The sequence below is a fragment of the Martes martes genome, assembly GCF_963455335.1.
Source record: "Martes martes genome assembly, chromosome: 2".
NCBI lineage: Eukaryota > Metazoa > Chordata > Mammalia > Carnivora > Mustelidae > Martes > Martes martes.
Window position 1 is genome coordinate 30,351,328 of NC_137889.1, and position 72,089 is coordinate 30,423,416.

At 40.2% G+C, this 72,089-nt stretch overlaps 1 long non-coding RNA gene across 1 annotated transcript; it reads left to right on the plus strand.

Annotated features, from left to right (window-relative positions):
• The first annotated feature begins 24,182 nt into the window (after nucleotides 1–24,182).
• LOC308338172 lies at nucleotides 24,183–45,066 on the plus strand. The gene is made up of 3 exons (XR_013966388.1): nucleotides 24,183–24,814; nucleotides 42,826–42,954; nucleotides 44,515–45,066. It is a non-coding gene; the product is annotated as an uncharacterized lncRNA (long non-coding RNA).
• The last annotated feature ends 27,023 nt before the right edge of the window (nucleotides 45,067–72,089 follow it).

Genomic DNA, 72,089 nt, shown 5'->3' on the forward strand with positions numbered 1-72,089 from the left:
AAAAAAGAAGAGTTGATAACTTGTGAGGAATAGGGTTTATTAGAATCGAGTTATGGGACCATGATAATTTGAGTTCCCATGAGAGAACGCAAGCAGAAGAGGAGTAAGTAGCTCTCCATTCCATGCCGAGCAGATTCTGTGCCTCATGCCTTTAGTCACATCGCGCAGTGCACATTTCTGGTGAGTTCTTTATCCAGGTCAGAGTCAGAGGGAGAGGGAGAGACCCTGTTCTCTTGACTCTGGGTCCATGTTTGTTTGTTTGTTTGTTTGTTTGGCTTTTGCCCAGTCCTACAGTGTAGGGGGAATATTGCTTGGTCATTACTCATATAATAATTACATCTTCTAAATAATAATAATCATAAAGATTTTATTTTTAAGTAATCTCTGTACCCAACGTGGGGCTTGAACTCACAACCCCAGGGTCAAGAGTCGCGTGTTCTTCTGACTGGGGAAGACAGATGCCCCCTTCCAGATAATAATAATTAGAGTTTTGAATTTTTGAATTCTTAGGTGCCTGCTCTAGGTCAGCCACTGTACTGGTACCTAATATCTATTAGGTACTCAAGTCTGAAGGTAAAGGATACTATCTCCGTTTTAACCGTTCGAAAACTGAGGCTCATAGCAGTTCAATGTCATGCTCTGGTTCACACAAACCTTGTGGGTAAAACTGAGATTTGAACCCGGGTCTTTTTGCCTCTTTACACTATCACCCACCAGCTTTCATCAACGGAGGAAGTTTACGAGAAGCACTACCAGGGGGCTTTCTTCCTTTAAGCTCTTGGAGAACACACATTACATCATTTTGGTTGGGGAGTCTTCAGAAGGGAGAATATGTTTTGCTTAGTGAGGATTGAAGAAGACATCACATTGTCTCAAATCTGATAAAACCCAAGGAATTCCCATTTAGAAAGCATTCAGGGCATTCAGAACAGCCTCTTTCTGTGCTGCCTTTGGCCATGTTTTTATTTTGTTTTCCCACATACCCCATCAGAAGCAGAGCAGACTATCGTTAAGGAAACCAGCACCTATACTTTGCAGGTCACTTTTGTTTTGAAGAGAGCAGAGCTTGGTGGCAAAGGAATGCACCACGGAAGTCAAGAAGCCTGTAGGATGGTTTGCAGAAGGAATGGGTGAGCCAATGTGGAATGCCAAAAGTGTTTTCCCTAGTAATGTAGAAAGTATGACAGTAACCAATATTTTTAAATGATAATAATAATAACAGCAGTCACCCTTAGGAAAAAAAAAAAAAAAGCTAACTTAGTTTGACACATCTACTAATTCTGCTTGGCTCAAGGAAAGTCATCTAGGGACCAAGAAGGGAGGCCAATGTGATAATTTGTAGAGGTGGGAGGAGGAGTTGTCTCAGAGGGAAGGTTTGTAAACCAAGTAATCCATTAAATAACAGTTTTCAGGGCACCTCACTGAAACTAGGAAACATGCTCCTTTTTAGAGGGGATACAAAAGGCAGTGGACCAAATCGCTGGCAGTGATGCCTGTGGAGTTGACTCCCTAGGTGGGAGCCAGGCCCAGACAAAAAGAAAGTAAATAGCCACATACATAGAGGTACAAATGATATCAACAGGTAGTACATGATTAATTTCCAAATCCTTACTGCCTCTAATGTCTCCAACACCAGTAACAGATATTTATTGGGCTGGCTATGGGCGTGGCATAAGTAACAACTATCCAAGACCCTGGGGATTAGCTTTCCTTCTCAATCTAGGAGCAGGTAAGCTGCCATATTCAGGGATTTGTCATCAGTTGCCTTTCTCTTCCCATCCATCCTTCTCCCCCAAACCCAACCACACTCATGCATCATTAGCTTTCCTCCCCCAACCACGTTCTTCTTTCTCTTCTTTCTTCCACCCGTGGTCTTGTTCTCCTTTCTGCTCTTATCCAAGTGGCTGCTAAGTTCTGTTGATTCTTCGTCTTACGTATCTTCTGAAATCTGTTCCTGTCTTTATATTCCTGATGCCTCTACATTTCTCTCTTTTCCCAATGCCACTTACTCATCTAGAGTTATGGGCCACCTTGTTGTCATTCTTTCCCCCCAAAGCTGATGACTCTCTGCTCTCTATTGCATGAAGGCCAAACTCCTTGACATACTAGTCAAAGTCCTTTACACACTTTTCCTTGCCTACCCCACAGACCCATTTTTCTGCTACTCCCTTCCTTCCATAAACCCTGAAATCCTCACCTTAGAAACTATTTGTTGGCAGAGAGCCCAACAGACGACATTTATTATTGAAGGATATCTGTATTCTGTGACGTTTCAGGGATCCTAAATTGAACCTGACTTGAAACACATATTACTTCTGCTTAGGAACATACATTGTTTCCTAAAATAATTCTCCCATCCCCCATAACGTTAATAACCTTAAAACATCCCAATAACTTAATCCATCATTAGCAGAACCCTGTTTGGTAGTTTTTCCAAGAGCCATGCCTGTTTGATGTATTGTCCCATACTTAGTCATGACAGTCCTGTGATGCATTATGTCACTCAATATTTTCACCCCAGAATAATAAATTGGAGAAATGAGACATCTGCCTTCAATTTATTCGTGTTATGTCTTTTCCTTCCTGAAGAGGAAATGGCAACACTTCTAAAATGAGAAAGCTAGGTCAGCTTAACCCTTCCAAAGCTACCCACGGACCCATGCGAATGTCATGTCATTTTTGTGTGTCTTAATGTATTTGGTGGAAACATGAAAATATTTATGCCTTTCCTTAAAAAGGTGTTATATTAATGAACCAAGGAGTGAATGGAAACTTATGCTGCAAGCACTGTACCAGCCACAGGGGCACACACATGGTAGTCTGGGCTCTCAAGGGAGGCAGTCAAGTGTGGTGAGCAGTTGAGAGTGTAGGCTTGAAGCTCGAGTCCTTCTTTCCTCATTTACTAAGTGTGTTCCCTTGGGTATATCACTCTACCTCCTTTTCTTCTGAGAAAATGAAAAGGAATTTTATCTATTGCATAGTGTTGGGCAAGATGAAATGAGTTAACAGAAGCAAAGTGCCTAGTATATAGAGAAAATTCTTAATAATGTTACTTTTAATCTGGTAGACAAGTATACATGTTGTTACAACAGAAAACACGTGGACGTGTTAGGGATAAATGTAGTGTATGGCAACTAGAGACATGGAGTATCTGAAAAAATTTTTAAGGTGGATTCAGCTGATACCACAGGAATGTCCAGTGTTTCTTGAGTGCTTATAAGGTGCTAGGAAATATATAATTTTCATGATGAGTTTTTAGGGTAGATGCTAGTGCTGTCTCCATTCCACAAAGAATCTGGAGGCATAGAGAGATTATATAATTTGTGTAAGGTTGTCCAGCTCATTACAAGGGTCAGGAAAGACTTCCAGGAAGAGAGACACTTACTAGGCACACCAGCAAATGGCTGGAACATGAAAATTAGTAACTGGGTACATTTGTGGGTAGGAGGCAAGTTGCCTCCTGTCAAGAAATCAAACCAATGTGTTTAAGGAGTCAAGGACCATGAAGATAGAGAAGGGAGGAAGAAGTCTATACCAGAGCTATAAAGGAGAAATCAAGAACAAGAATCATCCACAAAAATGGTGTATTATAGAACTTGGATTATAAAATCGCTAGTATCTCCATGGAGAGATGATTACTGTCTTAGGGGAAAATAGTTTATTTTATTTTATTTTATTTTACTAATTTGAGAGAGAGAGATAATGAGAGAGCATGAGCAAGGAGGAGTGGGATATGGGTCTCAATCCAAGGACCCCGGGATTGTGAGCTTAGTCAAAGGTGGCTGCTTAACCCACTGAGCCATACTGGTACCCCAGAGGACAACTGTTTATAGTGAAGAAGCTGGGACGGACCAACCTAGAGTTATCTGTAGATGATTTTTTTTTTTTAATAGCAGAAGGATGGGGCTCCTGGGTGGTTCAGTGGGTTAAAGCCTCTGCCTTCGGCTTAGGTCATGATCCCAGGGTCCTGGGATCAAGCCCCACATCGCATCGGGCTCTCTGCTCAGCAGGGAGCCTGCTTCCTCCTCTCTCTCTCTCTCTCTCTCTTTGCCTGCCTCTCTGCCTACTTGTGATCTTGATCTGTCAAATAAATAAACAAAATCTTAAAAAAAAAATTAAAAAAATAGCAGAAGGAGTCTGGAACACAGAGAAAGGAGAGTAGAGTACCCACAGCTTAAAAGATTGAACATAGGCAAGAGAGAAAGAAAGGTGTGCAAGGCAGGCTCGTGGTGTCTTACTTTGAGACAGATCCACTGGTGCACTGAGAGGGAACAAGCAGACTCACTGAACGATGTAAAAAACAACCAAAAGAGAACCTGAACCACTCAGAACATTGTCCAACTCAAAAGTTTGATCTCATCAGTAGTCTGATACTGAAGACAGAGTAACTGGTTACCTTACAACATTTTCAAACTTCTTAGCAGGTTTCGCTGGGTGATGCACAGACTTTGTCTTGCTGACAGGCTGCCAGAGTGAATGCAGTTTGCAAAGGAACATCATCAGTGGAGAGCACTGCGATCACAGGCATGCTTTAAGCTCTGCTCCTGCAAAACTCCAGCTCACGTTAACAGAGCCAAGTTTTAGGTAAAATCGGACAGTCTACAAAGCACCTTCACATATTTGTCTCCTGTGATCCTCATAGAAACTCTATGGAATAGACATTACCAGCCCAATTTTATTATATGCGGAGGGACTGAGTCTCAGAGATGCAGACGAAGTGCCTCAGACCACACACTGAGTCACATGAAGAAAGCATGTGAGCCTCCATCGTCAGACTGGAAGTTTGGTGCTTCCTTCCTTCCACCATCAGTGTTGCTTCTGCAGAATGGTCATGGGGTTATTGCAAGAGCCGAGGTCTGTTCTCAGGTCATTGTCCAGAGAACCGACAGAAATAAGGATGGCATGTACAATATGAAGATTAAATGCATGTTGTTAGTTAAGATTCCATAATTACTACTAATTAATTAGCTCAGTAGAGTCCATCCGTCTGAAGGATCCACACATACTAACTATAGTATCTTTTTTTCAACTCTTTAAGAATTCCTGAATCCATTGTGTGTCATGATTACTACATGTGATTTACCACACGTACATATAACTTGTGTATATGTATAAGTTATACAGAGTGGTTTTTGATATTAGTCTCTGGCTTCTTTTCACCAAAGAAACTTCCAAACACCCAAGTCTGTGCACCTAAGGGAACAGTTATGGTTCCCTGAAGACCAGTGCTGTCCATAAAAACATGATGTGAGCCCCAAATATAACTTTAAAATTTCTAGTAGCACATTAAAAGTGAAAATGGATCAAGTTAGTAATCATATAGTTAGCCCTATATGCCCCATTGTCATTTCAGCCTGTAATCAGTATAAAGATTATTAGTGAGGTATTTTCCATTTTGGGGGGCTATAAAATTTAAAAATCTGCTGTGCATTTATTTTGTGCTGTAGCACATTTCCACTTAGACTTGTTACATTGCAAGTGCTTGAGGGCCACATATGGCTACTGTTTTATGGGCCGAGACTCTCATCTGTAGATGTCACATGATTTCTTGCTTCAAGCTTTGATGACTCAGTCTTCATCTTTGCTCATGTCCTTGCTGAAAGCAAACCTAATCCTAATTCTTTTATCAGCAGCTTTCAGTGGAAGGGATAGCTTCTCTTAAATCTGCTCTAAAAGTATGTAGCTATAGCCCATCTCTCCCAAGGTCTCCAACTTAAATTCTTAAAGGAAGAGACAGGTAACATAAATGTGTGAAGTTTGGACAGGCAGAAGATTAAAAAAATAAAAAAGCTGGTTGAATCTGTCGGGAATTTGGAGAAGGTGGGCCTTGCCTAAATTCAAAATTAAAAAAACAAAGATGAAAAATAAAAACTCTGTGCTCACCCGAAATATTTATTGCAGCAGTATTTATCCTCCAAATAACCCAAGCAATATGCCTGTGTTCTTTCTGGCACCTGAATGCGTTGATAATAGTGTCTTAATGTTCCTGTGCTGCACCATTATGCCATCCCCTCCTTCTGGTATCAACAGCTTGGGGCATTTTTGTTGAAATTCACCATGAAAGTGTTACTCTTAGAGCATGCACTGTAACACAACACCTGTGATGTTTTCCTCCTTGATGACAGTGGGTGGTTTCAGCACCATGATGGGTAGGAGGGGAAAAGGTCTTCCCAGTCTGAAGACGTTTTATCCATGGCTTCGTGCAGGAGTTCTATCCTTGTCATTTAGGAAAATCAGTTGGGTGGGAGGGCTGGATCGTTGCCCGTATTTGCACTGCCACTCAGGCTGTTGTGACTTACTATCAGCATGATGGTAAACCAGTGAGAAGAATCTGTGTTTTGGTCGCAGCCAGAGGTGTGTGGCTGGTGATTATGTTTCCTCATCTGGGAAACAATTCCTTATAACCATCAAGACGGATCTATTTCCATCTCTCTCCTCTCATGCTTGCTTTCTGTGCAGAACAAACATAGACTCCTTAAGTTGGTTAAGGTCTAAAAGGCCACATTTTCAGGGAAAGCATCTAGAAAATTAAGAGGTTTAAAAAAAACCTGCCTCTCCCTTCCTTTGTATTACATAAAAGCTGGTTATGCCAAATTTGCTCTCCTGTGCTCCACGAACAGTCCCCTCATTACCCAAAGCACAGTCTCAAAGGCTAATCAATAATTCCATGGGAAACATTTATGCAATGTACAGAAGGGGAAAATTCCAGTCAAACAGGGAAGTAAATGTAGCATCTTTAGGCAAACTCTTACATGAATGTTTAAAAAATAACTGTGTGTGTATGTGTAGATACTGTGGGAAATTTTAGTCAAATGAGAACTCGGATTGCTTGATCTCTTTCCTTCTAATCCAGGCTGGGGTGATTGGCGTAGATCCTGAGGATGAGAGTTGGGGGACAGAGGAAAACAAACAAAGCTTCACATTATAAATCTGTTCCTTATTGCTTACAGCTCCAGGCAGCCTCAAGAATCAACTTTTATTAGCTCCCTATTAGAGGACCATTTCCCTTATAATTTGATTATTAGAATGGAGATATTTGAAATCTACATTTCCATATAGATAGAACCACTCTGTTTTTATGACCCTGATGCACTCTTAAAAACTCATAGAGAGACTCCCTCTAAATTTCCGCAACTGATTGTTTTCAAGAATGAAATAGAAATAAAATCCACTGAACTAAGAGAGAGAGGGTCAAGGCTAAGAGGTGGTGAATGGCAGAAGTTGGGTGCCTTAAGCCTCATTAGGTACAAGAAGTGTTCTATTTTCTTTGTCCTTGGCCAAGCACATTAATTAAGCGCAATTTATTTTTGGATTTTTCCCTCTTCACCCTAAGGAAATATTTCTTTTCTTTTTCCTTCTCCCCTTGTCTCCCCCCCTTGCCGCTTAATATACGTACTAAGGAACACCTGCAGAAATCATCCTGACCCATCTAGTCCTAAATGCTCCTTTCCCAGTTCTCTGGTGGCATGAATGATAGCTAATATTTACTGGTCTTTTATTGTGTGCTGGGAATTGATGGTATTATGTCATTTAATCTTCATGATAGGTGTGATTATTATTCCCATTCAATGGATTAGAAAACTGTGGATAGAGAAGTAAGCAAATCACCGAAGATTATATAATCTATATAATGGATATCCATGTTTATGAAGGGTGGGTTGAGGGTCAAGTTTAGGAGGCACAGTCCAGCATCCAGACTCTTGCTCATTCTGCCTTACAACCTTCAAAACATGTCTATACTATTATTTCACATGATTCCTGTATGAGATCCGTGAGATAGTTGCTGTCATCACTCGTTCTGAAGACACACACTTAGGTTCAGAGACAATTACATCTCTCGGACAAGTTCACAAGCTGGTAGGTGACAGAGCCAGATTTCCTAAGGACATTGCTTTTAGAGCCTGTCTCCAGGAAGCTGTAAGGAAGTTCCCAAGGGGACTCTAGGTCTCTTGGTTATCTTTTGTAGACAGGAAAGTTCAGAATGCACTTGAAGGTTGGAGTAATGTGGAAGGTGGAGCTCTGTGGAGACAGGGGATGTCGTACACCCTGCTTTCTCCTCCATACCCCAATCTATTTCACTTCTACTTGACAGTGGTTGGAAAATGCTACCTCACTTGAGACATTCAGAATGACAAGTGGAAAATTGTTTCATTAGCAGAACAAGGGGAAATTAATCCCTTCCGGCATTTTCCCCCTTTTGGTCATGAAAACTTTGAATTGAATGTGCAATAATGAGTAGAAAAAATTGATTAAATACAATCATATAAAACCAGAATTACTTCAAATTGATTCCCTCCTCCTCATTATTTTTTATTCCATTTTATGTTCCTGGGGAGCATTCATTCAAGACAGAAGTCATCCTGTTAAAGCATAACAATAGGGTTTGTTTTTGAAATTTGGGTGAGAAAAGAAAAGATGATCCTGGAGGGGTTAAAATAGAAGTCTGGTTACTCTTTCTTCTTCCATCCTTCCCGCCTCCCCTTCCTCCCCTCCCCTCCTCTCCCTTTCCTTCCTTCCTTTCTCCTTCCCTCCCTTCCACCCTCCCTTCCATTTCTCATAGGTGAGTAGGCAAATGTACAGCAGCTGTCACCAAGTAAGACCTGGGACTTAGGGTTGATGTGTATGCTTCTCTCCATGAAGGGAAGACTTCCTTCTTCCTAGAAGTAAGAATTCGAGTAATCATTTTATTAATGATAAGGCATAGGAGCTCAAAAGTATATTAGAGGTAATCTATTCCAAATCCCTTATTCAGTAGGAGTTTTCTGATACTTAGAGAAACTGACTTGCCCAATCTCTTCCCAGGATGAGATTCTGGGAGTGTGAGATGTGCAGGAAACCAGTGCTGGGTGGGAGTGGAGACAAAGGGTACACAATAGATTGAAAGAGAAATGTGTCCAATTGGTTCTTCAAGAAGAGACACTTAAGAGAATATTTGGAAGCTGAGTGTGCAGTTAGTGAAGGTATTGAAGACATCAAGACTAGAAGAGAGATCTGTGTGAATGCCAAAGCATACTCCTGTGTTCCCACAGCGAATCCATTTGCTGCAGCTCCCGTGATGGAATGGGCCATTCTCTTCCAAGGTCCCACAGAAACTCTGAGACAGAGCAAAGACAAGGTCCTAGATCTCTTTGGTTCCTGCTGCCCTGTGGTGCTGATGCTGGAAAAGAGGTGAGGAAATCACAAGGGCTCTGAAGTCTCCCACCGGATGGGGAGTATGCTCAGCTCTGACACTCTGACCAAGTCGCTTGTTTTGGTTTTCTGGAGGTTAAGTTGGGATAATACCTCGTAGCACTGTGAGGATAAAATGAAATAACCTGAAAAGCATTTATTAGAGTGTCCAGTACAAAGTGAGTTTGCAGTAAGTGATAGCCATTAGAATGTTGTTGACTGAGATGACATGATTAGGGTTTTCTTGTTCCTTCTTTCTTCTTCTTCTTCTTCTTCTTCTTCTTCTTCTTCTTCTTCTCCTTCTCCTTCTCCTTCTCCTTCTCCTTCTCCTTCTCCTTCTCCTCCTTCTCCTTCTCCTTCTCCTTCTCCTCCTCCTCCTTCTCCTTCTCCTTCTTCTTCTCCTCCTTCTCCTCCTTCTTCTCCTTCTTCTCCTTCTTCTTCTTCTTCTTCTTCTTCTTCTTCTTCTTCTTCTTCTTCTTTCTTCCTTTTTTTTTAAATGGGAGTTGTGCTTCACTGCGACACCAGTCTCCCTGAGAGTGGGACAGGCATTTATGAGATCACTGGCTAGGGATGGGATACTGTCCGTGTCTGTGCACATTTGTCTCTTGCGGGGAAACTCTGGTTCCTATGGGAAATGGCCCTGGGCTTGATGATCGGCACGTTCTAACCAACTGAACATGTGGCCCAGATAAAACTCTGATGGTCAGCTAAAGTCATAGCTCAGAGTTCTGAAACTTAGTCCCAAATAGACACTACTAGTTTGCTCAGAAAAAAACAGAAAACAAACAAACAAAAAAAACCCTCCAGGATTTGTAGCCTAGGATTAGGATAAGGCAAAGCTAATGATGGGATATTCTGTCACTTTAATTTTGGACATAGCCTTTTGTTTCGTCCCTTTGGATATATCAATTAAAAACAACAACTGTGTGATCAAAAGGCAAATCACGTATGTGATACATGATTAGAAATAGACCAGAGAGGAGAAAATTGATATTAAAATACTGTTGATTTAACAATTCAAGAAACATTTATGAAAAAAATCACTCATAAAATAATAAAATTTCCCGGTTTGGGGTTCAGAGAATTTGCCTACTCCTTGTTCTTCTTCTTCTTTTTTTTCTTTTTCAGCTTTACTAAAGTATAATTGACAAAATTGTAATATATTTAAAATGTACAATGGGATGATATGTATATATATATATATATATATATATATAGTGAAAGGAGTCCCACCATCGAGTTAATTTAAAAAAAATTTTTTTTTTTTTTATTAGAGAAAGAGAGAGGGAGGGAGAGAGGATCTTAAATAGGCTCCACGCCCAGTGTGGAGCCCGATGAGGGGTTTGATCCCACAACCCTGAAATCATGACTTGAGTGGGAATTAAGAGTTGGACACTTAACCAACAGAGCCACACAGGTGCCCCCCACCATCAACTTAATTAAAACATCATTACTTCACATATTTACTTGTGGTCTTTTTGTGTGTGTGAGAATACAAGTTCTACTTTCTCAGTAAATTTAAATTACACAGTATTATCAACTGTAGTCACCATGTTATACATTAGACCCTCAGACCTTACCTATTTTATACCTGAAAGTTTGTACTCTTTTACCAACCTCTATTTCCTCAGCCCCTGGCAATCACCATTCTACTCTGTGTTACTATGAATTTGACTTTTTTCTTTTCTTTCTTTCTTTCTTTCTTTCTTTCTTTCTTTCTTTCTTTTTTTTTTTTTTTACTATGTATAGCTTCCACATATAAATGATACCATGCAGTATTTGTCTTTCTTGTTTGGTTTATTTCACTAAGCATAATGCCTTCCATGTTCATCTATGTTATCTCAAATGGCAGGATTCCCTTCTTCTTCTTCTTCTTCTTCTTCTTTTTTTTTTTGGATTCCCTTCTTTTTAAAGACCAAATAATACTCTAATGTGTGTGTGTGTGTTTGTGTATTCTTTTTCCATGAATTCTTTAGTGGACATTTCCATTGTGTCCATGTCCTGGTTATTGTGAATAATGGTTCAATGAACATGGGAGTACATATATCTCTTTGAGATATGACTTAGTTTCCTTTGGGTATATTCCCAGAAGTGGGATTGCTGGATCACACAATAGTTCTATTTTGAAATTCTTCCAGAAACTCCATACTGTTTTCCACAGTGACTACACCAGTTTGCATTCCCACCAACAGTGCACAGTTTCCCTTTTCTTCACATCTTCATCAAAATTTGTGATCTCTTATCTTTTAGATAATAGACATTCTAACAGGTTTGAAGTCTCTTTGTGATTTTGATTTGCACTTCCCTGATGATTTTTGATGTTAATCACCTTTTTGTGTATCTTTTGTCCATTTAGGTCTTTGGAAAAATGTCTGTTCAGTTCCTGTGCATATTTTGTAACTGGGATTTTTTTTTTGTCTCTTTGTTTTTGCTACTGAGTTATAGGAATGTCTTGTTATATTTTGGATATTAATCCCCTTTTGGATATATGGTTTGCAGATATTGTCTTCCATTCCATAGGTGCCTTTTCATCTTATTGATGATTTGCTTTGCTTTTGTTACCTTTTTTTTGGTGTCAGATCCCAAACATCAATGACAAGACTAATGTCACGGAACTTACTTCCCATGTTTTCTTCTAGTGGTTTTATGGTTTCAAGTTTAATCTTCAACCCTTCATCCATTTTAAGTTGATTTTTGTTTATGCTGTAAGATAGGGTCTAGTTTCATTCTTTTGCATGTGGATATTCAATTTTCCTAATACCATTTATTGAAGAGACTGTGCTTTTCCCTTTCTATATTCCCCTTTGTGGACTACCTGGATACAGATGTCTGTTTCCCCAGGTTAGGTATGCTTGCTTGCTTGCTTGCTTTCTTTCTTTCTTTCTTTCTTTTGGCTGAGAGAGAGATCACAAGTAGGCAGGGGGAAGCAGGCTCCCTCCTGAACAGAGAGCCTGATGCAGGGCTCGATTCCAGGACCCTGAGATCATGACCCGAGCCGAAGGCAGAAGCTTAACCCACTGAGCGACCCAGGTGCCCTTTACCATTATTTCTTAAATAAGCTTTCTGCACCCACCTTTTACCTTCTGGGATCCCTATAATGCATACATCGGTCCTTTTGATGGTATCCTATAAATCCCTTAGGCTAACTTCCTTCTCTTTCATTCTTTTTTCTTCTTTCTTACTGTAATTGGATGAATCCTACATTTTTGTCTTCATTTTGCTGATCCTTCCCCTCCCCCAATTTCTAGTCTGCTGTTGAAGACTTTTATAGAATTTTTCAGTTCAGTTACTATAGTCTTCAACTTTGATTTTTTTTTTTTGTATTTCTTAACATTTTCTCACTCTTTGTTGACATTTTCACTTTGCACATGCTCATTGAGGTCTTCTTGACCTCAATGAGCATCTTTATGACTCTTATTTTGAACCGTTGGATAGATCACTTGTCTCTATTTCATTAAGATTAGTTTCTGGAGATTTCTCTTTTTTTTGTTTGGAACATATTCCCTTGTTTCTTAATTTTCCTCAACTCTCTGTGTTGATTTCTGCACATAAGATAAAAGAAGCACCTCTTCTAGTGTTGAAGGACTGGTCTTGTGTAAGAGATGGACCTCCTCAGTCAGGCTGACCCAAGCTCCTGGTTGCCTCTCAAGCATTTGTGACTGTCCAAACTGCCATTTTTGTTCTTAGTGGCTCCTCATAGTTAAGGTGTACCAACACCCATCAGTATCCCGAAGGCATAGGAAATACTCATTAGTAGTTCCTGGAAGGCTACAAATTGCCTGACCCTTTACCTCCCTGACCCATGATAACTGGCAGCCCAACTTCCCTTCCAGGTGGGATGCAGGATGCTAGATTTACAGTCTAGCCCCATTGGGAATAAACTAGGAGCTGTTTTTCCTTTTTGTTACTGTGGTGGTGGTTGTTGTTTTTCATTCTCACTCTGTGCTGAGCCAGATTGAATAGTCACTGGGAATGCTTGTGCACCTAAATAGAATTGTTTCTTTTTTGTGTGTTCCTAGGGGAATTCATGATTGCCAAACTGTGTCAACTCTCAGAGCTAGGTGATTTGGGACCCAGTCCCTTGGTTGCAGCCGTTAACAGTTGGGGTGTTAGATGTGTGGACAGTTTCCTTGCAGAAAGAAGCTGGAGGCTTGGTTTTGGTCTTGGAGGGAGCTGGAGAGAAATGGTGTAGAGAACATGATCACCACCTATATAAGGCTCCCAGGAGGATCCTAGTTAACTTCCCAGTGCAGATAATGGAACCTCAGGTAGCATCTGAGAAAATAGGTAGTGAAATCGTTTCCAGGGAGAAAATGGGACATGGGTGTTTTTGCCTGCTCAATGTATGCCAAGCCTGGGGAGGAGAGCTGCAAGGAGTACCTGCATATTTGTATGAAAATTGCTGTTTGTTTAAGAAGGTGCTTTGGGTCCCTGAATGCTGAGCCCTGTGAACTATCAGAGATGGGTGATTGGAAGGACTGTTCTTCAGGTGGCAGCTGTAAAAGTTGGGGCACTAGATGTGTGGACAGGTTCCTTCCAGGGAGATGCTGGGACTTGGGTTTATTGTTGGAATGAACTGGAGGGAGAAGGTGGGGGAAATGGCCATAACTCTTGGGGCTCTGAGGAGGATCATAGTCAGAACCCAGGTTAGAGGCTGAATAGAAGCAGAACCCTCAGGAAGTCATTGGAAAAATATGCAGTCAGACCCCTTCCAGACAGAAACTGGGAGATGAGTGTTTTTACCTACTCAGCTATGTAGCTGTGAGTGTGTTTTTGTGCTCATCTGAAATCTGCTTTTTGGTTGCAGGAATCCCACAGGACTCATGAATGCAAGCCCTGCTGGATGTCAGAAGAAGGCGATTTGAAAGTCCATCTTTCAGAAGCAGCCTTAAATGCTGGCGTACTAGATGTGTGGTCCAAACTCTTTGGTCCTCAGGGAGAGGCTGGGAGTTGAGGGTTCCCTTAAATTGTTTGGTGCCGTGCTGGGGTTGGGGTTTTTGGTGACGGTGTGTCTCAGCCCTTCCTACCCATTTTGATGTGGATATTTTGTCTGTCACCTGATGTGTAGAAGTCACTCAGTGTCTGAATTTCTCACAGAGGGAGTTGCTCCATGTGTGGTTGTATATATGGGTTCATCCATGCAAGGAGGGAAATTCAGGAGACTTCTATGTTGCCATCTTGATGAAATTCTCTTTGACTTATTTAATTTTTTTCCAGATGCTGGGGTTAAGTTGAGTGAATAATGGAATGTGTTTTTTTTTTAATTTTTAATAAACATATAATGTATTTTTAGCCCCAGAGGTACAGGTCTGTGAATCGCCAGGTTTACACATTTCACAGCACTCATCATAGCACACACCCTCCCCAATGTCCATATCCCCACCACCCTCTCCCGTCCCCCCTCCCCCCAGCAACTCTCAGTCTGTTTTTTGAGATTGAGTCTTTTATGGTTTGTCTCCCTCCCGATCCCATCTTCTTTCATTTTTTCTTTTCCTACCCCCCAAACCCCCCACGTTGCATCTCCACTTCCTCATATCGGGGAGATCATATGATAGTTTACTTTCTCTGATTGACTTATTTCGCTAAGCATAATACCCTCTAGTTCCATCCACGTCGTCGCAAATGGCAAGATTTCATTTCTTATGATGGCTGCATAGTATTCCACTGTATATATATACCACATCTTCTTTATCCATTCATCTGTTGATGGACATCTAGTTTCTTTCCATAGTTTGGCTATTGTGGACATTGCTGCTATAAACATTCGGGTGAACGTGCCCCTTTGGAGCACCATGTTTGTATCTTTAGGATATATACCCAGTAGTGCAATCACTGGGTCATATGGTAGCTCTATTTTCAATTTTTTGAGGAACCTCCACACTGTTTTCCAGAGTGGTTGCACCAGCTTGCATTCCCACCAACAGTGTAGGAGGGTTCCCCTCTCTCCGCATCCTCGCCAGCATCTGTCATTTCTTGACTTGTTAATTTTAGCCATTCTGACTGGTGTGAGGTGGTATCTCATTGTGGTTTTGATTTGTATTTCCCTGATGCCAAGTGATGTGGAGCATTTTTTTCATGTGTCTGTTGGCCATCTGGATATCTTCTTTGCAGAAATGTCTGTTCATGTTCTCTTGCCCATTTCTTGATTGGATTATTTGTTCTTTGGGTGTTGAGTTTGCAAAGCTCTTTATAGATTTTGGATACTAGCCCTTTATCTGAAATGTCGTTTGCAAATATCTTCTCCCATTCTGTCAGTTGTCTTTTGGTTTTGTTAACTATTTCTTTTGCTGTGCAAAAGCTTTTGATCTTGATGAAATCCCAATAGTTCATTTTTGCCCTTGCTTCCCTTGCCTTTGGTGATGTTACTAGGAAGAAGTTGCTGCAGTTGAGGGGCGCCTGGGTGGCTCAGTGGGTTAAGCCACTGCCTTTGGCTCAGGTCATGATCTCAGGGTCCTGGGATCGAGTCCCGCATCGGGCTCTCTGCTCAGCAGGGAGCCTGCTTCCCTCTCTCTCTCTCTCTGCCTGCCTCTCTGCCTACTTGTGATCTCTCTCTGTCAAATAAATAAATAAAATTAAAAAAAAAAAAAAAGAAGTTGCTGCAGTTGAGGTCACAGAGGTTGCTGCCTGTGTTCTCCTCAAGGATTTTAATGGATTCCTTTCTCACATTGAGGTCTTTCATCCATTTGGAGTCTATTTTTGTGTGTGGTATAAGGAAATAGTCCAATTTCATTTTTCTGCATGTGGCTGTCCAATTTTCCCAGCACCATTTGTTGAAGAGGCTGTCTTTTTTCCATTGGACATTCCTTCCTGCTTTGTCGAAGATTAGTTGACCGTAGAGTTGAGGGTCTATTTCTGGGCTCTCTATTCTGTTCCAGTGATCTATTTTTGTTTTTTTATTATTTTATTTTATTTTATTATTTTATTATTTATCTGTTTTTGTGCCAGTACCATACTGTCTTGATGATGACAGCTTTGTAATAGAGCTTAAAGTCTGGAATTGTGATGCCATCGACTTTGCCTTTCTTTTTCAATATTCCTTTGGCTATTTGAGGTCTTTTCTGGTTCCATATAAATTTTAGGATTATTTGTTCTACTTCTTTGAAAAAAATGGATGGGATTTTGATGGGGATTGCATTAAATGTGTAGGTTGCTTTAGGTAGAATAGACATTTTCACAATATTTGTTCTTCCAATCCAGGAGCATGGAACATTTTTCCATTTCTTTGTGTCTTCCTCAATTTCTTTCATGAGTACTTTATAGTTTTCTGAGTATAGATTCTTTGTCTCTTTGGTTAGGTTTATTCCTAGGTATCTTATGGTTTTGGGTGCAATTGTAAATGGGATTGACTCCTTAATCTCTCTTTCTTCTGTCTTGTTGTTAGTGTTAAGAAATGCAACTGATTTCTGTGCATTGACTTTATATCCTGAAATAAAATTACTGAATTCCTGTACAAGTTCTAGCAGTTTCGGAGGGGAGCCTTTTGGGTTTTCCACATATAGTATCATATCATCTGCAAAGAGTGATAGTTTGACTTCTTTGCCGATTTGGATGCCCTTAATTTCTTTTTGTTGTCTGATTGCTGAAGCTAGGACTTCTAGTACTATGTTGAATAGCAGTGGTGATAACGGACATCCCTTCTGTGTTCCTGACCTTAGCGGAAAAGCTTTCAGTTTTTCTCCATTGAGAATGATATTTGCAGTGGGTTTTTCATAGATGGCTTTGATAATATTGAGGTATGTGCCTTCTATCCCTACACTTTGAAGAGTTTTGATCATGAAGGGATGCTGCACTTTGTCAAATGCTTTTTCAGCATCTATTGAGAGTATCATATGGTTCTTGTTCTGTCTTTTATTAATGTATTGCATCATGTTGATGGATTTGCAGATGTTGAACCAAACTTGCAGCCCTAGAATAAATCCCACTTGGTTGTGGTGAATAATCCTTTTAATGTACTGTTGAATCCTATTGGCTAGTATTTTGGTGAGAATTTTTGCATCTGTGTTCATCAAGGATATTGGTCTTTAATTCTCTTTTGATGGGATCCTTGTCTGGTTTTGGGATTAAGGTGATGCTGGCCTCATAAAATGAGTTTGGAAGTTTTCCTTCCATTTCTATTTTTTGGAACAGTTTCAGGAGAATAGGAATTAATTCTTCTTTAAATGTTTGGTAGAATTCCCCTGGGAAGCCATCTGGCTCTGGACTTTGTTTGTTTGGAGATTTTTGATGACTGTTTCAATCTCCTTACTGGTTATGGGTCTGTTCAGGTTTTCTATTTCTTCCTGGTTCAGTTGTGGTAGTTTATATGTCTCTAGAAATGTATCCATTTCTTCCAGATTGTTGAATTTGTTGGCGTAGTGTTGCTCATAGTATGTCCTTGTAATTGTTTGTATTTCTTTGGTGTTGGTTGTGATCTCTCCTCTTTCATTCATGATTTTATTTATTTGGGTCCTTTCTCTTTTCTTTTTGATAAGTCTGGCCAGGGGTTTGTCAATCTTATTAATTCTTTCAAAGAACCAGCTCCTAGTTTCGTTGATTTATTCTATTGTTTTTTTGGTTTCTATTTCATTGATTTCTGCTCTGATCTTTATGATTTCTCTTCCCCTGCAGGGCTTAGGCTTTCTTTGCTGTTCTTTCTCCAGCTTCTTTAGGTGTAGGGTTAGGTTGTGTATTTGAGACCTTTCTTGTTTCTTGAGAAAGGCTTGTACCACTATATATTTTCCCCTCAGGACTGCCTTTGCTGCGTCCCACAGATTTTGAACAGTTGTGTTTTCATTATCATCTGTTTCCATGAATTGTTTAAATTCTTCTTTAATTTCCTGGTTGACCCATTCATTCTTTAGAAGGATGCTGTTTAGTCTCCATATATTTGTGTTCTTTCCAAATTTCCCCTTGTGATTGAGTTCTAGCTTCAGAGCATTGTGGTCTGAAAATATGCAGGGAATGATCCCAGTCTTTTGATACTGGTTGGGACCTGATTTATGACCCAGGATGTGGTCTATTCTGGAGAATGTTCCATGTACACTAGAGAAGAATGTGTATTCTGTTCTTTTGGGATGGAATGTTCTGAATATATCTGTGATGTTCATCTGGTCCAGTGTGTCATTTAAGGCCTTTATTTCCTTGTTGACCTTTTGCTTAGATGATCTGTCCATTTTAGTGAGGGGAGTGTTAAAGTCCCCTGCTATTATTGTATTGCTGTCGATGTGTTTCTTTGCTTTTGTTATTAATTGGTTTATATAGTTGGCTGCTCCCATGTTAGGGGCATAGATATTTAAGATTGTTAGGTCTTCTTGTTGGACAGACCCTTTGAGTATGATATAGTGTCCTTCCTCATCTCTTATTATAGTCTTTGGCTTAAAATCTAATTGATCTGATATAAGGATTGCCACCCCAGCTTTCTTCTGATGTCCATTAGCATGGTACATTGTTTGCCACCCCCCTCACTTTAAATCTGGAGGTGTCTTTGGGTCTAAAATGAGTTTCTTGTAGACAGCGTATTGATGGGTTTTGCTTTTTTATCCATTCTGATACCCTGTGTCTTTTGATTGGGGCATTGAGCCCATTAACATTCAGGGTAACTATTGAGAGATATGAATTTAGTGCCATTGTATTGCCTGTAAGGTGACTGTTACTGTATATTGTCTCTGTTTCTTTCTGATCTACTACTTTTAGGGTCTCTCGTTGCTTAGAGGACCCCTTTCAATATTTCCTGTAGAGCTGGTTTGGTGTTTGCAAATTCTTTCAGCTTTTGTTTGTCCTGGAAGCTTTTTATCTCTCCTTCTATTTTCAGTGATAGCCAAGCTGGATATAGTATTCTTGGCTGCATGTTTTTCTCGTTTAGTGCTCTGAATATATCACACCAGTTCTTTCTGGCCTGCTAGGTCTCTGTGGATAGGTCCGCTGCCAATCTAATGTTTTTACCCTTGTATGTTACAGGCTTCTTTTCCTAGGCTGCTTTCAGGATTTTCTCTTTGTCACCAAGACTTGTAAATTTTACTATCAGGTGATGAGGTGTGGACCTATTTTTATTGATTTTGAGGGGTGTTCTTTGCATCTCCTGGATTTTGATGTTTGTTCCCTTTGCCATATTAGGGAAATTCTCTCCAATAATTGTCTCTAATATACCTTCTGCTCCCCTCTCTCTTTCTTCTTCTTCTGGAATCCCAATTTTTCTAATGTTGTGTCATCTTATAGTGTCACTTATCTCTTGAATTCTCTCCTCGTGGTCCAGTATTTGTTTGTCTCTCTTTTGCTCAGCTTCTTTATTCTCTGTCATTTGGTCTTCTATGTCACTGATTCTTTCTTCTGCCTCATTTATCCTAGCAGTGAGAGCTTCCATTTTTGATTGCACCTCATTAATAGCTTTTTTGATTTCAGCTTGGTTAGATTTTAGTTCTTTTATTTCTCCAGAAAGGGCTTTTATATCTCTGGAGTGATATAAAATATTTCTCTAATATCTTCTATGCCTTTTTCGAGCCTGGCTAGAACCTTGAGAATCGACATTCTGAACTCTAGATCTGTCATATTACCCATGTCCGTATTATTAGGTCCCTAGCCTTCGGTACTGCCTCTTGTTCTTTGTTTTTTTTTTTTTTTTTGGTCCTTTTTTTTTGTAGTGAGTTTTTCCGCCTTGTCATTTTGTCCAGATAAGATTTGCTTTCTCCTCCTCTGGAATTCCGCTGTTCTCCTTGGTGAGTGAAGTTGGTCTTGGCTGGGTTTCTTGTTGATCTTCTGGGGGAGGGGCCTGTTGTAGTGATTCTCAAGTGTCTTTGCCCCAGGCAGAATTGCACCTCCCTTACCAGGGGCTGGGGTAAGTAATCCGCTCGCATTTGCTTTTGGGAGCTTTTGTTCCCTGAGCACTTTCTGTAGAGTTCTGGAGGACGGGAATGAAAATGGCGGCCTCCCACTCTCTGGCCCGAAGGAGCCGAGAGCTTGGGGTCCTGCTCCTCAGTGTGCCCTCAGAGAAAAGCTCCCAACCGCCCCCGTCTCCCTGGCCTCTGGTCACGCTTGGAGAAAAGCACTCGGTCGCTTCCATCTCCCTGGTCTCCAGCTGCGCTCCTGGAGAAAAGTGCTCAGTCACTCCATCTCCCTGGCCTCCGGCTGCGCTCAGAGCCCACCCAGCCTGCGACCGGTTCAAGGTAACCCCAAACTGAGAGCTCACTCCTCAGCTATGTCTCTGTAGCTGGCTTCCCTGCTCTAATACCTGCGAGCTCTGCGACACTCAGACACCCCCGGTCCTTCTGTGATCCCGCGGGACCTGGGGTTACACTGACCCCGCATGGGCTTCCCCCTGGTTTAGCCTCTGGAGCGATGTCCCTCTGTGGAGCAGACCTTTAAAAGTCCTGATTTTGTGCTCTGTTGCTCTGCTGCTTGCCGGGAGCCGGCCCCTCCCCCCGCGGTCTGTCTTCCCGTCACTTTGGATTCACTTCTCCGTCGGTCCTACCTTTCAGAAAGTGGTCGATTTTCTGTTTCTAGAATTGTTGCTCTTCTTCTCTTTGATTTCCTGTTGGATTTGTCGGTGTTCACAGTGGTTAGATAAGCTGTCTAGCTGATCTTCTGCTACCTGATAACGTCTCAGCCTGCTACTTCTCCGCCATCTTGACTCCTCCCCTGAAATGTGTTTTAAAGGCCAATGGGTATGTGGCAAATATCTTTCAGGAGCTTCATTGTATATTCAAATAGTCATCTGAACTCAAACCTGTAATTAGTCTCTTTGCATTCAGAGTTCATGTTTGATATTCTCTCTCTCTCTCAACCTATCTCATTATTCTTTATGATTTTTATGCTCTGGTATATATTATGGGCTCAGTAAATGTGAATATTTGGAGATGTTATAAAAAGCCATTATATTGGGAGGGATAGGGTGGTTAGGTAATGGTCATTGGGGAGGGTATGTGTTATGGTGAGCGTTAAGAACTATGTAAGACTGATGATTCACAGACCTGTACCCCTGAAACAAATAATGCATTATATGTTAATAAATTTTAAAAAAGCCATTATATCACTAGTAATAATACCAGCATTTATTGGACAACTATTATGTGTCAGGTCGTGTCTTAAGTACTATCTATCTATCTATTAACTCATGTAGTTCTCTTAATAACCCTACTATTATTATCCCCATTTTTTCAGATGAAATACAAAGAAATTAAATAAATTGTCTAAAGTCACACAGGTATGATGGAGGAGAGGCAAGATTGAAACTGGCTCCAGAGGTCGCTGTCTTTGCACTAAGCTGCCCTGTGGTCTTAAGGCTGCCATGATGAATAAGATCAAGCCTTTGTTTTTAAGATTCTCAGATCTAGGGTGAAAGAAATATAAAGAGATTAATACTGCATGGTGGAAGATAGTGTCACATGTTATTTAGTTAAGAGCTTGGGACCTGGAGTCAGAGAACTTATTTCACCAAACAGTGAGATTTATTTCACAAAAATTTTATAAAAGAGTGAGAGGATAGCAGGCTCATGAACTTAAATGACTATAGGAGCTGAGAGGATAAGTTCAGATGAATCTAGTGGACTAGATATACGAGTGCTTGTCTGATTGACAATAGGGTATGGTGAGGACTGTGTATAACTGGAAGTATAAGGCCATTGTTATGGACTGAATTGAGTCCCCCACAAATTCATATGTTGAATCCTAAGTACCTCAGGTTGTGACTGTATTTGGAGATAGAGCTTTAAGTTTGTGAAGATTTCAAGCTAGGCCCTAATCCAGTCTGACTGGTGTTCTTATAAGAGAGGAAATTTGGGCACATAGGGAGACACCAGGGATGTGTATGTACCATGACCATTCTACGTGAGGGCACAGTAAGAAGGTGGCTCTTTGCAAGCCAAAGAGAGAGACATCAGAGGAAACGACTGCCACTGACACCTTGATTTTGGACTTTTTGTTGCCAGAACTGTGAGAAAATAATTTCTTTTGTTTAAGCCACAGAGTCTGGTACTTAGTTATGGCTGCCCTAGCAAACCAACACAGCCATTGAGGGGTACAGCCATGATTCAAGTATACCTTCTTGTTGTCACATTCAGAAATGAGGAATTGTCAGATTTAATCCTTTTTTCAAAGGAAGCCATAAATCCAGATTTTTTATGAAGTATCCTGATTTAAAAAAAACAAACAAACAATATTTGATTAATAACATTAAACTCTGTTAGGTCAAACCAAATACCCATATATTAAATTTTGTCCCATAAGCCTTCATTTAGAACCTCTGGTATAACCCATACAGGCATTTAGCATGGCACCTGGCTTATAGTGAGATCTCCATGGGTTATCAAGAGGGTGCTGTGATGGAGCAGACTTCATAGGAGTGCCAGGTAGTCCACGCTTGGAGATGCGGGCATCAGGAATAATCTACCTGGCACTCCTTTAAAAAAAAATTATTTTATTTTTTCAGTGTTCCAGGATTCATGGTTTATACACCACACCCAGTGCTCCATGCAGTACGTGCCCTCCTTAATATCCACCACCAGCTCACCCAGCCCCCAACTCTCCTCGCCTCCAAAACCTTCAGTTGGTTTCTCAGAGTTCACAGTCTCTCATGGTTTGTCTCCCCTCCCGATATCCATAGACCCTAAGAAACCAGAGATATATGGCCTTTTGGCGAACTACAAGTGGTACAATATGCTTAAGACATAGAGTTAAAGGTAAAGAGAGGTAATGTTTGAGGCAGAGAGGGAAAGCAGGAGCTCAGTTGTTAAGAAACTGTATCCAGGGACGCCTGGGTGGCTCAGTCGGTTAAGCAGCTGCCTTTGGCCCAGGTCATAATCCCAGGGTCCTGGGATAGAGTCCCACATCGGACTCCTTGCTTGTCTGGGAGCCTGCTTCTCTCTCTCCCTCTGCCTGCCACTCTGCCTTCTTGTGCTCTCTCTCTGTCAAATAGATAAATAAAACCTTTAAAAAAATAAAAGAAACAGGGGCGCCTGGGTGGCTCAGTGGGTTAAAGCCTCTGCCTTCGGCTCGGGTCATGATCCCAAGGTCCTTGGATCGAGTCCCACATCGGGCTCTCTGCTCTCTGCTTCCCTTCCTCTCTCTCTGCCTGCTTCTCTGCCTACCTGTGATCTCTGTCTGTCAAATTAAATAAAACCTTTAAAAAAAATAAATAAAAGAAACAAACTGTATCCAGAAAACGATAACATTAATAAAAGAGTTTGAAGCAGAGCAGGCAGATTAGACTTGTTTTTTTAGGGAGATTGCCTTGGCTTATACTTGAAGGTTGATTTAGAGGGCATCAGGATGAAGGAAGGGGAACAAGTTAGCAGGCAATGCAAGAGATGACAATGGCTTGAACTTAATGGCACTAGAACTAGCACAGATTTGAGACATATCAAAGAGGGAGAATTGACAGGACTACGATTTATTGTTGGATGTGATGTAAGGGAGAAAAGTGAGTCAAAGGTGACTCCTTTTCTGCTTTGGACAAATAGGTAGATTAAATGTCATTCATTGAGTTACAGAGCACAGGAAGTTGGGAAGCCAAAGAAGAGTTGAGTTTGGTTTCATATACGTTGACTTTGAGATGTCCTTTGATTATCCTGGTGGGATGGAGAAGCATTACATGAAAACAAGAGATCTGGGCTCAAGATACACATTTGGCATTTATCAGTGTAGAGATAATAACTGAGGTCCTGGGGGAGGTGTGGAGTTGGGAGAGAAGAGGAGCTGGATAAGGGTCAGCCACACGACAGAAGGGTCTTATATCACCTATCATACAACAGTTGAGCCCCTATCTCAATTTACTTGTCCTCATTTGAGCAAGAATAACTGAACATCAGGGAAATTCAAGGTAAAAGTGAAAAAAAGGGATGCAAATATAATGATGAATGCATGACAGATCCAAAGAAGGAAAAAAACTTCAAAGAGAACTCTGTCTCTATCAGTCTCTGTCTAGAGAGACGGGCATGTTTCCATTTACATCTTGGAAAGGTGTTAATTTCCTGCCTCAGGAAGATTAGCTCTAATGCCAGGTGGTTCCAAGGATTTTCAAATGCAAGAATATGAAGATTCATTATGTATTAATACATCATAGATGGGACTCCCCTTTCAACTAGAGCCAGGTTTGGAATCATAGGGATTAATGCTAGCAGGATGGCCAGTGTTTGAAAAAAGGAGGTGTTTCAGAAATACACCATGGGTGTTTCCAAGGTCAGTTTTACTCTTTATTGGAAGTTGCAGTGGCAATTAGTGAATTCTTTTCAGACAGTTTCTAGAGTTCTGACTGAGATGGCTTTGCCTCAGCTGGGCCATAAAGCCCATTTCAGGATTTGGACAAGACCCAGGCGATTTGAAATGCTCTGTATCACCCGTTTTCATCTTCATCATCACTAAACCATGCACAGTCTGGAAGGCTCCTTTAGTTCCACATTTTTAAAAATGTTATCTTTTTTCAAAAAGCACTTGGGTTTCTATAGCCATAATCTTCTAACTTTTTTTTTTTTTTCTGTCCCAGAAATGAAGAGGAGGAAATATATTATCTCAGTCAAAACCTCTGGTTAACAAAAACCCCTCTCCTCCCATTTGAAGGAGCTTGTATAGCACAAATGAAAGACAATCTCTGCCTGTTTTTGCAGCACACATGAGAGGAAGCTTTTACACCAGAGGAGATGAAAAAAAGAGGTCACCATTCAGTGGACCCATCTCTTGGGTAAGCAGCTCTGCTGTCAGCACTTTATGAATTCCACGGTTATCTCATCCCCGTGGTTACCAGAATATGAATTGTATGGCCTTGAAAATGCCTAATGGCACTACCTGTCCATTTTAAGTTTACAAGTATATCACTCTTACAACTTGGATCTGGTCTGCAGTGTTGGGTCCTGGAAGAGCATAAACTGAGTTGTTTTCTGAGCTTGAGGTGATGAGTGAGGTTCTCAAGGCAGAATATCATTGTTATGGATGTGGGGGGGTGGAAATATCTAGTCTAATGGGCATTTTATGGCTTTGTTTAGATTGGTTTATTTTCCTCCAGCTGAGCATCTGAGTCTTGGGATATGTCATCTTCAGCACTTGCCTCTCATCTTTGATATCCTGGAGTATCGTGTTCAAACCAGAATGGGTTTGTCCTCAGAACAAGATGGTCTAAAATGGGGATACCGTAAATAGTTTATATGGCTGCCCATGCAAAGTGATAGGCTCCAATGTGGCTGAAGTTTTACCCAAAGTTTCAAATGGATCTCAAAATTACCACAGTGAGAGAAATCTCAGCTATGCCATCAGGATAGATTCAAAGAGGCTGCCTGAAGTTTCTGTCCACTGGCAGATGAAGTTGATATGACGAGTTCTTCTGTTTGCATGTACTGTGAAGCAGGTAGTTTGGCCAGGGTCAGTGGGAGAATCCGAGTTTCTGTTGCATATACTGTAAGTGGCATAAGCAAAGCCACTTTATATGTTTGTGTCTCTGCTTTCTGAAATCAAAGAAATTGGTCGGGGAGCTAATTGACTCCTAAATCTCTTTTTATTCTGTCTATGATTCTAAGAGCTCAGAGTTTTGTTTTCTTGGCCCCTGATTGTGTACTTTACATCATGAGATTTCTTTAGGGTATATCTGAGAATGTAGAGCAGTGCTATCTGATGATTGCTTAGCACTTGGTTCTTCATTTATTTTCATTCAACAAATATTAATTACCTATTATGTGATGGGAACTGTTCTAGGCACTGGGGATGCACCAATGAGGCAAAAGTAGTTTCTGCCAACAAGGAGGTCCTTCTGAATGGGGAGGATGTTCAAATGAGCTACAATGCTAATAAAGCCATGGAATGGTGTCTGTAGAATACTGTAGCCGTGGTTCTCAATGCCCCGTAAGGGACATTTGGCAATATCTGGTGACATTTTCAGTGGGAGGTACGACTGGTGTCTCATGGGTAGAGGGCAGGGATGCTACAAAACACCCTAAGTTGTACAAGATAGTCCCCACAAAGAATGATCCAGCTCAAATGTCAGTAGCGCTAAGACTGAGGAACAACAAATAGGAACAACAAAAACATGAAACCAGCCTAATTAAAGCCCCAGGTCCCTGGTGCCTCATTTAGCTTTCACATGAATTCTGCAGGAGTATAGAGGGAAGGTAGTAAAAGGCCTCCCAGTAATTTAACGTTTCAGTTGAGTCATGAAGGATGATTAGAAATCAACCAGATGAATCAGTGGAGAATGGGAGAGAGGATCTGTAGAGAAGCTTATTAGGGAGACAAACCACTCAGACCTGGGGGTGGTGGTGGTGGTGTTGGGGCCAGGTCCTGGTATCCTGACTGATTGGCAAGTAGTTCTGTACAGCCACAGCACATGGAGGATCTGGGGGGGCAGAGATGGTACAGGGACAAAATGATGCGTTGGAAGGGCTTGTGCGCAATACTAATGGGTTTGAATTTCTTCTTAAAGGTGATGGGATCCAGTGAATGATTTTAAAGATCCAGTGAATGATTTTAAAGAAGACAGTGAATCAGTTTCTGTTTTCTAGTGAGCAGTCTGTTGGGGAAGGGTGGTTCTAGGAGGTAAGACTAAGGGGCAGTGAAGAGACCTTTAGATTTTGCCCCAGTGAGACAGGCCGAGAGTCTGACTGGGCAGTGACCGTGCACATGGAGATGCAGTCATAACCTTGAGATCTTCACAATACAGCGTTAGGATAGCTGGTCAATTAGTTGTGGATGCTTCGGAAAAGAGAATGTCGGAGGACAATTCTCAGGTTCCAGAACTACCAGATAACTACTGGTAGCTTTTACCAAGATGGAAAACACAAAAGGGGGAGCAGGTTTGGGTGACAGACAGAGAGTAGTGGAGACTGAATGTCTACTTTATTGGAGGAAAAGATGAAGCCAACTCATTAAAACCATAGGTACCCAGGGGCTCATAGAGCTTTCAAACTTGGCTTTTAATGGAACACATAGAATGATTTCCTGAAAAATAGCCTGACTTGTTAGCTTGGTTTAAAGATGGAAATACAAGGAGGCATCCATTCTGACAGGTTTACAAGCAACACAAACTCATAAGGACATCCCTGTCAGAATTGTATGTTTGGCCTTTACCGGAAGCAATTATTCTGGACAACTGAAGCATATTTATAAGGGCACCAGCTAGAAATGACTCAGGCTGCATTATCTTGATTGCTGCTCACTCTTCCTCTTCACGCAGAGAGTGATGGTGATCGCAGGTGGAGGAAACCCTACAATCACAGTGGCTCTGTGCTCACTTGATTGGTTACTACAGTGGGGAGGAAGGCTTGCCCCTCCATGGACAAGGGCCTCTGGGCTGATCAGTTTGGATTACTCTTTTCTCAGTGCTCTGGAGGTTTCCTGACCACTTAAAATTGCAAGAGATCTCAGTCTTTCTGAAATTGCTTCTGATTGTCCATACTACAGGTATTTTCTTTGGATGTAAAGCTATCCAGCAGGAAATTGGTTTGTTCATAGTTTTTGAGATTTGAATTGATGAGCTTAAGCATGGTCTTTGGTGTTTCCTGCATAACTTGGTTGCCATCTTGAATTTTTCCTTTTTTGTTTCCAGAATTGGGCAGGATTTTACGGTTGGTATGGGAAGATTTATGTCCACCCCACTTCTAAAACAGCATCCTATGTAATAGCAATAAGATATTTGCTCTCGTACTTGTCTGAAAAATTCTAACAGAAGCGGGTGACGTTATAAACACTGATAATATGTCAAGCTTTTGTATAAGTCAACTCATTTAGCTTTCAAAATCTTCCTTGAAATAATTACTATCCCATTTGTAGATAGGGAGACTGAGGCTTAGAGACATTGATAATGCTAGCAGGTGACTTCAACTCGCTCAGTGCTTTCTGTGTATCTATTGTCATTTGACCTCTTAGCATTTTCTGTCTTGGAACAATGTGGATGGCAGAGCTGTGATTATGATACAAAGCTTCCCCATGCAGAAGGCAGTCCTCCCCCATCCTAAGTGGCATTCTATACATCTCTCAGTTTGAAAGTTGCTCTGTTTGCTCTCAGTTTGAAAGTTGTTTTGAATTTGACTTGTATATGTTCATGTCCTCCCCTCCCAGACCGAGTTCAAATATATGGAATCATTGTTAGGTCTGTTTCTTCTGTCTGTGGTTTTATTCATGCCTGTGTGCCACCTTATTTTCTTGTATAATATGTGACTAATTGCTGGCCTCTTATTCTTGAAAAGTTATTTGTGGGAGTAGAGAGGCTTTAGTCTGTTTTTGCCAGGTATTGACAGGTACTCTCAGATTGAGCTGCCGTGGACTAAGTTCAGGGCTGGGGAGTCTCTGCCCATGTCCCCAGCCCATGCATATGGTACCCAGGATCGTCATATAGACGATCAGAGCCAGGAGCTCCCAAGCTACCAGAGTTAGCTGCATTTCCTTTTGTCTCAGTTTTCCTTTCCCCTTTGGACCTGCCTAAGGCAGACCTCCCTGATATAGTTGGCAGAAGAAGAGGAACTCTTTAGGTTTACTTGATAGAGCGCTGCCTGGGGCCCAAGCTGTGTATGAGGAGGGTCTCCCAGGAGTCTCCCTGAGTTCCAAGTCTCTAGCCCCATGTGGCCAGCACTATGTATTTGAGTGCAGACTTTGTGATATCAGCAACTTCTCTCTGGGCATACACATGTCTGGCATACTGATACTCACCTTACCATCTCTGCTTACTGTCTCTCTTCCAAAAAATGGCCTGAGATATCTCCCTTGTGTGTTTCAGATCTTTGGTATTGTTTGTTTTTTTACATCTATCTATCATCTATCATCCATCTATCATCGACCTACCTACCTGTCTATCTAAATATCTATTTATTGGAATGATTTGTTATCTAGCACTTTATCTGGGGTATCTGAAAATAAGTTAGAGAAACTTGAGTATTATGAACAATAAAAAGGATGCTAATAAAGCCAGAGTCAAGAAAAGGAGAGCTGTGCATAAGTTATACAAGAAACTTGTAAGGAATGAATTTGAGTAGATTTGTAGGGCAGTGTGAGGATAGACAGTGGGCTTAGGTTACTGGAAACCAGCCGAGCCCAACATTTGGATCTAAATTCTGGGATGTTATCAAGCGAACTAACTGAATATGACCCTTAAAAGGCTATATGGATAAAATAAAGGGGTTAAACACATAAGAGACAGATAATCTTGAGGAGCATGTAAGGCAAAGAACTCCTTAAGGAAAGGACTAGAATTTAACCAACCTGGTGTCTATAATAATATAACTTCTATTTGCATTACACTGTGTTGTTTGCAAAGTACTTTCAAATGCTATACCATTTGTTTCTTTTAATTCTAACAACAACCCTATGAAGAAGGCTATTATCACCAACATTTTACAGGAAATGTCACGGAAGGTCAGCCACTTGTCCAAGAGCACATAGTAAGTGGCAGACTTTGATAAGAGAGCCCTGGTCTTCTGACAGGAAGTTCAATATCCTCCCCACTACATCCATATTCCATCTGTACCCTGGAGAAAAGTGGTTTCTTGAGTTTTAAACTGTCAGTTGGATGTGATGTTATTGATGAGTTCATACGGCAAAAGGGACACAGAATACAATTAAGGACAAGAATTCCGCTGTTTGGGGATAGTTGTCACAGTAACTCAAGGGATTCTTATAGTTTACGAGTTTAATAGGAAAGTTATCCAAAAGCACGGTTCTGATTTCATAGCTTCTCTACTCTAAAACGTAGAGCACCAGACCGAGCTGGAGGCATCTACTCTCTGGCTGATGCCAGCCGAACCTTCCTGCTTTTGTAGTTCCCATTACATGTGTGGGTCATGCAATCATACCAGACTACCGGGCTTACTCTCGGCCCTTTCCTGCCTTTGTCTTGCTACGAATATGGCTCATTTCTCGAGGGATGCCCTCTTCCTTCATTCCTGCCTGTACAGTCCTGCCTGTCTGTCAACACCTGACTCGCACACCGTTTCCTGCCACTCATCCACATTTCTTCCTGCCCACCAACTGCCTGTCCATTCTGGAGACTCCCACCGCATTTTGTTGGCATCTTTCCGGCACAGGTTGCGAATTCAAATGTGGGTATGAGCCAGCCTGCTCCCTTAAATAAAGGAGGTTGTCGAGAGGGGAAACAATGGGCATTATGAGGACTGGTGCGCTCCTGAAGCCCTCACCTGACTGGTAGCTAGGACCAGTTCTGAGCAGATTGCAGGGCGGAAATGGAACCCAGCTGCGCATGCGCCCTCGTGTGTGTGTGTGTGTGTGTGTGTGTGTGTGTGTGTGTGTGTGTGATCACTTGGTTTGAAAAATATCGGCAAGTAATTAAAATATTTTTGGGAAACCGGGTTGGCTTAACAAAAATCTGCCTGAAAGCTATGTTTGACCAGTAGCCCTGGTTTATGATCCTGCCTTATGTATATACCAGGGATAGATACAAGAAAGAATATCATGTCTTGATTATTAATTACAAATACACTGAGAGTGAGAACTACATGTGATCATCTTTCTAACCACAGAGTGCCTGTTCTGGAACAGGAACAGGTGTTTAGCATGTTTTTGTTGAATTGCAGTCAACTTCGGGAGGGCCAGGGCTGAAAGGGGTGAGGAAAACGAGCTGGCTGGGTTGTGAGCGCTATTTTAGACTAGACAATTTGGGACTACTTTTTTTTTTTTTGGTGAACTCTTTCATTTGAATGTTTTATTAATCACTGCTGCTGGTGAATTTAAATATTTTAATGATTGGTATATTTTACTCTTTGCATGCCCTGGGGCTTTTTTTTTTTTTTCTTTTTAAAGAAATGGCAGTTTAAAAATGTTTAAATAGAATCTCTGTTCAATGAGCATTCGAACTGCCTGGTGACACTCAGGTGCTCACTCTGCTCTGAATCTGGGTCAGCGTGGCATTTGGTGACAGTGGAAACTGAATTGCCTTCCCTAGCAGTTTTAACTAGGCTGAAATCAGGCTCTTTAAGTAATTTCATCTCTCATGTTAGAACTCTGAAAATGATCCCATGAAACCATTCTCTATTTAGAATACGAATTTCCATACTTCCAACAAAGCTTGGAAGGAAAAAAAAAAACCAACATTTATCCCTACATTTAAATCTTGCCTTTCTAACTATTAGAGTATCTTTTCTAAATTAGAGATTGTGTGTCTGTGGGGAGTCTGCAGTGAGTACAAGTTCAGACCTCCTCAAGGTTATTAAACATTTGTGAAAACAGATGTTGGGGAAGGTGAGTTTATTTGCCAAAACTTAGAAGAATCTAACAGTGAAAGGATGGGCATTTTGATTTTCGTTAGATTATTTTTAATGGCAAGAGTGCTTGTTCTTGTGCCAACACTTTCTCCTGGTTGGCTCGAAAAAGTCAAGGGTTCCAACTTGGCCTTTTCTGTCCCCTTCCCTCCTACAGTTTGTCCAGGACCCGCCCGGTGTCTACACTTGAAGGGCCATGATCTAGAATTGTCCCTGCAAATCCCCCTACCTTGCTGGCCCTATTGCTCATTTTCCATCACCACCTCAATCTTGTCTTTGTCCGTGCCAGGATTTGCTAATTTCTCCCACTCTGGGTTGCTCTATAATTCTGCAAGTCATCGGCAGGCAGGGTGTGGAGCCCGAGTCACGTCAATTGTGATTTTTCATAAACTCCCGCTCAACCTTTCAGAATCGTCACTTTTCAGCCAAATCTTAGACGTGAAGTTTAAAAAAATACACACACAGCTTTGTGACTCACCTGAGGGATTCTCTGACCTTTTATTTCCATTGTTTTCACTTTTTCTCCCCCTCAGCTGGAAATCAACAGTCTGCATTTTAAAACAAAACTCATTGTCCCATTCTAGGAAGGCTGAAATGGTAGGAAGGATTTTAAAAGACTCCACAGGGAAGAGATTGAGAGGGATTATAAATAGGGAGGAAAAAAATGTAGCTCTGGATATTTTAAAGGATATAAAGATATACCCTTGCAAGTAGATAAAGAATAAAAACCTCCTTAGTTCCACCTCAGCCCCTGGGCCACACAGAAACACACGGTCGCATTATTTTGTTTCCATAAAAACAACATTACCCTGAATTCTGACCTAGAGGAGGATACACCATAGAGCTAATAAAGCCTATGCAAGTCCCTGAGAGAGGTCTCAGTACTGTGTTCACATGGTCATATGCTCTGGAAAATTTGCAAAAGTAAGATAGTTTTACTGCAAATGGTCTTTTTCCACTTCAATTTTCCCAATCAGCCATTGTCCCCACTGACTGGGCATTTCAAGAATCTCCCTAAGGAGAGTTGAGTTGAAGACGTATTTAGTTGAAACTCCATTTATGTAATTATCTGTTCCTTCCCTGCAGTTAAGTTACTGTCAAGTCAACCCAGTGTAGGCTTCTAGAAACACTACCACCAACTGTGCTGCTTTCAGGGCAAACTGGGCAAATTAGAAGGTTGTCACTTAAAAGAGGATTTAAGGTAGTCACTACACAAAAAAATTTTAAATGCCCTGAAATATTACAAATTCAATATAAAAGGAGCTTGAAGAATTTCTCTGCACTTGGCAATCTTAAACATGTGCGTGACATCATTAATAATGAATTGGGATGCTGACACTTCTCTAAACTATTGGCAATGAAAGGGAATTTTGAGCAACCAAAACTAAATGAAAGATTCAATTTTTTTCTATTCTCTTTATAGAAAGTTCTTTCTATAGTATTGTTATATGAAGAGGTTATCAAAAAGTAAGCAGTCAAAGCTGTGGAGAAAATATTGTAGATTTTCCTGTACCAGGTTAATTAATGAAAATATGTTATTTTCTGGATTTTTGTGGTGTTTATGGCATCTGCCCACTTTAAAAAAAATCTTATCATTTGTTGTAATTTCTTATTTGTGTACTCTACCTTTGTATTCTTTTGCTTCAAGGACACCTTCAAAGTTGTAAAAGCTTCAGGTCCCATGAAACCTGGATCCTTCCTGGATCTGAGTTCTCTGTAGTCAGCCGAACAGGTCCTGTATATCAGCTGGATATGGCTGACTGAGGTGTTCAGTGGTTGCATGAGGTTAAACGTTCTGAGCAGATTTCAGATGCTGGGGACTGGGACTCTAGCCAGGGTGTTAACTCCAACCTGGTGGTAGGCGTGATTCATATTCCTTCTTGTCAATCCGAGATTAGCTACTTGCCAGGTAGGGAAAGGATCGGAATGTTTTGGAAAAATTCTGGAAATAATAATCCAGACTGGTTTGGATATGGAATCATAATATATATCCTGGGGAATCAGTATAAACCATCTAGGACCTCTGTCTTGGCACGTTGACTTTTAAGGTGACAGGAAAAAAATAAAGAAATATTGGACAAGGTGGGGTTAGGAGTACAGTCTTAATATGAAATGCACTAGAATTTTTGTGATTAGAATTCTAATATTCTGCTATCAAGTGAGTCTTTGACATACTCATTACCCTGCTTTATGTGGAATTAATATACTTACTGTAGCTTTCTTTTGATTACTGTTAGCATGGTGTATCGTTCTGCATCCCTTTCCTTTTTTAAATTGGTATATATTTGACATAAGACATGGTATAAATTTAAGGTGTATAATATGTTAGTATAATACATTTATATATTGTAATATGATTGCCATTGTAGTAATAATTAGCACCTTTATCATGTCATAAAATTATTTCTTTTCAGTGGTTGGAGTAACTAAGATCTAGCCTCTTAGCAAGTTGGATGATTATAATACAGTATTGTTTTCTATATTCACTATGTTGTGCATTAGATATCCAGGACTGATTTACTATTCATTGCAAGTTTGTACCTTTAAACAACATCTCTTTTATCCTCTAATCCCCATCCCATTGTAACCAGCATTTTACTCTTTTTTTTTCTACAAATTTGACTTATATTCCACATATAAGTGATATCATACACTATTTTCTTTTTCTGTCTGGCTATTTCACTTAGCATAATGTTCCCAAATTCCATCCTGCTGTTGCAAATGGCAGGATGTTCTTCTTATAGCTGAATAATATTCCATTGTATGTATGTGCATGTGTATACATATATCTATATTTTTACATATGTCACATGTTCTTTATCCATTCATCCATTCAGGATTACTTGGTTGTTTCTGTATCCTGACTGATATGGATAAAGCTACAGTAAACATGGGAATACATATATGTCTTCAGTATCCTGTTTTCATTTCCTTTGAGCATATACCCAGAAATGAAATTGCCAGATCATATGGTAGATCTATTCTTAATTTTTTGAGCAGGCTCCACATTATTTCCCTAATGCTATATCAATTACATTATCACCAACACTGTACAAGCATTCCCTTTTCTCCACATCTTCATTGGTATTTGTAATCTCTAGTCTGCTTGATGACAGCTATTCTAACAGGTGCGAGGTGATATATCCTTGTGGTTTTGATTTGCATTTTCCTAATGATTAATGACATTGACCACCTTTTCATGTAGCTGTTGACCATTTGGATGTTTTTGGAAAGATGTCTGTTTCCTTTGTGTATTTTTAAATTGGATTGCTTGATCGCTTGTGATTGAGTTGTATGAGTTCTTTATATATTTTGGATATTAATTCCTTATTTGATACATGGTTTCAAATGCAGTAAAGTGTCAGGACATTAATCAACATACAGAAATCAGTTATAATTCTATATGCTAATAATGAAATATTTAAAAAGAAATGAAAACTACCCCATTCACAATAACATTATAAGCAATAAAATACCTAGGAATAAATTTAACTGTAATATGTAGGATTTGTACATCAAACTTAAAAGCTTCTGCACAACAAGAGAAAAAGGATATGTAATATCTATACAATGAAAACTGTAAGAGTTTGTTAAAGGAAATCGAAGAAGTCATAAACAAATGGAAAGACATTTTGTGTTCATGGATTGGAAGAATAAACATTGTTAATATGTTCATACTACCCAAAGCTATCTATACATTCAGTGCAATCCCAGTCAAAATTTTAATGACATTTTTCACAGAAATAGAAGAAAATCTTTAAATTTGTATGGAACCACAAAAGACCCTAAATAGCCAAAATAAATCCTGAGAAAGAACAAAGCAAGAGATAACACTTCCTGATTTTGAACTATTGTAGAAAGCAGTAGTAATTAAAACAGTATGGTACTGGCATGAAAATCGACACAAACCAATGGAACAGAACAGAGAACCCAGAATTAAACTCCTGCTTGTACAACTATTATTCAACAGGGAACCAAGAACGTCCAATGGGGAAAGCATAATCTCTTCCAAAAATTGAAAAACTGAATAAACATATACAGAACAATGAAATTGGGCCCCTATTTTACACCACTCACAAAAATGAACTCAACATAGACCAAAGACTTAAACATAAGACCTGATACAGTAAACTCCTAGTAGAAAACCTAGGGAAGAAGCTGTTCAGTGTGGGTCTCAGCAATGACTTTTTGGGTATGATGCCAAAAGCAACAGCAAAAGCAAAAATCAACAAATGGGACTACATCAAACGTAAAAGCTTCTGCACAGCAAAAGAAACAAAATGAAAAAGAAACCTATAGAATGCTAGGGAGAAAGCTTTTACCAATACATCATTTTGCTTTTTTTTTTTTTTTTTAAGATTTTATTTATTTATTTGACTGAGAGAGAGTGATCACAAGTAGGCAGAGAGGCAGGCAGAGGGAGAGGAAGCAGGCTTCCTGCTGAGCAGAGAGCCTGATGTGGGGCTCAATCCCAGGACCCTGAGATCATGACCTGAGTCAAAGGCAGAGGCTTAACCCACTGATCCACCCAGGTGCCCCATCATTTTAGTTTTAATCCATCTGTGTTCTATAGTTTAAAGTTTCTCATAAACAACATAGAATTGGTCTTGTTATTTTATCCACTCTAGCAGTCTCTGTCTTTTAATTGGTGTATTTGCACCATTCATATTTAAAACACCATTGATACAGGTGGCTTAATATCTACCATGTTTTAATTGTAATTGTAATTGTTGCTTTTGATTTTTGTTTCATTTTTCCTCCCACTCTTTTTCTGCCCTGATTTTAATCAAGCACTTTGTATGATCCTATTTTCTCTCCTTTCTTAGCATATCTTTCCTATCTCTTGTAATATTCCTGTCTTTTATTTCAGTTATCTATAACTGTAGTCACTGAACACATGTTAGGGCTCCTAGTGGTAAAACTCACAAAAGTATTGAGGGCTTCCTCTGACTGGGCCCTATCCCAGTTCATAACTCTCAAACTAGGCCCTACTGGGCCTCCAGTAATTCATCAATTATATGTTAAAGTATTCTTATTAATAGTAGATTCTGCAGAGAATTCTGTTCCTGGGCTTCTGCTCTGTTTAGCTTTAATTCTCTGTCTTTTCCTATCTGCCTCCAAATTTGGTAGTAAGTTTTTCCTGAAACCCCGATTTTCTGATGGATCGAAGAAAAATTACTGATTTTCATTTTGTTCAGAATTTTCCTTGTGAGAATGGGAGCTGTGACTTCCAAGGTCTTTACAGGTTGGGTCAGAAACTGAAAGTCTTACTTTACTTTGTAAAATGGCTCTGACTTGGTGAAAAAAAGGATCTTAGTTTTAAAAAAAATTAGAAATTTCTTTAATAAAAGAACCACATGAGGAGCTAGATGAGACAGTCAGGGTTGGCAATTTTGTGTCTCATTTGATTTTATGTTAGATATTAAGTATCTAAAATAAAGAAAAAAGATTTCTTTTCCTTCCTTCCTCCCTTTCTCTCTTCCTTTCTCCTTACTTCCTTCAACAAAAATTTTTAAAACATATTTTCAATCTTTGGTAGACACTGAGGACAAGTGTAAACAAGATACAGAGATCCCTTGCCCTTGTCATTTCTTTCCTTTTTAAAAATATTAGGTAGTGAAACCATCATAGTTGGAGAGGGGCTCCTGCCTTTCAGTCTGTCTTCTGCAAAGCACCCCTCTACTGAGTCCTCCCTCTGACTGTTTCCAGAGGTAACATCTTAGTAGCAATGGATCCGGAGAAGGTTATTTTAGAGTAGTCACCATGAGGTTAATTAAGTACTAGGCGTGCTTGATTGTAGGAGCATTTCAGGGTGAGGTGGGAAGGATCTTCAGAGAAAATCACACCGAGTCTCTCAATCTGCACAGCATCTCTGTCAAATAAATGCTTTTGATGTCATCATTAAAGAGGTAAAGATCAAGAGACATTAGTGAAAGAGAAATGGGAGACAAATGAGTAAAAAAATGGGAGACATTAGGTGACTAGTCCCATTTAGCTAGTCACAGCTAGCTAATCTAAATGGTAAATTATAAATCTGTGTCCAGAGATTACCTGCTTATGTATGAGGTAATATAGTCTTCCAGTGATGGCTGTTTGGGTAGAAGAGGTTCAGAGGGGAGAAGGACTCTTGATTACAGAGTTATGGTGAGTTTGTATCTGTACAACATGGGTCCCCCCGCCTTTTTCTCTGAAAAAAGAACTCCCTGTTTTTTCTCAATCAGTCCTTTTCTGAATATCAGCTTGGGTGTTGGGATGTTAGTTTGGATTTATTATGTTCTGGGGCAACACTGGGGATCAGTTGCTACCTGTGTAAACTGAGTTGTTTACCTGCAAAATTCATACATCGAAATCCTAACTCCCAAAGTGACTGTATTTGGAGACAGGGCCTGAAAATGAGGTCACAAGGCTGAGGCAGTCTGATAGGACTCTTCCCTTTAAAAGAAGAAGAGACATGAGAGAGGTATTTCTCTCTCTCTGCATGTGCACAGAAGAAAGAGCGTGTATATACACAGTGAGAAGGTGGCCATCTATGTGCTGGGAAAAGATGTCTCACCAAAATCTAACCCTGATAGAGACATCTTGATCTTGGACTTCTAGCCCTCAGAACTGTGATAAATTTCTACTGTTTAAGCCGTCCAGTCTATGATACTCGAATATGGCAGCCCAAGTAGACTAATATATTACCTGCTTTTTTATCATATACTGGAAAATGCAGGAATGAAGAGTTTCCTAACTTAAAAGTGATTGATGTATCCTAGAATTGAAATGATTACTTTTTAAGAATTTGCATTGTGTTAGATGTCTATCTTCTTTTAAAGAAGTCTTTCGAAATACTTAATATTCAAATATGGGTTAAAAAAAAACCCAAAGGAATTACATCTATAACCTTAAAAAGAGAAAACATAGTCTCCAAACTTTTCTTTTTATCACAACCCCTTTGTAGAGGGCCAAAACTTCTGCACTAATACTAATCCAATGGGCAAAAAAGAGAAAGAAAATGAGGGATGAAGTTTATTAATGAAGGTTTATCAAGGTAGAATGAAAAGAATGCAGTTATATATGCGTATTGCACAGACTATTTGCAAAAAGCATGTGAATTGATAGACAACAAATTTTGAGTGTGTTCCCTGTATTGGACAGGCCCCAGGAGAGATAGGTGCCGTGATAAGGAGGAGCAACTTCAGCACCCTCCAGGACTGTGTTCTTGGTAAGTTATCTAACTCCTCTGGCTTTATTTTTCTTAGAAAAGAGTAGAGATGACCACCTGGCCCTGACTACATCATTATTGGAAGGAAATAAATGAAATTGAGTGTGTGAGAAAGCCTTGGCTTCCTACATCCTACATCTATCTACATCCTACTCTCCTAATCCCTGGAAAATGTGTATTGTCACAAGAATAAAAGACATTTGTAGGCGGATGCTTCTAATGTAGTGCTCAGCCCAGAGTAGGCACTCCATACATGGTTATTGAATGAATGATGAGTATTGAATGGCCTCACCTGAAACTCTGATTTTCTGGATTCTAAGCTTCTGGGGGCTTTAAAGAGGTGCTCTAGAACTTCTCTAAGTGTAGCTGGTATGGTGAATGTAGAACTCCTAGGATGTAATCAGAATGCCACTTTATTTTATTTTATTTTATTTTTTTTACCAACTCTGATCCATAACAAATTTTCCATGGGTGAATTATTTTCCTTTGTCCTTACATGGAAAATTTGGCATATCCCATCCTTTTTCTGCTCATTCATAGGAAAGTGACATTCATACGATCATAGGTAAAAAAAGAACAAATACTGCTTTTTCTTGGTAACTGGAATGCATCTGATCCAAGATATTAATCAATTCTCTTCAATCTTCCACTCAGTGTCTTCCTTTCCTTTCCCTGGTTGTGTAGTTGGTTGTAACTTCCTTTAGGTTGGTTTCTTTTATCTGTCACTCACTCTTACATACTAGCAACTTATGCTTTTTTGGGCCCCTGGTTGGGGGACTAGGGAACAGGAGAAGGGGTAAGGCAGGCTTTGCTTGACTGGGCTACTTCGAAGGTCCTTGGCCCTGGCCAGTCATTGGAGTTGACTCTCTCTTGGTACTTTAATAGATTCTTCAGAGCTTCCAGTAATTGGCAACTTATAAAACACAGGTGATGAATGTTATTTCTCAAGCTGTCACACACTGCTCAGCACCTGATTCTGTGGTGGTTTACCCCAATTGTTGTTCTCTTGTGCTTCCACTGAATCTTTTTGGGCAGGATTTCAGAGAGCTATGGCCCAGATCTCTTTGTCGTGAATAGTCCACATTTGGTTCAAGGACATACTCTTGTAAACTTTTTCCTTAAAAGACCACACAAGTGTATAGAAATCCTAATAAAACCCCCTCTTCCTGCTACCGTAAGATGGTTACTTTAGCTTCATGACGACTGCATGGAATGTTCAGAAAGTACTTTTATTTTTTTAAAGATTTTCTTTATTTATGTAAGAGAGTGAGGGGAGGAGCAGAAGAGGAGGGAGAGGGACAAGTGGACTCTGTGCTGACTATGGAGCCCCGTGTGCCACTCAGTCCCAAGACCCTGAGATCATGACGTGAGCCTAAACCGAGTCAGATGCTTGGTTGACTGAGCCACCCAGGTGCCCCCAGAAAGTGCTTTTAAAGCTCCATGTTATTAATTTACTTCCTGGGTTAAATGCTAGCCTCTGTCTCACCAGCACTGCTCTTCTTCCCTGCTTTGTGGTGGAGGACTCATCAGATCAACAGCTCTCTCTAAAGAAAATGTCACAAATCCTTTCTTTACCTTCTGAACCGGTTTATATCCTTGATCTTTCTGAGCAATCCAGGATTTATGGAACCTTGTCTCAGTCATCTGCTATAAATATAAGTGATGTTCATAGTGATGCTTTAGCTTAAACTTCAGTATTTATATCCTATTACATAAACAATAAACGGATATCCGTGGACCTCTAGAGATTTAATCCCTCTGAGGGAACCGTTCGTTGTTTGTTCCTTTTTATGTAATGGGGATCAGCAAAGGTTTTATTTGTAAAGAGTCTCACTGCTAAGAAGATTGGAAAATGACTGCATTAGTGAAACCACTTTGTTCAGGAGTTTCTCCATCTTTCCAGTAGAATGACTATTCCTCATTTAATAAAATGAGTCTCTTATGTGAATAGAACTGAACTAGTTTCTGGACAGGTACCACTGCCATCATGATTACTATTAAAACCAACATTAAGGCAACCAAAAGGTCCCACAGGGGTTCTCTTGCCCTTCAGATCTGAGCAAAATATTCCATCACTTTGGATCCCCTGGCCCCAAACTCTGTCATCTTACTTTCAATCATTCCATTGTCTAATGACTTTGTTGAAGAGGGCTGAGGATGGGGAGAGACGGTCACAAGGAAGGATCACATGAAGGGATATGCAGCTTTCTGACCTCACACAAAATCCATTCTCTCCTCTCTTCCCTTCCCTCCTCCTCATCCTCCAGAGAAACTGGCAATTTCTTCCCTTTTTTCTACTCAGTTCGATTCTATCCTCAGACACTCTTGGAGTAGAACCTTCCACATTAAGTGCTTTTGTAGGAGATACAGCTCACTTCATGAGGGATGTTTTGGTACATCTAATGTATCCCCCACATTACATTAATAATAACCTAATCCACATTTTTAGAACACTTTGCACTTTCTAAAACACACTTCAATCTACATGGTTTCTTGGTCCTTATCACTTTCTTAGGGTGCAGATAATGTAGGCATTATTAACTGCTCTTTATGGGCACAGGGATCTCTAAGGTATATTACCTGTACCACTAGAATTTATAATCTAAAAGGAAGACAGACATACAAATTATAAACTATGGGGAAAAGGACAAGTTTTATAAATACGCTTTTTTAAAAGTTGCTAAGACGGTAGTTCTTGTCACAAGAAAAAGTTCTCATCATAAGAAAAAAAATTTTTGTAGCTGTGTGTGGTCATGGATGTTAACCAGACTTACTGTGGTAATCACTTTGTAATATATACAAGTATTGAATTATTATATTTCAATCTGAAAGTAAGATAATGGTATATGTCAATTATACCTCAATAAAAATGCACAGAATACTGTTACATATAGTAGATTAGATAGCAATTACTTCAGATTTGATAAACCACAAAAAGACTTTAGGAAAGAGAAAATAATTGAGCTGACCACTGAAAGAAGAAAAGAGTGTTGTCCAATCGGTCAAGAAAGAAAGAACATTTTTGGCAGATAGTGTAGCAAGAGCATACATGTATGAGAGAAAGCATATAATGTGTTTGGAGCACTATCTGGAGGCTGAACTTCGGAAGGAGTGTTTGTGGCCAGCTGGAGGAGAGAGTGATTAGAAGGAGAGTTAAAAGTATTGTGGAGGGGCGCCTGGGTGGCTCAGTGGGTTAAAGCCTCTGCCTTCAGCTCGGGTCATGATCCCAGGGTCCTGGGATCGAGCCCCACATCGGGCTCTCTGCTCCGCAGGGAGCCTGCTTCCTCCTCTCTCTCTGCCTGCTTCTCTGCCTGCTTATGATCTCTGTCTGTCGAATAAATAAATAAAATCTTTAAAAAAAAAAAAGTATTGTGGAAATTTTTCTCTTGTTTAATATCCTATTTTAATTAACCAATTAATTGTTTAATATTAATTAAATTGTTTAGTATTAATGAATTATTTAATATTAATAATATTGTTGAATATTCTATTTTTAGTTGGATAAAAACTGCTATTAAGTGTATATAACCAGATTAATATGTGGATTTGAGTTGGCCCAATTGGTTATGTAGTCTCTGTCTGAAAACCAAATAAAATAACCAACAGAGCTATTTGGAATTGTTTGCAAGAAACTGACTCCTATAGATGCATGATCCTTATGCTATTGGCAAATTTATTATGAGCAATCTACACATGCAGCTACTTTTTGGAATTCTCTTAATGAAGAAGGACATTTCTTATACCTTTAGATAAGCATCCTCCCAAAACTTCAGGCTCTATCCTGTTACAGAGAGTAGTCACACACACAAGTAGTTACAGGGTGTGTTGTTGATGGTCTCAAGTGCCATAGTCAGAAATTTGTATTTCATTTGTTTGCCTAAAGGAGCCATTACAGGTTTTGAACAGAGAAGAAAATTGTCTAACCCTACTAGGTAGGAGATAGTCCAATAACTTCCGTAGGATGGCCAAGAAAGTAGAATTTTTAAAGTAATCTCTATGCCCAATGTAGTGCTCGAACTCATGAACCCAAGAGACCCAGAGTCACCTGCTCTACGAACCGCGCCAGTCACAAGTCCCAAAAAAGTGGAATTTTTTAACCTGAGTGTAATTTAGTGGTGGATAAGAAGGTGTCTATATAACGTTCTTTCTTTCAACAAATGTTATTTACACACCTGCTGTGTGTCAGAAACTCTTCTGGGGACTGGTCAAAGGGAGGTGAAAATACCCCTTCCAGTAGAGGCTCCTTGGAAATACACATGGATCCCTAGCTATATTCCCCCTTCTCACTTGCAGGACTGTGAAGAATTATCCTGGACCGGTTTAGCATCTCATCCTAGCACACTCACCTGCAAAGCTATGCTGATGAAAGCGGTATCTGCTAGCCATATGTACCCATGAATACTTGAAATGTGCCTACTGCAGGTAAGCAACAGAATTTTACCTTGCATTTAAATTTAACTAGCAAACTTAAATGCTGATATTTGACTTAAAACTTGAAAACTTTAAAAAAATGTTTGGAGCAGTTTCAGTCTGTGAATCTACTTTTTTGACAATGTTATGAAATCAAATATTTCTAGTAATAAGGTAGTGTCTAAATTGCGACCTGCTATAAAGAATTGAAAAGATTTAGTTAAAAAAATGTAAAGTTTATTATTATAATTTTTGTGTTGATTACATACTGAAATACTATTGAGGCATGTTGCATTAAATCAAGTAAAATATTAAGGCTAACATAACTTTTTAACTTTTTAAAATGTGGCTAGTAGAATATTTACGATTATATATGTGGCTTGTGTTTTACTTCTTTTGGACAGAGGTGCTTCAGACCATTACATGAGAAAGTAAATTCCAGTCTTTTGGAAGCCGTTGGATTTTTTTCTTTTTTTGGTAGCTAACCACATACCCAAACAAATGCGGCTCTTCTTATAATTTGTGTGTGTGTTTGATGTTCTACAGCTTCACTATAATATGGCTAGGCATAGACTTATTTTTATTCATTCTACAGAGGATTTGGTATGCTTCTTTAATGTGTCTTTCTTAAATTCTGGAAAAATCTCTTTTATTAGCTCTATGAATAACAATTCTCTCTTTTTCTGTATTTTTTTTTCCCCCAATCAAGAATGCTTCTTTGATGTGTGTTATACCTGTTTTTTCTCTAGCCCATACATCTCTTAATTATCTTTTCCATGTGCTGAATTATGGATGATTCTCTCAGATTTTTCTTCCAAGTCATTAATTTTATTTTTGTCTGTACTGATAAAGCCTTCTATTATGTTTTAATTTCATGGACGGTATTGTTCATTTATGGAATTCCCTTTGCTTTTTAAAACCCTGCCAACTTTTTCATACTGTCCTATAATTTCCCTTAGGTTTTTATTTGTTTTCTATCTTTTTAAATATTTTAAACATAATACTTTCAAAACTTCTTTCATATTGCTTGACTATTTTTTAATTTTTTTGGCTGCACATTCTTCCATTTACTTACATGTCCTAACTCTTTCTAATTACATTTTATTTCCTCACGTTCTTTATCATATTTGGTTGTGAAACCAGATTCATGGCCATTTTCCATGAAAGTAGTAGCTATAAACCTTGTCTATAGAAGCATCCTTACAGTGCAGTTTTATCCTGATCCTGATAAAATCTGGATCAGTTTTTAATGCAGATTCCTGGGTTTGGAATTCATGTATCCTTTGAGTGTATGAATTCAGACACCACTCCAAATGGCATTGGCCTTGATTCAGATACTTTTTTTCTTAAGATGGGCTTAAATGGATGGAAGTCTTCTTTGTTGCACCCCTCAGTGTCAAGTGGGATTTTTTAAAATCCGTGTTTTACAGATAGGGTAAGTCTTTGTGACTCTTAGGTTCATGCAAGTAGCATAGCTCTGTGTCCCTGTGCTCTTAAAGGCAATGCCTTGGACTTTCTTCTCTGCAGGACTTGTCTACTGCTCTCTAGTTTGTTGTTTGTTTTGTTTTTCAGATTTATTTATTTATTTGAGAGTGAGAGAGAGAACATGAGTAGGAGGGGCAGAGGGAGAGGAAGAAAAAATCTCAAGCAGAGTCCACATGGGTGTGGAGGCTGACAAGAGGCTCCATCATTATGACCTTGAGATCACGACCTGGGCCAAAACCAAGAGGCAGATGCTCAACCAGCCGTGACACTCAGCTGCCCCTCTCTAACTTTTAAAGCCTGTTTTGATTTCTAGAAATCTGTGAAGTGTTTTGGTTTTAGTTCTTCTTGTTGTGACTTCCAGGTCCTTTTGTTTCCAGCACTTGGGGATTTTCTTTTCTTGGTGTTAAGTGTAGTTATGTTTCCAAAAACTTAAATTGTTGTATTTTATTCAATTTTCTCAGTGTGTTTGAAGTGATAGTGTATGTGTATCTCAATGTCAGCTTAATATTACCATTCCAGAAATATCTTGATCAATGATATTTGCTGTTTTTCCAGTAACCAAAAGGTTTTCATGATTTTCCTATGGGTTAATCATAAAAGTTGAAAATAAATAAATGGAATTTGCGTTATTAAAGCTCTGAAAATACTGTTTATTTTCAGAGCCATCTAGTGAGCTAATATAGTATTTGTTCCTTTTTGGATATATCATCATTGCTTTATGTCATCAAAGGATAATTACTCTGTCGCTAGGTTTAAAGATGGATAGGCATAGCCATAGGTCTAGTCTTGCCTCATGAGATTTTGTTGAGAGAAATTCTTCATGGGTTTCTCATGCTTCTGCATGTCTTAGGAAGAGAGGAATCGGTTGTCTTTGTCTTGGATTATTTTTTCAAGAATGTATAGAGATCAGCCTTGGGAGATGGAGATAGTGTCTACTTCTGAAGCAAATGGCAAGCATGGCTATTGCTCATTTAAAAAGATTGGGGTTCCCTAAGCTCCGGGTTTCTCTCTTGTAGTGCAATCCATTCCCTGTCCAGGCATCTCTGGTCCCATTGATATCACCCCTGTGGGACTTGGAAACAAGAGACCCAAGACCCACAAATATACTGATACTTACGATGTGTGCTTTGCCATGGGTATAAAGGACTTTATGAGCCAGGAGTTTCATGTTTTCTGCCAACATCTATGAGCCTGTGATAGGTTAATATGTAGGCTGGCAAGTAGGGTAAGTTCTTAGAACATTTCCAGTTCTTGACAGAGATTTACATGAAGTTATGGTACAAAAACTTCTTGTTTTGTTTTGGTACAACATCGTGCTTTTTTACCTGCCTACTGCCCATTACACCTGAATATGAATTCTGGGGCAGTGAGTAGCTAACTTAAGATCATTAGGTAAGGATGAATTCTGCCATCACTGACTCATTTAACAAATGTCAGCAGATTTATGGCTTACCATTATCAATACTTCATGATAATACAAAGACAAGAAAGAAAATGAACAAAACCAAACTCCCAAGTCAACAAAACCCCAAAACAAACTGTTTAAACTGTTATCTAGATGTTACATTTTTTTTGACCAGCACCTTCGATGTTGTTGTTACTGATCATTTCTCCAAGGAAGTGATGTTTATTCTCTATAAAATATTGGGCTAGGCACTAAAAGGATGAGATGTTTGTTATCCTTGAGGAGGATACAACTTTTCGGAGAAAATAGTAATTAGCAAAATGAGGCAGTGCTGTAACCTTCCAGGAAGTGCAGCAAGTAATAAAAGCTGTCAGAACTGAGGGGAGGGCACGTGGCCTAGCTTTATGGGCTTGGAGCAGTGCCGAAGCTGGGGAGTAAGGGCAAACTATCTCCTCATCCATAAGGTGAGGAAGCTGACTAGAACCGGATGTTTTTGAACAAAATTGTTTTTCTTAAGGAAAATTTACAAAGACCTTTAGTCTGTAAAACAAGAAATGGCATAGATTCATTGCAGCTTAAACCTAGAGTCTGACCACTGGATCCTCCTTCCTGGCACTGTCTCCATACCCCTCCAAAGTCCATGGTCCTCCTCTCTGAAACCTACAAGTCACAGAATCCAGTTTGAAAAGCACTGGGCATGATGACGCCGCAGAGAATTACAGACCTGAAAGAAATACATTCTATGAGGATCAAGCACATCTGTTTGAGCTTCAGTCAGTTGGCTGTGTGGGCCTTCTTCCCGCGGTGCCAGGGCCCAGCCAGGCTTCCGTCGCTGGCGAACATGGCTGACCGCTTTGTCAGACGGCAGACTGAGCAGAGCTAGCCATCCTCTCGACACATGTTATTTGCTCAGAGGGTGGGAAGAGTGAGGGAAGGCCAGACGATGTGAATGAATGGGTTCAAAATCCATCATCACTGACTAGAAAAATAGCTCGCAGTTCACTCCTGCCTGACTGTGGGTCCTTGAGGCATCTCCATCTACGGAGGGGGCTCCGCTCTTGCTTGGAAGTCAGCGTTTTGCCAAACGTCATGAAAGGAAAAATGCTTTTTAGATTAGCTTCCCCCCCTACGGTACCCAGAGGGGGAGGCTATTGTGGTCATTAGCTTTTCCTGCATTAAATCTGCTTGGTGTGACTAGGCCATTTGATTTCAGGTTTATCCTAAAGCCACAGAAATCGAGTTGCTGGGTATTTACTTGGGATTAATGGCCAGTTAGGAGAAGCTGTGCTTTATACCATTAACCCGAGCCAGGTGCTAATTCCTGGAACATGCCCCACAAACAGAGGTTATTATTGCTATTTGAAGCTGTGAATGCTGCTTTAGAGACTACAGGCTTTCCTTAAAGAGGAAGCCATTTTGATTGGTCAACATGGCATATTTCTGGAGAATTAATGCCCTGTGTATAAACCAATCTGATTGCCTGGAAACATCTCTCAGTGCTCGTGCTGTTCCGTTGATAATCCACTTCCAGACACGGGGCAGCCGGCTGGAAACCGTAGCAGGTTCTATTTTTGGCACCTAAAATCAATGCCCGGCTCTGGCAGCCTGGTCTGCTGCCTCATTATCCCCCCTGCCCGGTGCGCTGAGTGCAGCTTCTCTTTGTGGGAGATTAAAGCGAGTCAGAGAATGTGATAAATGTTTTCAGTCATATCTGCTGTCATTTGAATAATACTGTGTGTCAGGAAGAAATACAACCCCGGCCTGTTTTAGCCAACCGAACTCTTTTGATTCTCTCCTTCCTCTTAGTGCGTCGAGAAGCAGCTCCTGAGAACAGTACAGCCCCCTCCTTCCACACGTCTGTTCATATCTTCAGGCTGGGTTGGATGGTCTCCCTGTTAAGATTCCTTTCATTTTATCCAGCAAAATCCAGGATGTCCCTCCTTGGTTGGGGAGGGGCATTTCCTCTATTTACTGGGAGAGAAAGTGGTTCCATTTTGCCAGAACCTTCTAACTTTTTGGAACACAACATCCCATTTTCCAGCTAAGTCTTGATATGTATCTGTTTAAATTGGCCTCAGTGACATATGCTTTTTCATGCTTTGGTTTTTCTACTGACAAAATAGGGGGAAAAAATGAAGGTATGGTTAAAAGGCATGACTGGGTGAGGAAGTAGTATTTGAGGCATATGTCCTTGCCCTCCCTCTCACGTCATGCAGCCGGAGCCAGCCACGGACAGCCCCGTGGCAGGCAAAGTGGGTCTGTGGTAGCCGCAGGGTTCCCCTGTTGAGGCTGCTTGCCACATAGGTGAGTCTTTCTTCTTTCCTTCTTTCTGAAAGCCAGGGTCCTCAGTTCTTTCTTCCCTTTCTCCACTGAGACAGGATCTCTGGAAGGGATCTGATGGATTTGTTCTTGATGTGATGTTGATGGTAGGAATCATCGCTGGGTGGTGAGAGCCTGGCACTCCTTGCATGCCAATGGGGTGGAGCTGTCTGGTCATTTAAAACCTGTGGGGGCACCTGGGTGGCTCAGTCGGTTAAGCATCTGCCTTTGGCTCGGGTCCTGGGGGTCGTGGGATGGAGCCCCACATCGGGCTCCCTGCTCAGTGGGCAGCCTGCTTCTCCCTCTGCCTCTGCCTCTCTGTCTCTCATGAATAATTAACTAAAATCTTCAAAATAATAAAAAATAAATAAAACCTATGAGTGGCTCTCAGGCACTGGTGTCAGGCATTCTTGGATTCCAGGTATGAACGCCTAAGGGCTCTACTTGTGCGTGCTGGTCAAGTTGGCTCTCAGAAAAGAAAGCCCTGATCTGTAGCTTTTGCTGAGTTCAGTGGCATAACTGTTGCCTTGATGGCTTATTTCAAGCTACCAGCGTAAAGCCACTAAATGTGAATCGGAAGGCATGAGCAAAATCGGCTCCTGTAAGCGACTGTGGTTCCTTTCCTGGCCCTTTTGCGGGGAATTGTTCAGTGTGGTTTGCATTTCCTTCTCTATAGCTTTCTGATTTTACTGGGAAGTGAGATAGAGTGGTGTTAAAGTTTAGACTGACAACCTTAGCTTTGAATCCTGGATCTCTCCATTACTTATCTACTTTGTTTTTAGACAATTTAATATCACTGAGCCTTTATTTCCTTGACTATATTATAAAATGAGTGTAATACACAACACTCACAGGTGTTCTGAGAATGAAATTTTATAAAGGATGTGAAAGAAGCCAGCACATTAGTGGCTCAAAAACTATTTTTAGAATCTGCCTTTTAACAGTATTTCTTTACTTTGGTTTGATATTATTAATAATAATAACATCATTATTATTAATAATAAATAATAAGTAGGAAACAGCCATCATTGAGAACATCCTTGAAAGTCACCATTGCTTCTACAGAAGGAGGCTGGATCATTTCTTTCTCTGGTTTTCCTTTTTTTTTTTCTTTCTTTCTTTCTTTCTTTTTTTTTTTTTTTTAAAGATTTCATTTATTTATTTGACAGAGATCACAAGTGGGCAGAGAGGCAGGCAGAGAGAGAGGGGGAAAGCAGGCTCCCTGCCGAGCAGAGAGCCTGATGCGGGGCTCGATCCCAGGACCGTGGGATCATGACCTGAGCCGAAGGCAGAGGCTTAACCCACTGAGCCACCCAGGCGCCCCCAGTTTTCCTTTTCTTATATCTCTTCTGGTCCTTGTTAAATCCCTGATCTGGAATTCAGTATGTACAAACGTCCTTTTTTAGGTGGTGATGTATATGACAAATATGACTATTTCTCCCTCATTTTGCTTGAAAGTAACTCTGTGTCATAGTCTTGGCAGTTGCTCTATTTGATTTTCAAAGCTCTCCAGTACTTCCATGAAAAGATTTTGTTTTTTACTAAAGATAAGAATGTTTAGTCAAGAGAATGGACAGAACAGCTGACATCCTTTCATGCTGCTCCATGTTAGAGACTCTACTAAGCCTTTTTTTACCAAGATTCTCTCATTTGATCCTCACAACAACTCAGTGAAATGGACACTATTATCTCACTTTACAAATAAAAAACAGAAGAATTAGAAAATGTTAAGTAATTTGCTCAAATGAGTGATTAATTATAGAATTTCAAGCATCAGTGAATTTGTACCTGTGGCAAACTGGTAAAAACGAAAGCACTTTAGGGTCCCAACAGTCATGATTCATGGGTAGTCTCTGCAGGGTCAACTGTATTAATACCCGACTATAATAAGTCTTTGAAGGCAGGAATTGCGTTCTGTTCATTGCCCTATCTTCTGTCAGTGCCTGGCACATACTTTGGATAAAGCGAGTGCTCAGTAAAGGATTGTTGAGTTGAACCTTCAATTTACTCAGTAAGTTTTCACAAAAGACTTACTGTGTGATAGATACTATTCTAGGCATTGGAGATAGCAGTGTAGAAAAACAAACATGGGGAAAAAAATTCCTTGTTCTTATAGAATTTAGATTCTATTAGAAAGAGGCAAAGAATATAATTGATAAGTGAATTATTTTATATGTTAGAAGTTGATAATTACTTTAAGAGAGTAAGGTAGGATAAAGGGGAAGGGAAATCAGAAAAGGGGAGTTCAATGGAATGATGGTATTTGAGTTAAGACTTGAAAGAACAAGGGAGTTAGCCATGTGCACTCATAGGCAAGAGTGTTCCAGGCAGTGGGGAGGCCCTGAAGTGGAAGCCTACCTAACTTGTTTGGGCGTTGCAAGGAGGCCTCTGTGGCTGGAGCAGAATGAGCAGGGAGGACATGAGTCAGAGTTGGAAGATGATCATTTTGCAAGGCCTGTAACGACTTGGGCTTTTACTATGACAAAATAGAAAGTCATGCAGGATTTTGAGCCAAGCACCAGTATCTTATGTCTTTTGTTTATTGATTAATTGAAATTTTTTCCAGACTGTTTTCACTGCTCTAAGAATCCTTTCTACTCTGCTTATCATCTCCTTCCTCCAATGTCTAATAACCACTGATCTTTTCTCTGTCTTCTGTCTCCATACTTTTGCCTTTTCCAGAATGTCATATAATTGGAATCATGCAATATATAGCTTTTTCAGATTGGCTTCTTTCATTCAGTGGTATGTATTTCCTCCATATCTTTCTAGTATCAATCAGAAAAGTCCTATGAAAATGGCCTTGGAGAATAATTGCCAATGTTAACATCAGAAATGCTGCAACACCGTCAGATATCCATGTGACCTGACATTGATTGGCATGTTGAGTGTAGACTATAGAGAGGAAAAAGGTGGAGGCAGGAAGATGAGTTTGGAGACCATCATAATAATCTGGGCAAGTAATGATGGTGGCTAGGACCAGGGAGGCAGAAGTAAGAGTTAGTGGAATTTGAAAGACAGGAGGCAAAAATGATTCTGCATAGCTGGAAGGTTGGCGTTACCACTGCTAATGGAGCAGGGTTTATGGGGAGGATCAGGATTTCAGTTCTAGACATATAAAATTTGAAATGTCTACTGGGCATTTGTCTAGTGGACAGCTGGGTAGAGGAATATGGAGGAATATAGAGGAGATGATTGGGCTGGAGATTTTTTTTTGGGGGGGGCTGGAGATTTTTAAGATAATGGGGACAGATCAGCATCTGGGGAGAACTTAAAGCCAAGAGATTGGAGGGGAACCCCAACAAGAGAAGGTGTTCAAGGACTAAACCCTTTGACTCTGAAGTCAGGGAAAAGGACAGGAATTTACAAAGGTCAATAAGAAAGTGTGGTCAGAGTTTGGAGAAAAATTAGAATTACATGGTGTCCTGGATAAAAAGTGAGGGAAAAAAAAAAGTGTATCCTAGAGAAGGTAGTGAACAACTTTGTCAAATGCTGCTGGTATATTAATTAAGCTGAGAGCTACTACTTAACCCAGGATTTAGCAACATGGGGACCTTGACAAGAGCAGCTTCAGTGGAGTTTTAGTGGCCAAAGCCTAAGTGGAATGAGTTTAGGAAGGAAGGGGGTGAGGAAATTGAATAGAGAGACAACTCTTGTAGGAAGTTTTATTGTAAAGGGGGGAGAGAACTGGGACTGCAGCTGGAGGAGGAAGAGGGAGTGGAAAAATGTTTATTAACATTATCCCCTCAGTTGGAGTAATAACAACGTGCTTTATGCTGATAGGAAAAATCCAGTGCAAGTGAAACATGGGTGACCTAAGAGAGAGACAAGTCATGTGTCCTTGCAGGAGAGGAGAGATGGGATATTTCTTAATGAGGTTTGGGGGCAGGTGGCGGTGGGGGGGGCACTGGCTGTAGGTAGAAACATGAGTGCTTCATTCAGAGTGACAGAAGGGAAGTCACAGTATGTATGTCCTGATTCTTCTGGGCTTCTTTGGTCAAAGATTGCTCGAAGACTAGTTATGTATTTTCCTGTGAGAAGTGTGTGTGTGTGTGTGTGTGTGTGTGTGTATAACACATATATATATACACACACATACATATATACATATATGAAGAATTTGTACGTATATATATATACGTACAAATTCTTCATTTGGGATATATATATATATATATATACACACATACACACACATACGTATACAAACACACACACATACATACATGCATACATATATATACCTATATAATGACATTCTCTATATGGTGGAAAACAATAACAAACAAATGAATTCACATTCTAGGAGATTTCCAAACTCTTTAGCAATATAAAGCCACTTAACAATTTCCCACCTTTCAAAGGCATATTGTTAAAGCTCACTGAGTCGCCCCATGCAACCCTGTACCTCCTATATTAATTTAAAATGAAAGAACAGTTAAGTATATTTAGGACATTTTATTTAAAGTGTTTTCCAATCAGTGATTTTCTTTTTTAATGGAGTGAAACTTTGAAGTGAGTCAGCTGCAGCTTCCCTCTCCCATAATTGAAGTGAGAGAGAATTATATAGAAAGAGGCCAGGGCGCTCTTTAGTCCAGACAAAGCTGTGATGATTAGAAGAATGAATTCCAAATGAGGAAGACAATAGGGAAGAAGTTTCTTTTATGGAGGCAGAGAGGGTGGGTATGGCAGAAAGGACTCTTAATAATTACAATCCAGGCTCAGAAAGCACTTGGGGCTGGGAGTAATTCTGCAGCCATTGGAAAAAAGGAAACCTTTGGAAACTGTCAGTGTGCACACACCGAATTGTACAGTGTGGGTGCAACATCTGTGCCCTCCCAGAACAGGCCTTGCTGATTGTGGACGGACAGCAACACACTCAGCTGGTTTATTAAGCACTCCCGATTAAGAGAGGCACAAAGGTGAAATGATCTGATTTTTCTACAGTCACTCTCCCAACCACTCTATGCCAAATCTCCCTTCTCTCTCGAAAGATCCCTTCGTTCATCTGGGTCAGATTCCATAATTTCCCAGATACTTTCAGTTATTAAAAGGCGATCCTTTTTAAAACTTTAGTATCTCAAAGCTTCCCTTGCCCTTATCATATGTCAGACTTAGGACCGTGAGGATAGGAAGTGGGGAGGCACGCCGTTCCAATACAGTGTCAAGCTGGCTGCTTCTGGATGGTTCAGGATGTGACCCAGCCAGTGAATCCCATGGTTCCAGGTATGCCCCAGAATCCCCTTCATAGTGAAGTGGGTCCCTTGACCAAATGCCACCTTGAGTGGGATTTCTCCATTTATGTGGATGAACCAATGGCTACTGAATGCCGTTTCCCTCTCCGTGCATTCACTTCCAGTCTTCACTAAGGCACTCAGCTCTGGAGAGTAGAGAACACCTCTTTCCCTTCCCCTACTGGGCCTGACTTCTGGAGATTCTCAGGATAATGTGGCACAGTCCTTGCCTCTCTGTCCTCAGCACTCATCTCTGGTCACCAGTTCGAGGGGAGTAGAAATGGCAGTCTCCTCTGATTGTCCATAGAGAACAAATGGGCAGGAGAGCTTAAGGAGTCTGTGTTTTGTGCTGTAAGTATACAGAAGGCTGCTCAGCTTGACTTCTTGGTTGGTGGTCAGACAGCAGAGAGCTGCTTCTCTAGTAGCAGTGAACTAATGCCTGGGGAGCCGGGGGATGTGTTGGTGGAAAGAGCCCATGTGGCAGTCCTTGGGAAACCTGCATTAAAATCTGAGATTGCCACATACTTACCACCTGACATTGGGAAAGTCACTTATCCTTGGTGAACTGTTTCCCTCATTTTTGAAATCGGTGGATCCCATCTTCCCTATATGTCTTAAAGGACAATGTTGGGAATTAAATTGGACTATGGTATGCAAACACATTGTAACATTAAAAAAAAATGTTTTCCAAAGGCAAAGGTGATATTCTCATGAAAGTAAATGGCTGCCAAGGTTATTTTTGAGGGTCAAAATTGATTGAAAAATTATACTTGTTAGGCTTCCTTTTCCACCACCCATCCATCTACCCATCCATCCATCATCCATCCATCCATCCATGCTTCTGTCAGTTCATTCATTCCTTATTCATTCACTCAGCAATAACTGAGCAACTATCATGTGCAGCATGCTGGAGATACAAAGATGAATGAAAGATGCCTCCTGTCTTCAAATAACTGACAGTCTAGTGCGTGAGGAATACATGTAAACAACTAGAATGCACTGGAATAGAGGTTTTTTTTTAAACAGAATTTTTAAAAATTTTATTTATTTATTTGACAAAGAGATCACAAGTGGGCAGAAAGGCAGGCAGAGAGAGAGGGGGAAGCAGGTTCCCCGCTGAGCAGAGAGCTCGATGCGGGGCTGGATCCCAGGACCCTGGGATCATGACCTGAGCTGAAGGCAGAGGCTCTAACCCACTGAGCCACCCAGGTTCCCCTGGGATAGAGGTTTTGGTGGGGGAAGGACGTGGGGTATTGGGAGCACATGGGGGCTCCCTAACTTCTGGGAGAGTCTGATGCAGTGGAGGTCCCCTGACTCGGGAAGGCTGGGAGAGGGAACACATTTTGAATTATGCTGGACATCTTCTGAGAATTGTCCCATGATGAAAATTACCTCCCAGTTTGTGCTCGATGCTGCCAATTTCCCTGCCAGGCAACATCTGCTGTAGCACCTGTAAGCCTTACACTAATGATTATTAATGATACTCTCTCCCTGCATTGTGCTCAGTTGCAGGGGAAGGAAACATCAACAGTCCCTCCACACAGCTTGTGCCTTGGCCACTAGGAAAAAGACCTGGTCTTACCCCGACGCTGCCAGGGAGCCGCCCACCCATTTCAGATCACTCCTGTCCGCAGCAAGCAGGGCCTTCGCTTTCCATGTGACTTCTCTTCCTTGACCCTTTGCTTTGTGTCTTTGTATTTTAAGCTTTCTCAGAAAAGGGACTTATTTTCCCCACTTATGATTTTTCCATGTCATCCATCAAATTACCACCACCATCAACAAAAGCAGATTCCTGTATGTGCTGACTCATTCAACAATTTGTGCAACAGTGGATATGAAACCACTGTCACTGATTCACTAACCAGCGCAGCCCCTCTGTTAGCCTCTCATGTGTGAGAAATAAGGACTTTCCTAACTTCAATATGGTATGTGGGTCTAAGGGACTTTTTCTGGGGTCAGCTGGAACGGGGCTGGGATCCCGGGTTCAGTATTTTCTAGCTGTAAGACTGGACAAATCGCTCTTGTCTGCAAAACCTTAGTTGCCTCCCATAGTCCTATTTCCACAAGATATTAAGGAGGATTAAATGAGATAATATGCATAAAATACTTAGCGCAGGCACATCACAGGAGTGTGATAAATGAAAATGTTATAATTATTGTTGTTTTTGCTGATGTCCTGATCTCACTGTCTGTTCTCCTGTGGTGGTTAAGATTGATATTAAATAGAAGATCCTGAAAGACAGAAGAGGACTTGCCAGGGACATTGTGCTCTCTGCACTATCCTCTGTAGTGGGAAAGGCCAGATTCTTCATCGTCTGGGACAAATGCTGTGACCATTTATGGGTCTAAAGTGTTAATAGAATTAACACTATGGGATCGTTTACATCTGCGCTTTCTTTACCCTTTTAAATTGTGTTTTGCTTCTTGGAGAGAGCTAACTCAGGAATAGGGCTAGCTCTCCCATCCCTTGCTGAGTACTATGAGGCATCTTTCCCTGATCTTTAAGGGTCCTCATGAGCTCCACCTAAGACTCATCCTTCCTCCCCTGATGACCCCAAGGCAATTCTTAAAGTGAATATCATGATGCGCTCCCGGAAAAGAGACGTGGAACAACTGGTGTGTTAAGGAACTTGGCTGCATTCTAACTGGAGAACATTCCCTTCTTCCTTCTTGCAAAGCAGTTCCTACAAATAATGGGGCCTCACTTTTAAACTCTGAGTCTCCAGGATTATTTGCACACAGTTATTTTCTTTCCTTTTTTTTTTTTTTTAAGATTTTATTTATTTGACAGAAAGAGAGAGAGAGAGAAAGATCACAAGGAGGCAGAGAGGCAGGCAGAGAGAGAGGGGGAAGTAGGCTCCCTGCTGAGAAGAAAGCCTGATGTGGGGCTTGATCCCAGGACCCTGGGACCATGACCTGAGCTGAAGGCAGAGTCTTAACCCACTGAGCCACCCAGGCGCCCCTATTTTATTTCTTTCTTAAGAGCAACTTGACTTGGGGTAGGACCATCATTTTCTTTCTATTGTGGATCTCCTCTCCATTCACATTGCTGTCATTTTTTATAATAAAAACATCAGTAACAGTTATATAAGAATAGTAGCAGACAGTTAAGTCACGCTTGCAGGCGCTAGGCTAAATGAATCAGCACCATGTCAGTGAGTCAGCACCATGACATCTGCTGCTTACAGAAGCAAAACTGAGGCACCCAGTGGTCGAGTGCTGCTAGATCACAGGAAAGGCGGAACCAGCTTTCTAACTCGGGCAGCCCATCTCGGGAGTACCTAGCCTCTACCACTATGCAGATCTGTCTTTCATACTTTTTTCCTAGTTTATAAAGCAGGCGTTTTCTAGTTTACAAAGCAGTTTCACATATTTGTTTAATCCTCATAATCAGCTCGCAATGCAGATATTAATATTTCTCTACTTTATGGACAAGGAAAGAGGGTTTTAGGAAGGTTTTGCAATTTACCCAAAGTTTCACAGCTGCTAGCCCTCCTGTTGGAACTTGGAACTAAGGTTTCCAACTACAAATAATATTTTTTGTAGAGCACATTTATCCAGTTTGACAGAAGATGTCAAACAGGGAATTAGCATAACAACTGCTCATTTGAGGAACATTTGAATCTCAAGCCCATTTGCCCTCTTACCATAATTTTGCACGATGTAAAAACTGCATGTGGATATTGAAAATGCTTCCCAACAACTCTATTCTCTAAGGTCTGGTTTTTCTTTTTTCTTTTCTTTTTCCCTTCATGCGGCAGGGGGGTGGGGGTAGTGGTGGACACAACTAATTGAAATGCATACTGTGGTCTTGTGAACCAGGAGTCAGAAGGAAAGAAGCACTTAATCACTTAATGCAGTGATTGTCTTTTCAAGCAAGCAAAGGGGGAATACGACAGAGGTGGGGGTATAGAGAAGAGAAAAGTGTGCGAGAGATCTTATGGGAAAGCCTTTGAATACATGACTCTGAAATCTTCACAGTCTTTTTGGAGCCCTCCCATGTAACTCAATATGTTCTTTTCTTAAACTCTGTCCAGTAAAGAGGAAGTCAGCTGACTGTCAATGTGCATCAGCTTTGGTGCCGGAAGACACAGCCACATGTGTCTAAATTCATTATCCGGGTCAAGTCTTCCTTATGGGAGTCCATCCATTCTGCATCTGGGAAACCTGGGTTCCCTCTATATTACTGATGAGGCCAGGTTGGATTTGTTTCTTAGAGTCAAGCTTAGCTACCAGAGGGCAGACTTTGTCCTTGTCAACTTGTGCCTATCCCCTTCTCCTACCACTTGTTCTTATCCTCTGTATTTAGGCTCCAAAGTCATGGCTTATCACAAAACTTGCATATAGTCACAATTATTCTAGAATTCCTCACATACCCCATGAGGAATAAACTATGAGTTCATGCACACTGTATTGTCCTAATAAGTCCAATGCACAGCTAGTGTTTCCCTCCAGCCCTGAAAGAAGTGTCTGTTTCCTTGGCTTTTGTATTAAATAAAGTGGTTAGAACCATGTGGTCTAAACATATTTTATTCGGGGAACAAGTCCTAAGATGGTGCCAGAGTAGGGGTAACCTAGGCTTGTCTCGTCCCACAAACAAAACTGGATAACTGTCAAATCATCCTTAAGTGCCCCAGAAATTGCCCTAAAGACTGACAGAACACACTCCACAACTAGAGGGAGAGAAGAAGCCACATCAAAGAAGTTAGGAAGTTCAGAGACATGGTGTAGAGAAGAACTGGATCATGGGTGCTGTAGAGGGGAGGGAGCCATGGTCTTGGAGAGGGATAAGAGAGGGAGGAGAACAAAGGGGAAAGCATAAGAAGGTTTCCCCAGTGCCATTGGCTGGGAAAACAAGTGGGTCTGAATTTTGTGACTTCTTGCAACAAGCAGGGCTTAAAGCCTGGAGTTTTAAAGCAGCAGGCTTGGCTGGGATAGAGTCTGGAGGGCCCTGCACTGCTCGTGGAGAAAAGGCAGGTAAACAACCCAAGGGCAGGCAGCATGGAAACAGCAATCTGAGAAATGGTTAGGGGACACTGCAGGAAGATTACTTGCTCTTTTCAGAGGCATCCATGAGAGGCAGCATTCCTGGAGAGGCTTCTCTGGGGACAAAGGAGCCAGCTGGTACCATTTCTCTTCTACGTCCCTCAGCACAAACACAGAGCAACACAGAGCTACCTGTGGGAGCACTTACATTGGCTGCCTAAGATGCTTACACCAAGCCCAACCCCCTTGTGCTCTGACAGTACTGACCTTCTAAGTCAAGCTTGCCTCTGTCCCAGTTTGGCAGGCCCCTCCCCCAGAAGATCAGCATGAAGCCCTGCCCACATCTCATCTTCCAGCCAGAGAGTTCTTCGGAGCCTCAGGTCTCATGGAGTTGGTACCAGGTCTCATTTTACAAAGCAGATCAGAGCACTCCTAGGTAAAACTCATTCTATTCAGTCCAGGGACTAAACACACTGCCTGCAACAGGCAAGGAGAGCCTCTGCAGATGACCAGCCTGAAGGTTAGAGCCGCCATAGCACAACAGCAGAGCACACGCGGCACACACCAGAGGCATTCCCTGACGCTCCAGTCCCCAGGCACTACATGACCTCTTCTTCATAAGGGCATCATTTCAGGAGCAGGAGAGATAACTGGATTTTCTAACAAACAGAAGAAAACAGAGACTTAGAAAAATGCCATGACAAAGAAATTTATCCCAAATGAAAGAAAAAGATAAGGCCATAGCCAGAGAGCGAAGTGAAACAGATACAGGTGACATGCCTGATGGAGAATTTAAAGCAGCGATCATAAGGATACTCATGGGGAGTAAGAAAAGAACAGAAGACATCAGGGAGACCCTTATCACAGAGATAAAAGAGTTAAAAAAAATCCGAGCTGTAGAATGCAATAAATGAGATTGGAAACAGGCTTGATGCAATCAACAGTGGGCTGGGAGAAGCAGAGGAATGAATTTGTGATATAAAGGAAAAAAAATGGAAAATAAACTGATCAAAAAGAGAAACAAGAATTAGGTAACACAAGAACAGACTTAGGGAACTCAGTGACTCCATCAAACATACAAAATTTGTGTTACAGGAGTTCCAGAAGTAGAAAGGAGGGTAGAAAATTTATTTAAAAAAATAATAGCAGAAAACATCCCTAATTTGGGGAGGGAAACAGACGTGCAGATCTGGCAGGCACAGAGACCTTCCATCAAAATCAGCAAAAGGAGGTCAAGTATGCCAAGACATACTGTAATTAAATTCACAAAATATAGTGATAAAGAGAAAATATTAAAAGCAGCAAGACAAAATATGGCCTTAACTTACCAGCAAAAACCCATAAGCCTAGCTGGAGATTTTGCAATAGAAACTTGGCAAACCTGAAAGGAGTGGCATGATATTTCAAAGTACCAAGTGAGAGAAATTTGCCGACAGGAGTACTCTATCCAGCAAGACTATCATTCACAATAGAAAGAAAGAAAAGGAGTTTCCCAGACAAGGAAAAACTAAAGGAGTCGGACCGCAGACCAGCCCTGCAAGAATTATTAGAGGGGTCACTCTAAGTGCAATAGGAGAGACCAAAAGTGACAAAGGCAAGAAAGGATCAGAGAAAATACCCAGAAACAACATAAAACAAGTAATAAAATGACAATAAATATGTATCTATCAATAATTATTTTGAATGTAAATGCTCTAATCAAAAAACATAAGGTGTCAGAATGGATTAAAAAACAAAACAAGACCCATCTATATACTGCCTACAGGAGATTCATTTTAGACCTAAAGACACCTGCAGATTGAAAGGGAGGGTGTGGAGAAATATTTATCATGCAAACAGAGGTCAAAAGAAAGCCAGAGTAGCAATACTTATATCGGATAAATTAGACTTTAAAACAAAGACTGCAAGAAGAGACAAAGAAGGTCACTTTATAACCATAAAGGGGACAATCCAACAAGAAGATCTAACAATTGTAAATATTTATGCACCCAACATGGGGACACACATGTATAAAACAATAACAAACATAAAGGAACTAACTGATAGTAACAAGAACAGAAGGGGAATTTAACACCCCACTTACAACAATGGACAGATCATCTAAGCAGAAAATAAACAAGGAAATAATGGCTTTGTTTTTGCTTTTGAGAGAGAGAGAGAGAGAAAGAGTGCAAGAATGTTGGAGGGGAGGGACAGAGGGAGAGAATCTTAAGTAGGCTCCGTGGTGGGTCTTGATCTCATGACCCTGAGATCATGACCTGAGCTGAAATCAAGAGGTGAGGAAACAAAGGCTTTGAATGACAAACTGGACCAGATGTACTTAATGATATATTCAGAACATTCCATCCACACACATTCTGTTCAAGTGCATATGGAACATTTTCCAGAATAGATCACATATTGGGCCACAAATCAGGCCTCAACAAATACAAAAAGATTGAAATAATACCATGCATGTTTTGTTTTCTTTTCCTTTCTTTTCTTTCTTCCTTTCTTTCTTTCTCTCTCCCTTTCTTCTTCTTCTTCTTCTTCTCCTTCTTCTTCTTCTTCTTCTTCTTCTTCTTCTTCTTCTTCTTCTTCTTCTTCTTCTTCTTCTTCTTCTTCTTCTTTTTCTTCTTCTTCTTCTTCTTCTTTTTCTTCTTCTTCTTCTTCTTGTTCTTCTTTTAAGATTTACTTGTTTGAGAGAGAGAGAGAGAAAGAGTACAGAAGGGAGGGGCAGAGGGAGAGGGAGAGAGTGTCCTAAGCACATTCCACACTGAGTGTGGAGCCTGACATGGGGCTCTATCTCATGACCCTGAGGTCATGACCTGAGTCAAAACCAAGAGTCAGACACTTAACAACTGCACCACCCAGGCATTCTACCATGCATCTTTTGTGACCACAAGGCTATGAAACTTGAAGTCAACCACAAGAAAACATTTGGAAAGACCACAAATACATGGAGGCTAAATAATATGCTACTAAACAATGAATGGGCCAACTGGGGAATCAAGGAAGAAATGAAAAAAATACATGGGAACAAGTGAAAATGAAAACATAACAGTCCAAAACCTTTGGGATGTAGCAAAAGTGGTCCTAAGAGGGAAGTATATAGCAATCCAGGCCTTCCTCAAGAAGCAAGAAAAAGCTCAAATAAACAACACAACCTTATACCTGAAGGAGCTAATAAAAAAGAGCAAATGAAGCCTAAAGTCAGCAGGAAGAGGGAAATAATAAATATCACAGTGGAAATCAGTGATATAGAGACTAATACAAACAAACATGGGACGCCTGGGTGGCTCAGTCAGTTAAATGTTTGCCTTCGGCTCAGGTCATGATCTCTGGGTCCTGGGACCGAGTCTTACATCAGGCTCCCTGCCCAGCGGGGAGCCTGCTTCTCCCTCTGTCAGCTCTACTTCCTCTGTCTGCTCTGCCTGACATTCCCCCTGATTGTGCGCTCTCTCTCTCTCTGACATAAATAAATAAAATCTTTGGGAAAAAAAAGAAACTAAAACAAAGAAAAAACCATAGAACAGATCAACGAAACCACAAGCTGGTTTTCTGAAAAAATTAATAAACTTGATAAACCTCTAGCCAGGTTTATAAAAAAGAGAAAGGACCCAAATAAATAAAATCACAAATAAGAGAGAAGAAATAACAACCAAACCCACAGAAATAGAATTATAAGAGAATATTATGAAAAATTATATGCCAACAGATTGGACAACCTGGAAGAAATGGATGAATTTCTACAAACATATTAACTACCAAAACTGAAACAGGAAGAAATAGAAAGCTTGAACAGAGTGATAATCAGAAAAGAAATTGAATCAGTAATCAAAAAGCTCTTAACAAACAAAAGTCCAGGGCCAGATGGCTTCATAGGTTAATTCTACCAAACATTTAAAGAAGAATTAATACCTATTCTTCTCAAACTATTCCAAAAAATTGAAAAGGAAGGAAAACTTCCAAATTCATTCTGTTACGCCAACATTATCCAGATACCAAAAGATAAAGACTCCACCAGAAAAGACAAGTAGAGACCACTATCCCTGATGAACATACATGCAAAATTTTTCAATAAAATTCTAGCAAACCAAATCCAACAATACATTAAAAAAAAAAAAAACACAACTATTCACCATGATCCAGTGGAATTTATTCCTGGTTGCACTGGTGGTTCAATATTCACAAGTCAATCAATATGATACTCCGTATTAGTAAAAGAAAGGATGAGAACCATATCATCCTCTTAGTAGATGCAGATAAGCATCTGACAAAGTAGGATGTCCATTCATGACAAAAACCTTCAACAAAGTTGGTGTAGAGGGAATAAATCTCAACATACTAAAGGCCATAAATGAAAAACCCACAACTAATATCATCTTCAGCAGGAAAAAACAGAGCTTTTCCTCTATGGTCAGGAAGAAAACAGGGATGCCCACTCTCTCTGTTATTTAACATAGTACTAGAAGTCCTAGCCTCAGCAGTCAGACAACAAAAAGAAATAGAAGGCATCCAAATTGACAGGGAAGAAATCAAACTTTCACTATTTGCAGATAACATGATACTCTATATAGAAAACCTGAAAAACTCCACCAAAGAACTGTTAGAACCGATAAACTAATTCAGTAAAGTTGCAGGATAGCAAAGTATAGAAATCTGTTGCAATTCTATACAGCAATGATGAAGCAGCAGAAAGAGAAACAAAGGAATCAATGCAATTTATGATTGCATCCCAAACAAAAAATACCTAAGAATAAACCCAATTAAAGAGATGAAAGACCTGTATCCTGAAAACTATAAAACACTGATGAAAGAAGTTGTAGAGGACACAAAGAAATGGAAAAGTATTACATGCTCCTGGATTGGAACAACAAATATTGTTAAAAGGTCTATACTACCCAAAGCACTCTATACATTTAATGCAATCCCTACCAAAATACTAACAGCATTTTTCACACACCTGGAACAAACAATACTAAAATTTGTATGGAACCACAAAAGGCCCCAAAAAGCCAACACAATCTTGAAAAAGAAAAGCAAAGCTGCAGGCATCACTATTCCAGACTTCAAGTTATATTACAAAACTGTAGTGATCAAAACAGTATGGCACTGACACAAAAATAGACACACAGATTAATGGAACAGAATAGAAATCCCAGAAATCCAGAAATGAGCCTGTGACTGTATGGTCAATTAATCTTTGATAAAGCAGGAAAGACTATCCAATGGGAGAAAGACAGTCTCTTCAACACATGGTGCTGGGAAAACTGGACAGCCACATGCAAAAGAATGAAACTGGGCCACTTTCTTACACCATACACAAAAAATTAAAAAATGGGTTTAAGACCTAAATATGTGATTTGAAACCATAAAAATCCTAGAGGAGAACACAGGCAGTAACTTCTTTGACATCAGCTGGGTCAACTTTCTTCTAGATTAATGTCTCCTGAGGCAAGGGAAACAAAAGCAAAAATAAACTATTCTGACTTCATCAGAATGAAAAACTTCTGCACAGTGAAGGAAACAGTCAATGAAAGTACAAGACAATCTTTGGAATGGGAGAATATATCTGCAAATGATGTATCTGATAAAGGGTTAGTACCCAAAATATATTAAGAACTTATAAAACTCAATACCGAAAAACCAATTTAAAAAATGGGCAAAAGACATGAATAGACATTTTTTCCAAGGAAGTCATCCAGATGGCCAACAGACATGAAAAGATGCTCAACATCACTCATCATCAGAGAGATACAAATCAAAACTACAGTGAGATACCACCTCACACCACTCAGAATGGTTAAAATTAACAACACAAGAAACAGCAGGTGTGGGCCAGGATGTGGGGAAAAGGGAATATTTATGCACTCTTGGCAGGAATGCAAACTGGTGCAGCCACTCTGGCAAACAGTATGGAGGTTCCTCAAGAAGTTAAAAAGAAATCCTATGATACAGCAATTGCATACTAGGTATCTATCTAAAGAATACAAAAATACTAACGCCCAGGGATACATGCACCCTGTTGTTTACAGCAGCATTATCTACAATAGCTAAACTATGGAAAGAGCCCAGATGTCCATTGACTTATGAATGGATAAAGAAGAGGTGGTGTATAAACACAAGGAGCAGTACTCAGCCACACAGAGAATGAGATCTTGCGATTTTCAACAGTGTGGATGGAGCTAGAGTATTCTGCTAAGTGAAGTAACTCAGTCAGAGAAAGACAAATACCATATTTCACTCATATGTGGAATTTAAGAAACAAAATAAATAAACAAAAGGGAAAAAGAATAAGAGAGAGAGAGAGAAGCAAACCAAGAAACACACTTAGCTATAGAGAACAAACTGATGGTTACCCGAGGGGAGGAGGGTCGGGGATGGATATGTATGGAAGTGTTGACTCACTATACCGTACACCTGAAACTAGTATTACACTGTATGTTAACTAACTGGAATTTAGAAAAAATTAAAAAAAAAAACCCTAAACATGCTTATTTTTTAAAATACTATTTTTTATGTGACCTCGCATATTTGAATTTGCCTAAGTTAAATGTCATCATGTTGTACCCGGGCCCTATGGTATCTGTATGTGTGCCAAATACTGAAGATAACTAGTATTAGTGTTCTGAGTTATTCTGTGCTTAAGGCAGAAGACGCGGGTCATTGTGTAATTCCAAGGATGTCACACAGTAGGGAGGGATTAGAGTCGAGGAACATTCCACAGCTTGACAGCTCTTACATTAGACTTCTCTGACCTTCCTTTGTGCGTAATAGGTAAAAGAATGTGTCACGTTCTGTTAATACCTGTTGACTCATTTTACTCTGCCTGGTAAAGGTTCAGAGTTGTTCGTTCTTTATCTGTGGTGAGAGAACTTATATTCCCCTGTTCTTGTGAAGGATTGTGTTTATGTAAGGGATATAAATACTTTATGTCTCGCATTTTGGAAAGGAACTCAAGTTACAGAAGAGTTGTATCTTTGAGTCTAGAATGTGGGTCTACTGTAGACACATTCTTGATTGTAGATGGTGTGACCTTGGACACATCAGAGATTCTTTTGAGCCTCAGTTTCCTTATTTGTAAATGGGAATTAAAATACTTGCTTGTCAGTTTCAGATTTGCTGTAAAGATTTACATAAAGCAATATGTGGGGAAGCATTTTGGGAAATAAGTGGAGTTGCTAAAATGCAATGATTTCCTATTACAAATTTGGAATTTTTATTTTATGATTTTAGGGTACTGTTTTGAACTATGTGTGAAAAGCTTTTTTGTATTACAGAAGACACATCTTGGGATTTTTAGAGGAATAATTTCAAGGAAAACAAAAACCCCAACCAACTGTATTAGACCGTACTAAATTAGTTAGATTTTAGGAATACAAAGGAGAAGGAAAATAAATATAGAAGAAGAAATTTATATAATGCTTAAGGCTGTTAGTGCTTACATTAAGTGAAAATTATGACCCTCCCAGATGATATAGAGGGGATTTGATTCAAGAATTGGGTTGATACATATGACATGTCAGTTACATGTGGCATAATAAATGGTTAAAGGATGACGGGACTGCACATTGCACCATTGGGATCTGGACAGTCTCTGGGATTTGGATAGTCAGGAGGATTTTAAGCATATATAAGAATGCATCATTCTTCAAAAAAAAAAAAAAAGAATGCATCATTCTTTTCAGGAACTTTTTCAAAGATGGTCTGCTTTTTTGTGTGATACATACCTAGAGCCACTTGTGTTGACGATCTATGGTTTATCCAGGTCATCAGATAATTGTATTATTTCTCAGATACTGGGTTACCCTTAAGGAGCGACTGGAATATTATACTAAACTCATCAATGGAATGGACTGGTACACGGGTGTATGCTTCACCCATCCAGATTCAACAAGTGAAAAGGAAATAGGCTCAGTTTATTCTCTGTGAAGATCTGGAAAATTTCCTACTGATTCAGATAATTTTCTGCTATTACAACTAAAAAGGACTTAAAATCACTGTTAGACAAGTTTCTTCATTTTATGTGTATGGAAGTAGTCAAGAAAACTACTTGCCTAGGGTCACATAGCTAATATACTAAAGTCTGGCTTCCAGTCTCTGCATAGTGACTGATTTCACAGAAAAGTAAATAAAAATGAAACAATAAATTTGGGACACCAGTTTTTTGCTTTGAGTGGACACACTGATCTGGTTAATTATGAACTTGCCAAGCTTCCATCTTACCTTCTGTTATGAAAGAAAACCTACTGGCATTTACTCAGAAATATGAACTTTCTTTGAGTAAAATAGCATTTACGTTTATTCTCTATTATTAAAGTTTTATTAAAGCAACAAGAACATAATTCCTAAAAGTAAGAAAGGTCAGCTACAATGCAGCTACCAAAATAAAAGTCAGGAGATTATTTTATTCTAACTTAAACTTCTTTTGGTGTTATGGGGCAGGAATAAACTACTAGATTATCTCCCAGAAAGGTTTAGAATTTGAAGAAAACATTGGTTGCTGTGGTAGTTTAAAATATATCCACAGATTCATTGACACACTTCCTTTTAAGAGGTGGATACTAATTTTCTTCCATTGTGGGCTGCATTTAGTGATTGTCTTCTAACAAATAGAGTAAAACAGAAATAATGATGTATGACTTTGGAGACCAAGTCATAAAAAGGCACTGCAACGTCCTCCCTGATCCCTCTCTTGTATTGCCTTGTCCCGGTAAAGTTAGTTTCATATTGTACAGATACTCATGTTTCTACTCATGGAGAGAAGCATGTAGTGAGGAACTGAACTCTTCTGCCCGTATCCAGCAAGGAATGGAAGGAATAAAGGGAATGGAAGCATCTGGCCAGTAGCCATATGAGTAGACCACCTTGGAAGCTGATCCTTTAGCCTCAGTCAAACTGTGACCCTATTGACATCCTGACTCTGGAAGCCTGAGATGCCCTATGCCAGAACCACCCAGGAAAGCCCAAGGTGATCAACCCATCCTGGTTTGCCTAGAACTTTCTTGGTTTTCACACTGAAAATCCCATGTCCCAGGAATTCCCTGAGTCCCAGGTAAACCAGAATGGTTTATCACCCTAATCTTTCCTGAATTCTCAACCCACAGAAACTGTGAGATAATAACTTTAGCCATTAAATTTTGGATTAATTCATTACACAGCAGTAGATACTAATTCTGGAAACATTGTTTATTACTGGTTGTGGTTGAAATATCAAAATGCAGGAATAAAGATTTGTCTCAGACACTTTTTTAATTTGAATTTTAGTTAATATACAGTACAATATTGGTTTCAGGAATAAAATTCAGGGACTCATCACTTACATACAACACCCAGTGCTCATCACAAGTGCCCTCTTTAATCCCCATCACCCATCCCCCATCTAGCCCATCCCCCATCTAACCCATCCCCCACCTCTCTCCCTCCCTCCATCAACCCTCAGTTTGTTCTCTGTCATTAAGAGTCTCTTAGGTTTGTTTCCCTCTCTCCTTTTTATCCCCCTTCCCATATGTTCATCTGTTTTCTTTCTTAAATTCCAACTATGAGTGAGATCTTATGGTATTTGTCTTTCTCTGACTGACTTATTTCCCTTAGTATAATATACTCTAGCTCCATGCATGTTGTAGCAAATGGCAAGATTTTATTCTTTTTGATGACTGGGTAATATACCATGGTATATATAGACCACATCTTCTTTATCCATTCATCAGTCAGTGGACGTTTGGGCTCTCTCCATAGTTTGTCTGTGGTTGATAATGCTTCAATAAACATAGGGGTGCATGTATCTCTTTGAATCAGTATTTCTGTATCCTTTGGGTAAATACCTAGTAGTGCAATTGTTGTATCATAGGGTAGATCTATTTTTAACTTTTTGAGGAACCTCTATACTGTTTTCCAGAATAGCCACACCAGTTTGCATTCCCACCAATATTGCAAGAGGGTTCCCCTTTCTCTGCACCCTTGCCAAGTCCTGTTGTTTCTTGTGTTGTTAATTTTAGGCATTCTGACAGGTGTGAGGTGGTAATTGTCTCAGACACTCTTAAACACAATCTTGAACTTTAGGCTCTGAATTATCTCCATTCTCTAACAGACAATTAGCTGAAAACAGTCATTTTACCCACTGTCTTATCCCCTAATGTCCATTTGTATGAATTTCTTTTTTTCCCTAAATTTTATAGTTGTTTTGAAATGTGGCAGATATTTTTTGCACTTCGAAATGGCATTACTTAATAAATTACTTGCAAGCTATCTTCCTTAGAATAATCTAAAGAATTAGAATCATCTAAAGACTTTGTTTAAATGCAGATACCTGGCTCTACTCCAGACCCACTGAATCAGGATTTCTGGGTGTGGGGATCAGGATTTTATGTGCTTATTAGATTGTGTGGGTGGTTCATAGACACCAGTTTAAGAGAAATGATAAAAAAAAATCCTATTAACCACCGCCTTTTCAGCTGATAGAAATAATACTTTGCCTACAATATGTTATGAAAGAGCTATTATTGATAACAAGATTACAATTACCCTTGGATTCAATCTTCTTAATTTCACTGGGGGAAGGAGAGGAATGTGTACTGACAGAGCAGATGGATGAGTTCAATGATTGCTTTCAGGAGACGGTTTAATAGGTCAGCAAACATGCCGTAGACTCATTTTGGGAAGTGCCTGGGCTTATCTGGTGACGGGAGCCGAGGAAAACAATCAGAAATCCCCTGGCTGAGAAGCCCCTGTGCATATTTTCAGCTTGCGAGGTTCTATAGAGGTCAGAAGGCCCAACTAATCTGTTACAAATGCAAACCATGAGAGCTGGAATCAGGCTGTTTTTGAAAGGAGATGAGAAAAAGAAGACAAATTGAGGAGGCGCGGAAGAGCCAAAACGAGGAAGGCGATTGTAGTCCCCGCATAATGACAAATATGAGTAGTGAACACACCTCCCTCCTAGTGTACACATCTTTGCTAATGAAACACTCTACGGATTGTACAAATAACGTGTCCCTCATGAAGGGGGAGGATATACCAAACTGAAATAATGAGGGAAAGCAACGCATCCCAGGAAGGATGTAATACAGCAGAAGCAACAGATGGGAGCTAATGGAAGACAAGGAAGAGGGAGCCAGTGCGAGGGTTTTTGTGTGAATATAAATGAGGAGTGGCAGGTCAAGGAGCTAGAACAGAGTAGGAAGGAAATGAAGGTCAAACAGCGTATTTCTTTCTCTTGGATGCACACATTTTGTTAGCATAGATTTGATTAGTTTCAATTTGGTTAAACATAACTCAACTCAGTTCAACATTAGTAATGTCAGTTCACTCCACTTGGGCACTGAGGTTATCCAGGAATGAGTAAGACAAGAGTCATATCCTCGAAGAGCTTACGATTGAAAGAGCAGGACGGGAAAGAGTCAGCAGGCATATAAACAGCTCGTGTGAGAATCATACCCTCTGTATGAGAAGATATACTTCATGCCCTGCCCTGTATCCTGAAGGGTTCCTATGTCGTTCTGGATGTAGGAGGGATAAAATAATCCATGGACCTTCTCCAATTCATCTACAAAATTCAAACAATTTTGTTGTTGCTTTGATGTCTCAGATTTTCCAAGTTGCTGCTTTTTATTTTTCCAGAAGGAAACTGTCAGAGGAATTTGTCTAATGCAAACCATCTAGAGAAAATATTTCTGTGTGACACTTCGTATTTAAGTTACAGCAGATACTTAGAAACATAGATTTCTCTAATTCTCATAATAATTATATGGAGTAGCTATTATTATCCACATTTTGGAGATGATGAAAACAGATTGAGAGTTTGAGCCAAGAATGTTGCTGTAGGTCATGCAGTGAGGAAGGGGTAAAGCTACAATTGTAGCCTATGTCTTTCTACTGTCATTAGCCTGCTCTCTTAAATTCCTTATGTTGCCTTTTGAGATAGCATGAAAGGAAAATGAAATTAAGTCTTAGGCGAATGTACAAATAAACCAGAAGCATCCAAATGAGGTGAGTTTTTTTTTTTTCTGACATGAGGTTAGATTATTCAAAGACACAGTGGCAAGTGAATTGGGTCTTGAAGGCTGAGAAGGATTTTAATAAAGACTTGAGAACTGAGGGACCCGCAGGAGCAAACATATCAAGACATGCAAGTGAAGGGAGCATGCTGAAGATGATTAGAACCTAGACCACATGGCATTATGGAGAGAGGCTTCCAGCAAGGCTAGAATGATCATTTGCAACTGGTTATTTAAAAAATCTGTGATAAGAACCTGGGACTTTGTCTTGGAGGTAGTGAGAAAGCCATACAGGTTTTGAGGAGGCAAATGAACTAACCTGATTTCTATGTTTGATTGAGAAAGGATGGGCACATGATGGGCAACAACAGGCGACAAATGTTCTTGAGGCTAACTAAAGCTACAGAATCAGTTGAGGCGAAAACAAAACCAACCAACCCAAACCCCTCAAAACCCAAGAATATAGCTAATTAAGAGCAGAGTGTTGCCAAAAAAAAAAAAAAAAAAAAATAGAGCTTTCAGGATTTAAGTAACTGCACACACTGGAAGAGGAACAGCACGCCGCCGAGGAGCACTCCCAAATTCACACACTTGGTCTGGATATAACGACACTAATTGAACAAGACCGGGAGTCTCAGAAGAGAAGCAGTTTACGGGAAGGGGAAGATGAAGAGTTCAGCTTTACCCAAATAGTTTTAAATGTGTGGAAAACGGCCGGAAGTTTGTCCTAAAGCTCAAGAAAGAGATTAAGGCTTGTGATATGGATGTGAGCGTTTACACTTATTGGGTGATTGGGAGATTATCTCCTTTTCATCTGCAGGAAACTGGAGGAAAAAACAGTAATATGCACTTGCCGATGATTGTATAGCATATCAGTGAACAAAAATTAATCTCCACCAACATTTAATGAGGAAAAGTCACAGTCTGTGGCCATTACAGAACTTCAGTTTAAGGAAGAGATTAGAAATCATTCACATTCTATAAATAATCTGCAAATTCCTATGGCTCTCCCATGGAATTACAGACTGTTAACTCCTGAGGGACCTTAATAAAAATGCAACATCATGCAAGATGGGAACGGGAGAGTCCTGAGGGCCTAGGTGACTGTTTTTAGCCTCTATTCAGACTTGAAAGAAACCTTAGCATAGGATGCTATAGATACTTCTGTAGATCAGTATTCATACCCTAAAATTTTTGCTGATTCTCACCATTGCCTTATTCTTCAGTTGAAGAGAAACTTTACCAAATACATTGTTTCATGCTCCACCCAAAGCCTTATTGACTTCTTGATGCTTTTCTTTCTACAACTTCCTAAGAGATTTTTTTTTTTTTAAATTTATTTATTTGACAGAGAGAGAGATCACAAGGAGACAGAGGGGCAGGCGGGGGTGCGGAAGCAGGCTCCCTGCTGAGCAGAGAACCCGATATGGGGCTCGATCCCAGGACCCTGAGATCATGACCTGAGCTGAAGGCAGAGGCTTAACCCACTGAGCCACCCAGGCGCCCCCCTAAGAGATTTTTTAAAAAGGATTTTATTTATGTATTTGATAGAGAGAGAGAGAGCAAAAGTAGGGGGACTGGCAAACAGAGGGAGAGGGAGAAGCAGGCTCCTTGCAGAGCAGGGGAAGCCTGATATGGGGCTTGATCTCAGGATTCTAAGATCATTACCTGAGCCGAAGGCAGTGGCTTAACCAACTGAGCCACCCAGGCGCCCCTCTTAAGAGATTTTTAAGTGGAAAC